General features: G+C 43.6%; 1 protein-coding gene across 1 annotated transcript; it reads right to left on the bottom strand.

Annotated features, from left to right (window-relative positions):
* Positions 1-13,877: 13,877 nt before the first annotated feature.
* tnrc18 (trinucleotide repeat containing 18) lies at positions 13,878-59,432 on the bottom strand. The gene is made up of 30 exons (XM_086288707.1): positions 59,285-59,432; positions 57,215-57,564; positions 43,528-43,668; positions 40,345-40,452; positions 38,138-39,913; positions 35,907-35,994; positions 34,910-35,139; positions 33,678-33,824; positions 32,908-33,092; positions 32,154-32,565; positions 30,974-31,951; positions 30,744-30,889; positions 30,528-30,661; positions 30,277-30,390; positions 29,989-30,169; positions 29,583-29,898; positions 28,724-28,936; positions 25,910-26,074; positions 25,013-25,467; positions 24,462-24,596; positions 23,708-23,849; positions 23,498-23,615; positions 22,751-22,826; positions 22,507-22,615; positions 22,116-22,232; positions 21,561-21,713; positions 19,192-20,951; positions 18,852-19,088; positions 18,613-18,687; positions 13,878-17,808 (listed from the first exon to the last, which is right to left on the bottom strand). The coding sequence occupies exons 2-30, from the start codon at positions 57,426-57,428 to the stop codon at positions 17,602-17,604; spliced, it is 9,132 nt and encodes a 3,043-aa protein (XP_086144833.1). The 5' UTR covers positions 57,429-57,564; positions 59,285-59,432; the 3' UTR covers positions 13,878-17,601.
* Positions 59,433-59,745: the final 313 nt, after the last annotated feature.

Raw genomic sequence — 59,745 nt, 5'->3', positions numbered from 1 at the left:
AGAAGCAGCAGGATGGCTTGTGAAGTGTACAGGGTTATAGTCTCTGCTCAGATTCAGACAAATGCTCCAAAACTATCTGGACAATGATTTAAAGTGCAAATGGACAATAAACCAAAGCAAAACTTTTAGAAATTTGAGGATTTTGTGTAAACATGTCTGATATTCCTAAACAATTAATGCAATACCAGTCTGAATGAATCCATGGAGGCAGTATGAAGAGGCAACACTATACAAATTGTGAAATATTGTGTCTTGTCCGACAAATTAGACCTAACTGTAGCCACGTGCCAAAAAATGAAAAATAAAAGTTGTCTCCAGGATCAGAACAGGATGAAGACAGCCATGCTGTCACAGCTCATAGGAGCAGCTGAGAACATGAATCCAGCAAAATTGATATTAATAATCTACTACAAGAAGAATTGCATGTACACTCCGGGAATTTTTCCACTGGTGATGTCGGACTTTCATCATGTCATAGACTTTTCTCGGATTATCCAAAGTGACACATGATGGGCTTCACAGAAGAACGAGCTTCATGAAAAAATGAATCTCTGAAAATTTCAGAGAGCTCTGACAAAATCACACATGACAGCAGAAAGATCCTCAAAGAGAAAGCGTGTCAAGAAATCACATAAAAAGGGGCAAAAGAGGCAGAAGGAATAGTTGGATGACAATTAGAGTGAGCCTTGGAGCAGTGGGCAAAAGATCCCCAAGGGGGAGGTTTGTGCCTGTGATGGAAAGTGAAGGAGTTTGAAGGTTACGCCACAGCTTTGCAACGACTTTCACTTTCAGCATCATGAAAACAGGGATCTGGTTAGAACAGAAACAGAAGCACGGGAACTCTTTTCATTCTACATTTTATCTCACCCATCGGGGCCGATATCTTCCACCCAGCATGTGACTTCCTGTTTCTGTTTATAAATTCAGCCACACTGTTCCATAACACTTTTATTGAACTATGATATATTTTAGAACTACGTCACGCTGACTATTTTAGGCTTCAACATGTGACTGCACGCTGTGATGGTGTAAAAGGATGGAGCATACACAGACATGCACGCACACACTGTAACGTGATGATATTTCACAGTTAATTTGTGAAACAGAAGAAACAAAGAAGAGTTTAAGGGCTTTGCACGTCCTCTGTAAAGACCTGTTCTGCAAAGAGGTGCCGCGAGCTTCTTTTGGCTAAATTATTGTGTGAGCTTTGGGTCTCTAATCAGCTTTTTGATGCAAAATCCTTTTGCATTAGCGAAGGATTCAACAGAGATCATTCTCCTGACTACAATTTATAGGGTGTTGAAGTAAATAAGGACAGGATACCCTTTAAAAATGATATGTAGTACTTCACCTGTCAAAACATGACTGATATTATTGTAGGAACTGAGCAAATGTGCAAAAATTAAAAAATAAAATAAAATGGCTTAAACTAAAAGTGCTTTTATATGAACTGTTCTCTTTTTGGTTTAGGATCCGTCTGCCCATACCCTCAGCAAACATCTGCTGTTTGTGTTGCTATTTTTGCAGTTATGGAAATGGAGATAAGACTCTTTCGCATGCTATGGTTTAGATCAGAGATAATTTGTGTCTGTGAAAACAGGAAGAACATTGCAACCACATTCAGTCGCTAGGATATGGCTCTTTCCCCCCCTTTTTTCTCATGTTTAAACAGCTGTGAGCAGCACCGATCTGCACCACAAAAGCTCGAATCTCGCGAAATCTTTTTTTCCTTTCGTTTGAGCTCGCACAAATCCAGCCACGATTACGAGTGTTTGAACACCGAATTATCTGGAATTGTGCACAACACGAAACACTAGAGGGAGGTTTGATGCCGGAGCTGCTCTGTTCTTCAGGTGTGGGTTGGTTGCTGTGTGATCTGGGGTCAGTTAGCAGCCTGCTGCAGGAAAGAAACTGAAGAGACAAGAAACTGTGGTTTTATTCATTTCATTCCAGCAAGTGCAATACTCTTAAAGTGCTCCTGAAAAGAAAACAGCTTTTGAAAGCTGATTTGTATTTGCTGCTTCCATCCAGCAGAGAGAGCACAATATCAGAGCACAGCATTTAGTCCCGTGCAGTATCGGGACTTCACAGGACTTCAATATCTACAGCAGATCAGGGGCTCCAAACAACCAATCTTATTCTCTGCAAGGAAAGAAAAAGTTCTCTTTGTGGCACAGAAATGTTTCACTGAGACAAATGACACCTCCGTCTGTGTGCTGTGCTACAGAGGTCAGAGCGCTCTTGTGGAGCTGCTCATCTGCAAGTGCGTGCATGCACCTTCCTGGTTTTTGGTTGGAAACGTCTGCACGCAGACTTGTGTACGCCTGTGTTCTCATAGGTGTCTGTGTGTGCTAATTTTGGATGTGGCTGCAGGGAAAGCAAGTCTCCCGTGTGTGACAGAGTCACTGATCATTAGTCACTCTGCTCCACATACCGTAGCGAGGAAGAGTGGAGGAGAGGGAGGAAGATGGAGGAGATACAGAAAGGTGGAAAGAGAGTGAAAGTGTTGTTGGGTGGATGCTGCAATTTAAAGTCTGAAGTTAAACACATAATGAGAAGCCTCGCGTCAGCTCATTTGTTTCTCTAAACATGTGCATCATCATCCCACTGCTTCCTTTGAAACGTTATCTATCACATCCGTCACATGTTGCAGGAAACTTGCAAGAAAGAGTGTGATTCTGTGCCACGGGGCGCTTATTTTTGCATCCTTTATTTTTACTGATGTGAAATTGCAACAAGCGCTGTTTTTGCATCGTTAAAAATTGTTCTTCTTTACTCTCTCTGTGGTGTGAATCAAACCCCAAACAGAGAAGGAGGAACCAGCACTAGACATGCAAAACTGCTGAGCTGACCACTCACTTTTGTGCAACTTACATCTATTCCCTGTAACCAGAATCAGAATCACTTTTATTGCCAGGGTTGTACATAAATGAGGAATAGGAGAATAATGTTTTTTAATTACAATAAAATCTGATAGGATACAAAACAAAACTGTTGTGGAAGTTGGTTTCTGTGTGAGTCCACAGAAACCAAGCCCTACCCCAGTATTTCAGTAACATATAGCGCAATTTATCACCTTTGTCAACTGCAAATTACGTCCTCAAACTTAAACTTTGTCAGCATCTGTTTTATCCAATAAGATGAAGTCATGCCACGTTGGGTTAACAATGAGACTGTCAAGAAAACCAACAGGTCAGAAAAGACTACCATAAATGTTGCAATAAGTTGGAGTCAGTCTGTCTGTTTCCTATAACACAGCAACTAACTGTGGAAAACTGTTAAAATATAGTTATGGATTTTATTTGTGGTGTTGTATTTTCAGATTTTCAGACACGCAGTTGAAAGACTAAATAATGACCCTTGTATCAGGGTTTTTCCCCACGTCTCACACACCTGGTCAGGTGACTGTTCTTGGTTAGGGAAAGCCAACAGGCTGGTGTGGAATCTGGATTTCCATTAAGCTTTCAAAGTGCTTTCGTATTCAAGAGACAGAAACAGCAGATTTGTGAAGATGTTGAACTCTGAAGCAGCCTTGGTGACTCAAACAGGCTGCTGGCTGAACTCCAGGAGTAAATGTCCCGATGGCTCCCCTGTCCACTCGGTGGAAGTCTACACTCCATATGTTCCAGCAAGAAAAGATTAATCACTGCAGTGAGGACACAGACAGATTTAAGGGGTTCATTAGTGCGCTAGCAGTAGTGCACAGTGGAGGCCGGAGTACAGACTGTCCAGTCTGTGAGGCTCATTCATTTCTGTTGATGTGTGTGCAGGTTCTCAAAGCTTTACTGTTGGACACCTTTAGGTCAAATAAAGCAGTAGAAACATGTGTTCACAGTAGCTGTCCATATGTTGTCAAAATATCTGACCAGTCCTTGATGATTGGTCCCCAAGGTAAGGCAGATTCAAGGTGGTACCCAAGTCGCTTCTCAGGGACCTGAGGATGGATGTTTTGTTTTTTGCTGAGGTAGATAAGTCGACCGAGCCGTCTGGAGAACCTGCTGCTTCCAGGAATCTGTGTAAACCTAACTAGCTGGCACGCTTAGATGCTGTTCTTTTTTCTTTTTTTTTGATCTCATTTTTATCGCCATTTGAACAAAAATTGTCACACATTCACTAAAACCACAGAGAAAGATTAAGCAAATGACAAAACCACAGGAACCAGAAATAGAGGAATGGAGCAACATAGACGAAGAGAGTGATAAGCAACATCGATAAATGTTCGCTCTGATGATGATTAAGCAAACCATCTTTGAAGCAGCTGTCACGTCGGCAAAAACGTGCTTCTGGGTTTTGTGCAATGGCAGCTGATGCAGGATAGATGGAGACAGCGGATAAGTAATATCTCCAACCACTCTGCAAAAAAGTGGAGACTCCAGTGCATTCACATACTACACCATATAAGGTGCCAGTGGTGCCTATAGGGCATCCTGTGTATGAAAGTTAAGTGTATTTGCTGATAAGCAGGATTTCTGGAGGACTGTTTAACCTCGTCCCAAACACCAGTTAACTAGGGCTGAAGTCAGGGACATCACATCAGACACACTATTTGTCACAGCAGAATGTGTTTGTCACTCTGTCACTCCAGAGTCATGTGCAAGCCCTGGTTTTCACTGAATACAACTTGGGGAAGTTTGGAGTAACTGCAGATGGTTTAAGAGACGTGTGTGTTTACAGTTTTGTCATTAAAATGAGATTAAAGTTCAAGAAAAAAGAAAAATAGACAAAAACAGTACCTGATGTTCATTTTGAATGACAAACTGAACACTTGATTTGTAAGGCTTCTCTATTTCAGCTAACCAACCAGTATGAAGGACTGTGCATGTGTGCAAAACAGAATCCTTCAATTTATAAAGCAGTGAAAATGACACAGTCACATCCTCTTTTAGTCTTTCTGTAACTTTCCATTAACTGTACGCAGTTTCCTGAAAAACCCTTTGATTCCATTATGCTAGACATAAGAGCTTTGCGATGTACGAATCTTGTATTCTAACTGATGAATTGCAGTCACATCACATCAGGACAATATAACACAACCATCTGTGGAAGATCAGAACTCCATGAAGGGGCCCCAGTAAACATCATGGACTCCTGACAGATCTGTGAACTTGTGTACTTTTGGATCTTTCCAGATACACATCCTTTCTGTACAAAACATCCATAAGAGCATCTGATAGATCAGATCATCCTGTATTCCCTCCATAAACCTCTTGGATATCTGACACGTACGTTTTTTCACTTTTGGCTTGAACGGTGTGCTTGTTGTAGGGTTCAGGCAGTTTTTAAAACTTTGGTTAAAAAAAACATGAGACAGAGAGATGTGAAATATTAAATACAGTAACTGATACAGTACTACAGACATGTCATCATTACTGGATGCTGGTATATAAAGTACAACAATTGCATTCCAGAAAACATTACATGAAGACATAACAGATCAACCTTTTCCAGTCGGCTGTTCTCGTTTTTCTGGCTGAACAGATACACAGAGAGATAATAATGTCTCTGTATGCACCTAACGAGCTATTTGCATGTGACTGTCGATGTCCTACTTTTAGTCTTTCTGTTGTAGTTCAGCATTTCATGGTCACAGCTAAATTTAAAATGTTGCAAGAACATCATCAGAGGCTATGAGAGGAATGTAGGAAATAAGCACCATGATCGCGCTGTATGCAATTATCTGTAACAATCTGCAGCATCCTATCTGAGCATCAGAACATGTAAACTATGCTCGTTCATACGCTTGCTTCCTCCTTGCACATCTGCTGTATCTCCATGCCTCCCTGAGCAGGGATCACTCGTCTTTTTCTCTATGCTACGGTTCATCCTTCATTTCCATTCTAGGGTTGCTTATTAATGGACCACAGATTTGACTAAACAAACTCAATGCTTAAAGCAAGGAAGACAAACACAAACTAATACGTGCTATCTATGCTGATAAAGAGACAGCAGGGGTTCGAAATAATTGCCATGCAGCCAGGCTGCTATTTGCTATCAAGTCTTTTTTTTTTAAATTGTTGTTCAGCCAAAGGAAAAATGGCAGAAAAAGTAGCATTACGACTTCTGACTTAATGAAGATGAAAGAAATAGAAGAGAGCAAAAGAGAAAGACACGATAAAGAACAATGGCTACAGCGTGAAGGTATGGAGGAATGAGGAGGAGGAAGGAGAGGCGATGGCTGAGTGGCGGTGGATTGGTTACAGGGACAGATGGAGGCCTCCTGATAAGAGACACAATGCTCTGAATTGTCTCATATCTGAGATGGATAGAAAACAATAATACAAATCTGTCATATAAAAGATGAAATATGACAGTAAACTTTTCAGGATATGAATGTGAGCTCTGGCCTACCGGTGGCAGCATTGAGCTGGCGAACGCTTCAGCCCTCTGCTACTTTAAATAATAAAACTCAAATTTAATGTCATGACTATGAAGTTGAATGAATCCAAACAGGTTGTAAGACTTAAAAAGCAAGTTATTTATAACAAACAAGCGTGAGATTGTATTCCCAAAGGGACTTTAAGATATTTCAGCATTATTTTCTGACATTCTCCTGTAGGTTTTTTATTCAGATACCAACCTCTAAGATATCGATAATCAACTTTGAATTAATATAAAAAATGTAATAATCTCACCATAGACTGTAAATAAAAGATAGAAGCACCCAATGTCTCTCCATCCGTTGGTTTGCCTTTTTTGTGGCTATATTTGGAGGAGTGAGCATAGCTGGGAGTTATCAGGCAGCAAGGACCATCTCTGGTCCTTGTCACAAGTAACGCGTTACTCGTCACAAGTAACGCGCTACTGTAATCTGATTACTTTTTTCAAGTAACGAGTAAAGTAAGGGATTACTATTGCAAAAATCGTAATTAGATTAGGCCTACCGTTACTTTCCCGTAGGAACGCTGCGTTACTGCGTTACTAAAACCGTGGGTTTTTTTTGCCAGAATGTCTCATGACAATGACGTAAGCAAGTGCGACGTTCGTGACAACAGCTGTGTGCAGATCAACAATGGATCATATATCGAGTGCAGGAGAGAGTATGAGCGTGCAGCGTTTAAAGCGTGGAAATACTGACCTTACTTTAAGTTTGATTCCATAAAAAGTGACAAAAACATTAGTGTCCGTTGTGCGTGGGAAGAAAACTTCTTTTTACAGTGAAAAAAAACCCTAAACACCGCACCCTGAGCAAGCACCGAGTGCGTTACGCCGTAATGGGAAATTCACAGAGAAACTCGTGGATTCTTCCACTGCCCGCTGAGGCACACCTGCACCAGGGTAAACCTCCGCCTACCCCACTCCTGCTTTACAGGTGAAAATAGAGCAACAGGACCGCTGAGTCTTTGATTTTATTTATTTTCTGCTGTGTTTTACTTGCATCTATTTGAAAGAGTGAGTGTAAACACACAAAAAAATTATTATTTTATGTGCTGGAATGTGCAGAAAATAGGTTTAAATATTAAACAAATTTCTTCCAGTCAGAGAATGTTGCATATAATTAAATTTTTGCTTGATGCATAAAGTTAAATAATAAAACTAATAAAACAAGGTTTAAAAAGAGACTTTTCCATTTGATTACATTTTGTATGATGGATTATGTAGAAAAAGTAGAATTGGGCTGAAAGATCTATCGCTTTATCACCTATTCAGGTTGTAAATCGTGTTTTTAAAAAGTAACTAAGTAATTAATTACTTTTGAAAATAAGTAATCAGTAAAGTAACGGGATTACTTTTTGGGGAAGTAATCAGTAATTAGTTACTGATTACTTTTTTCAAGTAACTTGACCAACACTGGCAAGGGCTGGCTAGTTCAGCAGCATGGTCCATAGCTAATTTACTGTGATATTCACTGGGATGCTTTTAGTTTGCTAAAAAAAAACAAGCTTTAAATATAAGGTACTTTCCACAAAAGCTAAAGCTATATCTTTTTAAAGCATCTTTTAGTGCAACTCAACACTGAGCCATAAATACAGCTTAAGTAGGTGAGTCATGCCCACAGTTATCCTGATAACAAATTCAGCTCTTGAGACCACAACATGTTTTTTTTCCTTACATTTTACAGCCAAAGCTAGCTTGGGCTTCTTAAACATCTGGAACCTTCTAGATTTTGTTTAGCTGTGTATAAAAATGCTTTTTCTTTAAAGATATTTAATTATCAGAACAGGGAAGACAAATGTTGGATATACTGAAAAACTATCTGGGTTTCTTTCTGGCTAATCTTTTCTTCTTGTTCAATTTTTCTCTGGTGTCCTTAAACAGTCCACAGAGCAAACCAAGCCAGAAAAAATGGTTTTCATTTTCAGTCCTCCCTTCCTGTGATCCTGCTCCAAAAATGGTAATTTTGCATTACGCCACAGTTATACCAGAGCTGCTTCAACATGAGAGCTAACTAAATAGATTTTTTGTACATATTCATTTCATTTATTTTAAAACTAAATGCAATGTTATTGAACGTGATGAGATTGAGTTTATAAACATTAAATTAATAGCAGTAATAAAAATCCTAACAGGCTTCAGTGTATCTATAGGACCACTGTGGTTCTTCGATTGTTTTATTAAAAATAATATAATAAATACATAAAATAATATAACAAATAGTAAAAAAAATTATATTAATTTCTGTCTCTCTTCCACGCCGTGTCTTTGTCCTGTCCTGAGCCTGGTTCTGCTGGAGGTTTCTTCCTTTTTAAAGGAAGTTCTTCTTTCCCACTGTCGACAAGTGCTTGCTCAATATATGACTGCTGTTATGATTATAAATAAACTGGCCGTAGGTGTGAGTGTGAGTTGCTGTCTGCTCTCTGTGTGAGCTCTCCGACAGATTGGAGATTTGTCCACCTCTCGCCCTATGGCAGCTGGGACAGGCACCAACGATCCTGCAACCCTGAACTGGGTTAATGGAAAAAAATCTATTTAGTTAATTATTTCTATTTGCTTTATTTTAATTAAAACTTTATTTAAAAAGGAAGTCCGTTGAGATTAAAATGATTTTTTCAAGGGAAACGTGGCGAAAAAGGAACACGTCATTACACGATTAAATATAATAATGAACACACAAAACACAAAACACGCTCCCTTCGCTAGAAAAATACACTCCTTTATTTAGAAATGAGTAATTACAGTGTACTTCTTTTTGTTGCCTGGTAATAAAAACAAACAAAGAAAAGGAAGAGCTTGACACCAAGTAAACATACACTATTAATGTCACTCAAAACCACACGTACATTTTTTTGTTAGGCAACTTCTGGTCTTGCCAAGAATGTGTCATGCCTCTTTGTGTTTAAATCATCCTCATGGTTTGCTACGTAAAGAACAAACTGCACGTTGATTCCCCCCCCCCCCCCCCCCCCCTCCTTTAAAACTGCCATTTCTGTGTCTGTACGATCTCTCACGTGGGCCCTAACAACCTCCACCCATCATGAGGGTGAGGGCAGCCTGAACAGAATGTCGCCTAAGAGGCAAAACCCGGGGGGAAAACGCCCACAGCATCCACTCTGATTGCTTTGAGCCCACGATAACAAATGAGGGCAGACCAGCACATGGACATTTTTATGAACTCAACTCTTCTCTGGATTTTGGCACCTGGACCATTTGGAGGACGCTGCTGAGAGAGATTCTGCAAACTAAATCATCCCTCCCTCATTCTCCCTCCAAATGATGTCCTTCCCTCCTAATTACGAGGAGCTGGTTGTCTTTGGCTGGATTCAGCTGTCACATCATCAGCGGGCGCCACCTCGCCCTCGCGGCTACAATGGGACTGAGCTCACACTGCTTCTCCTGTATAAATACGCACAACGGCAGCTGCGTGTGTGTGAGAGAGTGAGAGACAAGTAAACATGCCTGAAATACAAAGCCTGTGATGTTTCATTCATTACACTGTCAGCATGAATAATAGATAGCTAATTGATATGCAGTAGACCACGCACGTGCACGCACGGCGCGCGCGCACACACTCTGCTACGTGGCTTCGCGCTCTGAACTAATATTTGTCTTTTCACATTCAGATTTACCACAAGAGGGAGAAGAACGAGAGACGCAGTGAGAGGAGATCAAACGCCAGAGAAAGCAAAGAATGCGCACTCACAGACATGTCAGGTAAATCTGCACCACCCTGCAGCTCAGCAGGACTTCCACGCTGTTGGAGCTCTGCAGCTTTGCAAAAGCGTGAAACACGGAGTCACCTGAAGCACAATGAATCTGATCGGGAGTAATATATACATGTGTAATCAAGTCGTTACATATTTGGTAAACTCGTCGAGCTGATATGAGGGAAACATTGTGATTCAGGAGGGTTTGGGGCCACCTGATGACTGCACAGAAGTCAGAGGTTTACTCTGCTTTCCTCTGTTTTTCGTCTCCATCAACTTCTGAGATTAATACCAGATTTATTTATTTAAAATGCTAAAACCAGCTGGCTGACTGTATCTGTCAGCTGTGCAGAGCTGAAATGTACGTAGTGGAGCTTGGGAGATTTTTGCAGCTGAAAGCGGTGAGAGCGAGGCTGAAGAACCAAAGCAGGCACGTGATAGCGCTCTACAGGTCCATCCCTGTGTGGCTATTTAATGCGCTGCCTTGATGAAAATGATTATTGTAGCCACTTTAATGCCACGCAAATGTAAGAAACTCAGTGGCAGGTGTTAAAAAAAGTGAAGCTGTTCCTTTTCCGTTTGCGGCCATGAAGCAGAGCGACGACGGCACAGAGACGCAAGACATTTTGAGATGGAAGGGAAAAAAGCACAACTAAGAGAGGGGTGGAGGTAAGGAGGCGAAGCGCTTTGTTAGAGCTGGAACTGAAGGCAGAAATGTCCTTTTCTCTTTCACTAAAGAGAGCTGAAGGACAAACACAGAGTTCTGAAAGTCTGTGGGCAGACTCCAGTCTGAATAACAAGCCTTTCAAACTGTTGTGCTCAGCGTGCATTTGAACGCCCCCTCACTCAGATACCTGTCTCCTGGGAAACTGTGCGACACGCGCACACACACATAAATGCAAGGCTGCCTGAAGCTGAGGGAGGTGGGTGAGAGGGAGCAGGTTCAGAAGTAATGAGTTCAAAACGCTCACATACACAGATACACGCTTCTGCTCCCTGCACAAGCTGCAATGAAGCCTCGGCCAATAGAATGTTTCCATTTGTGTGCTGTTGTCCAATCAGAGCGCTACATGCTGACACACCCACAGGAAGGTGTGTATGGCAATGCAGTGTGTATTTAAGGATGCCTGGTACCTCTCTGTCTTGCCCTGTGTGTGTGTGTGTGTGTGTGTGTGTGTGTGTGTGTGTGTGTGTGTGTGTGTGTGTGTGTGTTATGCTGATGCCGGTCCTTAAGGGAAAGCAGAGAGGCGTCTGAACCCCTCTGACTGCTGCTCTCACCATGAAGCAGGGACACACACTCACTTCATGTCAGCAAAGATTTAATTACACGCTGACACACAGGAATTCAAAACACACACACACACACCTTTACCAGCTCTTTGAAAGCACAGTCATGAACGGTCAGCGGTGGAAAATGTGTCTCCTGTGGTCGTCTCTGCAGCTCAGTGGAGGAAGCTGGACTTTTCCTCCATTTTATCACAACCAACAGCTTCATTACTGGGCTGCCAAAATGGAGTCCTGATTGAGTCCACTATTGACTAAAGGAGCAGCGTGCACACGCACACACACTAAACAGGCACAGGAAAAAAGAACAACAAAAAGAGAGAAGAAGAAAAAAGAAAACAGAGCATGCCTGAAGATCCTTGCTGATTGACATACAACTGCAGATTGGGTGAAGGCAGAGTAGGACTTAAGCATACATGCAGCCCTTCAGCCATTTCTATCTTAACCTACAGTCTGAAAAACCAGAAAAGAACTCATATATACTGTCATCAGCCACTTATTAGCTACACCTGTTCACCTGCTTGTTAACACAAATGTCTAATCAGCCAGTCACATGGCAGCAAATCAGTGCAAAGCAGAATGGGGAAGAAAGGTGAGTTTTGGGATTTTTAATGTGGCCTGGTTGTTGGCGCCAGACAAGTTTATCTGAGTATCTCAGAAACTGCTGATCTACTGGGATCTACAGATGATGGTCTAAAAAAAAGAGGAAATATTCTCTGGTTGACGTCAGAGATCAAAGGAGAACAGCCAAACCGCTTTGAGCCAATAGGAAAGAACAGTAACTCAAATAACTATTTGTTACAACCACAGTTTGCAGAAGAGCATCTCTGAATACACAACACATCAAACGCTAAAGCTGATTAACTACAACCGCAGAAAACCAACACCGGATGATGCTCCTGCAAGCCACGAACAACAAACTGAGTCTATAGTTCATATAGCAAAGTTGGACAGTAGAAGATTGGCTGAGTCTCCATTTCTACTGCGACATTCAGATGGCTGGCAACCAAATTGAGCTCTACATCCATCCATTCTCTGACAGTTCTTCCATTTTTTCAAATGATCCACTTGAACTCCACAGAGCAATCAAACTGCACCAGTGTTTGAGTGTTTTCGGGGTGGATTTTTCGTCTCCCCCCCCTCTTTAAAAACAAGGAGCTCAAACTCTTGCATGGGCTACACTGTAGGCTCTATGGATTCGTTGCAGAAGTATAACTCATGCATTACTCAGTCTCAATGTGTGTGCAAGAGATTAAAAGCAACGAGATGGAAGTGGAGAATATAGGTGGGGAACACATAATGGGGGAACCTTGGCAACTAACTAACCTGCCAGCATGTGATGGGCAGCAAGTGGAACATGAATTGCTTTTTTTTTTGTTTTTGTTTTCAGTGGTGTTTCCAAATATGTGCAATCAAAAAGCAGCAGAATTAGAGGGAAAAAATGTTAAAGGTACAGTGTATAAAATCTCACTACTAGATGTCAGTAGATTGCAGTCAACTAAGTTTTGTTTTCTTACCCCTCTAATTTAAGTGCATAATCCTATCTAAGGTGGCCACTGTAGGACAAACATGGTTTAGTCACAATATTACATTTAGATTGTATCGCATAATTACCACGGGTTGCCGTCGTGTTTCTATTACTGTTTGTGTAAAAAACAAAAAACAAAAAAAAACAGTATTTCAATAATATCAGCACTCAGCAGATAACCAGAAATTTAAAAAATTAAATATTTTTATTATTAGTTTTTATTAAAAACTCAGGCCACTGTTTATCTGTAGGGAGTGTACTCTGGAGAAACGTGACTCTGCATCAGATCTGTCCTGGATTATTTTGCTATCTGGGTAGGCCATCAGCCCACCGTTTACCTCAGGTGTCAATATGCCAGATAAAAAGCATTCATGTCTATTTACCACGGAGGAGGCTGTAAAACTATGGGAAAGGACTCCAATACTGATACTGAACTGGTATCGATGGTGGTGAAAGAGGTACAGAGGTGAGTTGTTGAGGACATCCTGAATGTTTCTGTGAGTAAATGCCGCTGTTAGTAAAACTTTCTTTAAAGTGGATGTTAGCAAAAAATACTCGATGTGAGAATGTAATCAAATCACTCGAGCCTAACCTGAACTGTGATGTCCCTTTTGGCCACCGTATTCAAGATGGCGGGACAACATGGCAGCTTCCACGAAGCAGTGCCTGTTGCTATGCTTTGTAAATGAACTAAGTTTCTAAAAATGAATCAATTTGTCGGAAAACATTAAACAGCTCCAGAACACGAGCGTCTGCACCTTTAGTCAAATGAAAAACACTGTTTTCAAATCAGAGAGTCAGAGACATACAGTTCCATCTGTTTATTGATTGCCTATAAAATATTGAGTTACTAAAACAATTTCAAAGAAACACTGATAAACGTGGTTGCTGTCTGTAAAAAAAGAGAAAAAAAGAACAGTTCCTTACACATACAGTATAGGGTGACAGAATATATCAGGTTTCAGATTTCTCTCTAAAATGTATTCTTTTTGCATTTTTTACAAGATTAGACATGTGTACAAAGTATATTCTGATAGCTTTTTCTCCCCCCGACAGTGAAGGATCATTTACAAAACTTAGATGATTTTTCTATTTATTTTCAAAATAATCTTTTCTGTAACAGGACGATAACGATACTGAAGGAACAGCAGACGAAGAACCAGCCTCCAGTCCACCTCTCTCTCTCTCTCTCTCTCTCATTCTCTCTTTTGCTCGCTCTCTCCCATTCCTCTCTCTCTCTAGCAGCTAGCTCCCAGTGCCAGTCAGCAGTATTGCTTGAGAGGCGTGGACGATTGTTCAGAGAGGGGAAGCCGGGGGGGGGGGGGGACAGAAACGTGCAAAAAAAAAAAAAAAAAAAAAATGGTGTGGGGGTGTGGAGGGGGATGCAAAAAAGCAATCACAGCAAATAATCAAGTACAAAGCCGAAATAAGACAAACGATGATAAACAGAACATATACAAAGTCAGACCCTTAAAATGTATGACCAAAAAAATAAAAACAAAAAGAAAAATTGAAGGCGAAACGGGGAATAAGTGTGTGTCTGTGTTTGTGTTGGACCCTGTATGAAGGCCTAAGGCTGGGCTTTGGATGGAGATTTGGGAGGGGGGGGGGGGGGGGGGGGGGCAAATAGAGATTGGAAGGCAATAAAACACACCTTTAAGGGTTACAAGGGTGTGTAAGAGTGTGTGTGTGTGTGTGTGGTGACAGCAGGAGATAAGAGCTTGATGTCTTATCAGTCTCCTTACCTCTGTCCTTCACACACACACACACACACACGCACACACGGACACGCACACACAGAAAAAAGTGCTTGAGCAGCTCCAGGGGTAAACAAACATTCATAACGGGCACTTTAATACGGAGCTTGTTCACTCTGCAAACACCGGTGCGACCTGTGTATCCATGATGCTCCCACACATCCAAACGCCAACGAGCCGAGACACTTTCGGCCTGCCTGTCATTTAAAAACGTTTATCTGCGGAAATGCATCGAGTTTTAGTCTGAAATGAACCGACAGGAGCAGGTGGGGCTTTAGCAGATAAGATGTTAGCAATCTCAGAAAGTGGCACATGGACTCACTCTGTACCCGATTCATTTTTTTTTTTTAAATACCAATAAACTAGCAGCACATTATCAAACTTTCTCTTTTACTCTGTGGCTATCACATCTGGATTATATATATATATAAATGCATATGGAATTGTTACTGTGCTGGCACTGCTGCCACATTAACAACAGGGACATGTGGGGTTGTCCTCCAGAGTGACTTAAAACATGATATATAGGGTACGATAAAAATTAGACAAATCTAGACATAAGAGCTCAACAAGAGTAGAAAATATTAAACCTATTGAATATCAACAAGACAATTTTTAAACTCTGCAGCAAAGCAGAGAGGGCAACATGTTTAAAACCTACATGTTTATACAGCATACAGCTACCATACACTGCATGTATACATACACTGATATACTGTATGCAGAAGATACAGTTATATCCAATACAAATTATACACAACAAAGTAAGTCTGTTAAGAGCTCCGGGTCGGTTGGATAGGTTGCAAAACCAAAACACGATCATAAAGAAGGCGTTTTCCCAGCAGACTGGGAGCATATCTGATTATTCCTCCTGAAGGTGCAGGACTTGGGGGGGGGGGGGGGGGGGGGGTGTAAAAGATTTGGCGAATTATCATAATCATCATCATAAGGCCTGGGAGAGTAAGGCCTCTCAAAATGCTCACAATCCTGAGCACGACATTCAACAGTCTCCCACTAAAAAACGGTGAAACGAGGCACACAGAATTAACAACAAAAAAAAAACAACAACGTCAAAACAAGACGAATGTGTCACTGCTTGTTTCTGACGGGGGAACGGTGGCGTGCAGAGAAGAGACGGTGACAGCGGCGGGAGTTTTTTTTGGGGGGGGGGGGGGGGGGGGTAGTAAATACTTTAAGAAAACATACAAGACTCTCCTCTGCAGCGGAGCTCATTCAAAGTGCACTCTTGTTAAAGATGATTGCTTGGAGGGCAAAATGTGATTAAAGAGGCTAAAACGATGAACATCCATAAAACAGCGGAAGCAAAAGTAAAAAATAAAATAAGATGCATCCAAGCGCAGGACATTTGGAGGTTGCAAACGCTGCAGACTGCGGAAGAGGAGTGTTAAAACTGAATTATGTTGATCTAACGAGTGCTGGCAGCTCCGTGGCGAATATCAGAGGCATGACCTTGATGCTTCTCAGACCGGCTGCAGCGCTCACAACCCTAAATAAAAAAACAAAACCAAAAAAAAACAAAGGAGGAGGAGGGAAAAAAATCCACCCATTGGGAATCCTGCACTGCTGATACATTAGCTTATATCGTGTAGTACATTCACAGATCTCCTTTTTCATCAAGTGTTGTGGTTTATTTTTTTCTTGGTTACCCGTTTTGTTTGTAAAGTAAAAAGAGAGGTGGCCTACATTTCCCAGGATGCTTTTATTTAAAAAAAAAAAATATCCAGACAGGCCTTTAAGGCACCACATCTCATGTCTGCGCCTCCTTTGGGGTCCACTTCTCCAAGCATTGAAACAAAGCGGGCAAACAACAAAATGCAGCACACTTCCACAGCAGCTGCTTTTGTTTTCTAGTGTTTGCGTGTTTTCGGGGTGGATTTTTCGTCTCCCCCCCTCTTTAAAAACAAGGAGCTCAAAGATGAAAATGAGAAGTGCTTTTAATAGTACAAGATCCTTCCTCTCTCTTTAGCCTGAGTCTCTGAGGGAGCAGGAAGTTTTTAGAAGCACACGGGCAGTTTTGTCTGCCCAAGTTAGGATTGTCAAGGGGGATTGTGTGGAAGGAGGAGGGGCGTTTAAATTAAAGACAGATAGATTTTTAAGTGTTTTTTTTTTTTAGGTGCTCTCTGGTAAGGAGGAGTCTACCTCTCTCTGTGCATCTCCTTCTCTCTTTGTCTGTCGCTCCTGCTGTTCTGTAGATACATTTATATAACTGTAACATGACTGTAACATCACCACAGCAACATAATCACAACATCACACCAGCGGGGTCCGTCTGTCCGTTTAGCCGGAGCGTGTGTGGGTGGGTGGGGGGCAGGTTTGGGGGTGGACAGACTGACACAGGCCTGCATCTCCTGCATCTTCATTCACAGTTCATTAAAGCTTCTTGACTGTTTACCTCTTTAGAAAAAAAGTACTCTGACATAAATCTATTAGATGAAAATAAAAACACTCATTATTGTCCTCTATATAACTGTGTCACATGGCGTCTGTATTTACATTGCTTTTGTGCACGTGTGAGCGTACGTGTGTCTCTTTAGACAGGGTGCATTTACTTGTAAAAGGAGACCGAAGTGTTCATGCGTGTTCGAAAAGCTTTCCCATGAACACAACAAGGAAAACAGAAGCGTGTTCATGACGTTCGTGTGTGCAAATGTTTCAAGAGACGCGTTTCTTCTAATACTGTCTACATAGTGTCTCCAGTTTCTGTAGTAGTAGCTGTTCATGACTGTCTTCTTAATTTTTTGCTTTTTTTTGTTTTACTTAAAGTGTTTCAGAGCAGTTCTGTTCATGGAGTCTGTGAAAAGATCCACCGCCAGTGAAAATCAGTGATTTGACAGGTTGGGTACTGACTCCTTCCCAGTGAGGTCCAAAGTAAGCCGGGTCACAATTTGGTTTTATCAACTCGTAGTGAGTTTCTCTTTTCTTTTCTTTTTTAGCAGATGACTGGAACTCCATCGGTGTTGAAGATCATCCCCGTGGTGGGTTCGTAGGTGCCGGCCAAGTAGTAGAGGTCCTCGCTGTCGGCGTAGCGGCGAGTGTGGGTCATCTGCTCGTACTCCTCCACGCTCACCACCAGGCACTTGTGGCTGACCGTCTGCACGTCGTTCTCGTCGCTGTGAGACGACTGGTAGAGGGCGCGCTGCGACAGACACAGGCTGTGTTTACTGCTTTTGTAGCCCACATTCATCAGACAAGTCAACACTAACACATAAATGGTAAATAACAACAAAGGCTCATCACCCTGACTGAAGAAAACGAGCCACTACTTCTACAGCTAAGAGCCCAAGAATCAAATACTTGTCCGTTATTGAGTTCAGCAGTGGCTCATGCTAGACTTAAGGGTTAAGACTCTACAATAATAGAGAGAAAACCTTAACAATCAGACCGTTTGAGCAAGTATTTTGTGACAGCGGGAAGGAGAAACTCCCTTTTGACAGGAAGAAGCCTCCTAGAGGACCCAGCTCAGGCAGGGGGAGCCATCTGCCGTGACGGTGAGTTATTATATAACTTGTCTTTTCTTTCTAGTGCCATTTTATTTTGTCCTAAAAAAACGATTATTATTGATCTCTCAGTTACAGTGAGGTAGCAAAGAAAGTTAGTGTTAGCATGCTAGCTAAAATGGACTAGCTTTGGGATTACAGCTGGTGTTAAACATTGTGTTCTGGCTAATACAGATCGGCAGTGGCTCAAGACTAGCATGCAAAACATGTAGCAAGACCAAATAGTAGTGAATTTTTTTTTATAGAAAGTTATTTTATTACAAATAAGAAAGAACACTGTATGAAGTTTTCCTTTTCCAACCAACAGGATTATTTATGGCTGTATTCAGTTGTATTTTTCCTGGTTGTGAATCCATTTAAGTACACTTTGTCAGTTTGCCCATACTGGAATAAGCAGCAGTAGAATATGAAGTCTGAAGTTCAGAGATAAAACTTTTCCTCACCTCCATAAAGTCTTTCCTCTGGATGGAAGAGTGCAGAGCTGCTGGTAAAGACTGACCGCATATCTGATCCCAGTTCTGCAGAGGAAGCAATCTTACACTTAGGACACAAAGCTGGAAGCTCCTCAAACACTTACACATTTTTATAAACCTCTATATAAAAAAGAAAAGAAAAAAAGAGTAGTACATTAACGCTGTCTTTCTTTATAAACCTTTGATCAGTGTTGAGCACAAACTTCTACCTTCTTGTCTGTGAGTTTCTTGCCGGGGTTCGTCTCCTCTGGATGATAGAACCAGTTGACCCTGACCACCATGTTGCTGCCCCAGGACTCCCACATGCTCTGGATGCGACCGATGAAGGGCAGGTTGGGGCGGCCGGCGGACAGGAACACTGCACAGTCCCCGATGCGGATCATTTCTCTGCCACGCACAATGGCTTTGTAGAAGAGCTTCTTTGCCTTGCCCTTCATACCGCGTCTCTGGAGGGGCCACAAAGGACATGTTGGTCACAGAGTGAAAAGAGCGATATCTACATTTCATTAATTTTTTTCCTACATGATAGAAAAAGATTTTTCTCCTCACCTGAGTGGGTTTCCCAAACCACTTCCAGAGCTGTCGTGCAGGAAGGAAAGCTGAAATTTTGGGCCTGTTCTCCACACTTGGAAGCCTCTGACGTTTAGCCAGCTCCTTAGTCGTGGGAAGGTGGACCCCCTCTCTCCTCTTTGGCCTCCCCGCTTTCCCCTCTCCTCCACTGGGCTTTGGTTTTGGAGGACGACCCCTTTGTCCAGAGCCCTTTCCGGTGGCTGGCTTAGCCGGTTTAGAGGGAGCAGGAGCAGCAGCTGTTGGAGAGGTTGAAGGGGAGGGAGACTGCGGTGGTGGAGACAGTTCTTCCTCCTCCATTTTCACCTCAACCTCTTTCTTCACCTCCTCTTCCTCCTCTTCTTCTTCTTTTGCTTCTTCTTTAGGTTTATCTTGTTCTGGAGGCTTCTGGACTGAGGCTGGTGGAGGTGTAGGAGTCCTCTCTTCATCTGAGCTGCAGGAGGAGTCGTCAGTCGACGAAGATGATGATGAAGATGACGATGAGGAAGAAGATGAGGAAGAACCAGAGCAGGATGAAGACGATGAAGAGCAGCTTGAGGTGCATTTCTTCTTCTTCTTCTTGATTTTCCCTTTCTCTCCTTCTTCCTCCGAGTCTGAGCTGCTGCTGCTCTGAGATTCCTCTTTCATCTTTCTTCCCTCCCTCTTCTCCACCTCCTTTTTCTCCTCCTTTTTACCTTTCTCCTCTCTTGTGTCCACCTCCTGTCCTCTACCTCCACGACTGTCTGCCTTCTCCTTAGCCATCATTGGAGCTTTGTAGGTTGAGTCCTTGTCTGGCACACCAGTCTCACTACCCGGAGCTCTCACTTTAGGCTTTAGTAGCTTTTGATTGGCTGTGGCTGTGCTAATGGGGGTGTGGTCTCGCCTAACTTCACGACCTTCCAGCAACATCAGAGCCTTCGTCTTCTTAGTTTTAGGGGAGGTGACTCCTTCGTGGTCGAGCTTCACGAGGGGCTCTGCGGAGAGAGACTTCCGCCTCACATCACCCTGCCCAGAGCTGGTCTTGGGCCTGGAGATGGAGCTCGGCCTGGACGACAGCTGGTCGGACGGCATCTTGATTTTAGGTCTGGGAGCCGAGGATGACGATATTGAAGATGATGATGAAGGTCTGGGAGTCAGAGAAGAGCTGGTTTTGCCTGCTGACAGCCTAGAAATGGGGCTGGGCATGAGTCCCGAGCTTAGGCTGGGTCTAGAGCTGCTGTGATGGTCTGAGGAGGGTTTGGTTTTAGGCGAGGAACTAGAAGTAGGTCTGGGTGTGGATGACGCAGCAGGCTTGGATGCAGTAGACGAAGCAGTTATACTGGGCCTAGACATTGGCCTGTTTGCAGTAGGACTGACATTGCTGTTATTCTCCCTCTCTCTGCGCTGGCTGTTGTACGAGCTGAGGTTTGGCTCGCTGTACAGATCCACAGTCAGGACCTTACCGTAGGTGGAGGGGTAGAGCGAGGGAGGGAGAGAACGAGCTGCTTTAGAAGCTGGAGGCTGCGCCGGACTGCTCTTCCTGGGCACTGGACTGGAAAGCGTAGGGCTGCTTGTTGGGGATGTAGCGGAGCTCTTTCGGCCTGGTTTTGTTTGGGTTCCCAGTGTTGGCCGGGATGCAGGGCGGGGTTTCTCCTGAGCTGGTTTCTGGACAGAGGAGGGTCGCTCCTGGGCGGGCTTGGCTGGAGCCTGGGGTCTTTCAACTGGCTGGGTGGAGGAAGGTGGAGGATCAGCTTTCTCCCGACCGTCTGAGTTCATGGAGCTCTCTGTGGGGAAAAGAGGAAAAACAATACAAATGTAATTTTATTTCCTGCTTTACTCCGCATTTGCTGACATTTCCATTGTGTGGCTTCGTGACTTTTGTGGTCTGCAGCTCGTCATGCTGAGCAGGGTAGACAGATCAGCAAGCAAACGTTTCTAAAATGAAAATATTACATCTAAGAACTGCTTACCCAGTCAAAACGTGGCAGCGTCAGCAAATCGGACAAGCGGTGTGCTTTTTATTACAGTTAAAGCTACGGGCTGCTAGCTTCACAGAACAGCACAGCAGCAGTTTCAGTAAATTCATTAAACTGACATCAGAGATGACACACATGGTCAAACTAGAGATGTCTGACACTTCTGAACCTCAAGCTATTTTTGCTGGTTCTGTTGTTTTAAAAACGTGACTCATCGAAAGTGGCCTCTCTCATAAATGCAGAAAGAAACCACACAGAAGTGTTTCTGTTATTATCTCTGATAAACAAAAAGTCTCAAGCATGTAAAAATGTACGCAGAGACATTCAGCTTTGGGAATAAAAGTTTTCTATCAGAGTAAAGCAGAAAGTTGAGGAGTTCGAGACAATGTGATGGTATTAGTACTTTGTTTGGCTCACCTGGTTTGGGTTTGGGTTTGCGACCAGGTTTTCCCTTGATCTTGGGTGTGGTCTCCTCTGGCTTTGCTCCCGCCTCTTTACCCTCTTTGCTGCATTTGCGGACCCTCCTCCTGGAACAGCTGGCCACGAGCAGAGCCGGGGATGGTTCGGCACCTTTACAGAAGAAGACAAGGGTTTAAAGTTTGTGCTTTTCACACTTTTAATAATGAATGCAGGAGATTTCAGGGGGCTGGGGGCTCATGTTGGTTGTCTGCAATGTGCAAACTGGGCTAAGATGTTTAGGATACTGTTATGTATGAGCATACACTCTACTGTCTTCATCCCCTCAGGAAGTGTTGGAAGCACCTTGCTTATTACAAGTTCCCAAAGAGAAACACGGGGATTAGGACTCAGTGATCATTAAATATGTTCAGTTTTTTTAGGGAGCAATGTGCTTCATGGTCCCCGTTTTTCTCACTGCTCCCCTTTACTCCCCCTTCTCATTCTCCAAGGCTAATCTGAGTGTCTCTGGTGCTAAACCTTTCACACTGTGTTGTGTGCATATTTCGTGCTCACAGTGGATCTTGTAGTCTGGCGGCAGCAGTCTGATGTGTGAGAGAGGGATGCGGCCCGTGTCGCCATCGTCAAACTCCACCGTGATGAGATCGTCATTCTCATCGATGTCTGAACTTCCTGTTTGGAAGAAACGAAAATGCGCAGGTCAGCAGGAACGATTGTATCTGGTTAGATTAGATTAAAAAGGGCTGATGTAGCATGTTTCGATCTGAAGTCAAGAACAGAATCCAGACCAGTTACGTTTCCTTTACAATCTCCAAGACAGTAACATCCCTACAATGAAAGTGCAGCTCTGCTAAGATCGTTTGCATTTGTTTGTGCTGCTGGCAACAATGTAACTTGCTTATGAATCCTATCATTGAAGTGGTGGCTGTTTGTGCTCTTGTCGCACCGTTGACAACAGTGCCGGGGTAAAGACAGCGGTACTGCTGGCTCCAGTAGGCAGCGATGCGGGTGCCCTCAGGGAGATAGCGCACGGATGGAGGCTTCACATCAATGATCTGTACACACAGAAGTAGGAACTCTTATATGGCAAGCTAAAGCATCAAACTATTTCATACTTCCCTTTGCATATGAACACAATACTTTTATTTTTGCTACTCTTTACACCTCACATATTTCACATAGATACTCACAGCCTCCTGGAGTAGTTGTTCCAAGCAGTAGATGTGCGGTCGGTTTCCTCGCTCCCCCTCCACCACCACACTGTATCTGTGGGAAAAGGGGAGTTGGTCAAAAGCTTGGGGTCATCGAGCAAGGGTCATTGCTTTAAACAACACTGTCAGACAGTCTCCTGAGCCACAGCAGCATTCTTGGTAGTGTGAGTGGTCTCTTTGTCAGAACCAGAGCTTAGGCCATATCTTGATAGAGCTTGAAGTGTAGCAGATAGAGGAACCCACTCTCTTTACTATTGTTTTCACTTTGTGTGAGTGTCATTGTGGCAAAATGTGGTTTTGGTGGTACTTATTTGTAGCAAGAACAACCACAGGGTCAAAAATATCTGTCAAACATAACCATACAGGATCCAAATTAACACAGATGTGAAATTTCATGTCGACAGTGGGAGTGGGTCAAAAACTCATCAGTGAAATGTCATGTTTAATGTTTTCCTTTTTCCATGTTTGTGTGAATGCATGTGTGTGGTTAAAGCAGGGGCTGTCAAACATAAGGCCTGAGGGCAAAAATTGGCCTGGTAAAGATCCCAATTCGGGCCACTGGACGACTTTGGAAAACGTGATGGACAGCATGAACTTTTAGGCTTTTCTTGTGTTTACAACTTTTACTGAGAAAGCTCGCTTCAAACTTTTATGCTAAGCTAAGAAGGTGTTCAAACGTGTCACATGTTTTTCCCTCTACTTACAAGTCTGCTAATGCGTACTCACATGTCAGGGGAGTGTACAGTGTTCACATGTCCTGCATACAGTAGCTGGTCGTCCATCGGGATCAATACTCTGAGTCCGTCCACCAGAGAGTCCTTATCTAGCACACACTGCACTGGAGCTGAACACAACACCACCCCAAACAGTAATAAATATACATGCTATCATTTTAGCATGTGTGACAATCTGAGGTTCGAGTCTGCGGGCACTGACCGGGAGTCGAGGCACTCTCTGACACACTGCTGCTTCGTGCTGGGAGGAGTTCGTCCTCGCTGAAGCTGCTGTCTTGGTTGTGTTCGAAGTCTTCGTCTGCCGCCATGCTCTCCATCAGCCGGCTCACCGCACCCCTGGAAGGCTGCAACACAAACAAGCAGATTTGATTAGATTCCCAAAAAACCGTGATGATGTTATTTTCCTTACAATCAAATTATTGTGGAACAAGAGTGATTCCCCCTGCGACACAGTGGCTTTTCTACTTAATGTTGACTTGTGGCACTCCACCAAATCACCAGGCTGACACACCACAAATGAACTTTTCACACACAAACAGTAGCATATTACAACACTTATGCTGTCGAATAAACGATCTCCACCAGCACAAAGAGCCCTGCACACACTTCTGCTTCCTTTTCCAAGGCAAACTCAAGTTTTGTCTGGCGGCAGATGGTGAGAAATACAACACTTTGGCAGAAATCACACAATTAGGTTTACTCTTTCCCCTCAGTAACAAAACAAAAGTGTTAAATCCAACACAAGCTATTAGTTTGTTTCTGAAGACCTTTTGATACTGTACACACACACACACACACACACACACACACACACACACACACACACACACACACACACACGCCAAGCCTCAAAGTACCTTTTGCACTATTAGGTCCAATAACTTTAAAGATCTGGCTTTGTCCTTGTCAGCATAATTAAGTTTGCATCTTTGCAGCAAATTTATCATCATACTGACCTCTCTGGCTTTGGTCTTGGGTTTTGGTTGACTCTTACGTGCCAGGCTGAGGCTCAGCGGTGCAGGGCTGTCTGTGACTGGACTGCACAGAGTGGACGGGCTCACAGGCAGAGGAGAGTCCTTCAGCTTCTTTTTCTGTTTTTACAACACAGTTAAAAACATGCATATGAATAAATTATGTCACCGAGGCTCTGTTGGGCAGAATCACATTGTGTACACACACACACACACACACACACACACACACACACACGGGGGAGGGGTGCATCCAAGCCGCCTGCAGTCGTCCTTTCTTGTCAGCAACACGCCACAGACAGCAGGGGAGTGCTGCAATGACTGAAGTAAATGAAACCCTGCTGGCGCTCTGACATACACTCCTGAACACACACACTAGCAAACATTGCAATAGAAAAAAGGATGCGAGGGAGCAGGAGTCTGAACAAGGGGGCGAAAAGATAGTAGAAAAGATGTGGAGTGAGAAGAGAGGGGGAAAAGGTGTGATTTTGTTGTTCAGTCTGAGCCGGTAACAGCTCAGTGACTTCTTGACATACTTTCACCACGTCTTTCCCGTCTCTGCTGGGCTGAGTGGGCTTCGGTCTGGAGACGGCCTTCGGTGTGAGCGGTGGGGCTGAGCTGGTGGAGGAGGATGAGGAGCTCTGACTGGTGGAAGGGGTGGAGGCTGAAACCGTGGCATCGTGGAGAAAAATCCTCTCGCTGCGTCGGCGGTTCCAGCCCTCATCCTCGCTGAAACCTCCGAACCCAGAGCTGCTGGCGAGGTCTAAACTAAATCTCCGGGGTGAGCGAGGCGTAGGGCGTAATTTGGGCAGAGGTTTGCGTTTGACTTGCAGCGCCTCGTCTCGCTTGGTGGGGCTACTCTGGTCAACGCGGCGGGTCGCTGGTGGCAAAAGGGGGAGCTCGGGGGCGGAGCGTTTTCCGTGCAGCAGAGAAGGGAACTTCCTTAACCGCACGTCCGAGCCAGAGTCTGACCACTCGCACTCTGTTGAACCTGTAGGAGGTGAGGAGAGGGTCATATGATGGTAAAAACTCTTCCTATGTATCTCTCGCACATGCATAAAACTAGACTCCTCCCATAAACATCCAGTCATTAACGAACTGAAGTGGTAGATTGCCTGAAATCAATAACTCTGTGAATAGGAGTATTGATCAGTTTGAAACTAATACATAATTCAAGGGTGAATCGTTACACACACCCTTGCTGTGACAATTAGAAATGAATTAAAATTTAACCTTCAATCAATAAGAAAATCCTGAACGAATGCTCAGGTGGTGAATCTGCTCAACCACAAAAAAACCACAATAGAGTTAAAGGCCATCGGGGGAATGTGTGAAATCAGTTTAAGCAGAGTGAACCGGGTCTGTCTGCATTAAAACAAAAGGAGAGAGAAGGCACATCAGTTCACAGCTCATTTGTGTGTAAGATCTTTTACCCAGAGTGCTTTGCCTGCTGCAGTGTTTGCTGTCGTGGTGGAGGCTCAAAGAGGCCGAGCTGACAGGGAGCGCACTCGCCGCAAACCTGGCCAGCAGACCCAGCCCGCTCTCCTCACAACCGGGGTCGTTGTCTGAATCCGACTCTTCCTCGTCCTCGGAGGTTTCTGCATCAGAGAAAAGATTTCCAGCTCAGAGACAAATGTGTTCACGGCAGGAGGTCTGGACCAAAGGTCAGATCGCTTCCTACTGTTGCAGAGAGAGTGCACCACAGAGAGGGCTAATTAACAAAAGAAATAACACCGCTATTGCAGCAGCCCGGATCTTTAACTATGTGTCTACACAAGTACACATAAACACACACACGTGTAGGCGGGAGAGAAACAACAGTGGAGAGAGAGGAGATCCACTGTCTGAACTGCCGCAGCCCGCCTTTATGTAAAGCTGCACAAGAAAGCAACAGCAAGAAAAATCAACCATAAACATGCATCTGAGCCCCACACACACACACACACACACACACACACACACACACCACAGCTGATTTCAGAGGACGTTATATTGACTTACACTGGAAATCTCGTATAACCTTAGCTGTAGCTTGCCTGAACCTAATCCCAACCTAAACCTATCCTGAAAACATCACTTTACTTTCAAATGTATTCATTGCCTCATGAGGTCCCATTAAGTAGTTATGTCCCCATAATGTAAGTGGTGAAACAGATTAAGGTCCCCACAAAGTCAGTAAGACCCGCGTGAGCTGACTGGGATATTATTTATTATTGGAAAAATAAAAACACTCAAAAACATCATGGAAATAAAATAAAAGCTGCTCCTCCTCCTCTGACAAGCCAAAAGAGCACACAAAGAGACACACACACTCAGAGTGTAGCATAGTGGCTGTTAGCTGCATGTAGCTGGCAGTTAGCAGTTCATGAACAGAGGGGGTTAGTGTTAACATGGAGGGTGGATACACAGTACATTTAAGAGCTGTAAAATTATTAAAAGGCTATAACTTTGGGATTTAAGTGATGCTAAAGCACAGAACTATAAAAAAAAATGTTAGGGAAAGGAAACTCATCACTAGGCTGAAAATCAAGTGGTTCTGGATTTTTGTGTTCAAAGCCTCAGTTCTAAGAAGAATCAGAGGTGACTGTGCTGTCAGGTTTCCCTGGAGCATACCTGCCGGTCACTGCAGGGTTTTTAGGCTTTAACCCCAATTAATTGTACAGTTTACTTTCACTGCAGCTCGAGACAAGAATGAAAACATTTAAAGACTTGTTTCGAGGCTCTAACAGTTACTTTTAGGAACCAAATCTGGTGCACATGTTGTACTGTGAATCCACGGTGCGTTAACAGTAGCAGACAGACGTTAGGACAAGCAGGCACTGAGAGGACAGCCCTGTGAGGCCCCTTATGTGGTTTAATTATCCATGGTTATATCCTCTGTTCCAAACCAACACCAAATGTGTCTCTTTAAACTTTTACAAGCCATCAGTAGACATTAACTTGGTAGGTGGGGGTAACCATGGCTACCGCTAGAGCTCCAAATTGTGTGAACAATAAAAAAAAAACAAAAAAAAAAAACAAACCCCTCCCCCCCAAAAAGTTAATATTCTCTGTAGGCATTTCAATTTCAGCATAGTCCATGTTAGTCAATAATGAAATTGAGGGAGGGGCACATCCTACTTACAGAGCAGGTGACAGGGGTGTGGCCTCAGACAGGGTGGGGCAGGGCAGCGCAGCGGCGAGAGCCTAGCCGTAACGTAGCCTGGCCTTAGCCCAGTATAGCTTAAGCAAAGCTTTAGCCACAGCGCAGAATGGCCATGGCGCGGTAGTGTAGGCTCAAGGCTGCGCTAGTCCTCGCCAAGCTTCTGTAATGTCGCAGTAGCAGCAGCACAAGCACATGGAACAGGCTGAGACACTTAAAAGCATCATGAGTAGGGCAGGAAGGGGATGGGGGTGGGGGTCAAAGGTGAGAGGACAGAGCAAGGTGTCGGAGACAGCAACGTAAAGGGAAAAGGGTTATTTGAAGGTTTAGTAGACACACAGGAGGAGCTCTATTGTCCAAATATCCCAAAATCACTCTTGGGTCATTTTTCCCCCAAAAACGTCAAACACCAGGCCACATGCTCAAGAAGCGTTAGTCTAAAAACAAAAGTGAAGCACGACAACTAACACTAGCATTACACATCTATTTTATGACCGTTTAAAAGCGCAGCAAGGAAATTATCTGTCCAAACAGACTGGGCTCTGTGTGCTCTGAATTCATCTTCTAGCTTTCCAAGTGTGAACCCTTAAGCAGAACAGCCATTTTCCAGCTATCCACAGGGATATTTGACGAACAAAGCACTTCAAAGGATGTGTGAGGTGCACTTGGGCAGCTGGACGTACTGACAGAGACGGACAGACAGATGAAGCAGACACAAGGACCACGGCGCTTTGCATTCTGTAGCAATCAAATCAACACCTTTAATAAAGCTTATAGATGTCAAACTGCAATACAATTTTATGAGGGGGCGAAAAATTCACAATTCACAAAATGTTCAATGTACAAATGCTACAAAACAGTTTGCAATCCAGGCATTAAAAAACACCGTAGAAATAAGTAAACATTTGTTTTAAAAAAATATGGCAACTCTGCAGAGAGGCCAGCAGCGAGAGAGGTAGAGATCGTCAAGCAAAAGCACAGTCTTAATAAAAAAAACCCAAAAAAAGCTGCCTTAGTGAAGACCAAACTAAGACACAAGCTCTAAGACACAGTGATGTCTGACTCGACAGCAAGCGGCGAATAGCTCTAAGATTTGGTCAGTAACCTTGGTCGAAGGAGTCGTCAGAGGAGCTGAGGCCCGCTTCCTCCAGCAGTAGGGATAAGTGCTTGTGTTTCTTCTTCAGAGATTTCTCACTGGATAGCAGGGATGTCGGCGATGAAGTAGACCGCCTCTTCCTGGGCAGGCTGCCGTGGGAGCGCGTCCCTGAGAGAGGGGGCCAGCCCCCTCGAGCAGAAGTGTGCTCCTCTGAATCGGAGTCTGGTGTGGAGAGAGTGCGGTTAATCATTCATGAGGTCATGAGGATGGAAACAAAGACTCAGACACAAAGAGAGTTTCCGCTTGGTTTCAATATCACAGCCTCACAGAGATTAATGTTTTATTTTCTAAACTAATGCAGCAAAGCCCAGCATATCTGGAACTAGTCAGCCGCAGATAATCTAACTTTCTACACCATCTAACCAACGAGCATGTGTCAAGAAAATGGGGGAAAATGCAAGAAAGCAAATCATTGCCAGACAAAAAAAGACAAGATTAGTGAGTGACCAAGCAGGTCACCCAGAAACTGATCCACATGTGCACCTTTAAATTGCTCTCAGTGGTTCTGATGCACTTTATCTGTGGAAGTCTTGCACATGCAAATCTAATTCCCACCACTTCAGACCCAACTCCCATCTCTACAGCACTTTTCTGTGTGCTGAAGCCAGTGACTGACAAATGTAAAATGACGTAAGTGGCATAAAACATGAGTATGTGCTGCACTTTTAATTTTCCAAGTCTAACCATGAATTATATAAAAGGTGACACTGTATCAGCATTAGCTAAAAGTAGGTCACTCTATAACTCAGGCTGTGTTGACAGTTGGGGAAAAGACACATGAAGCTACTTTTTGTCTCCAGGTACTCACTGTTAGAGCAGCTGCTGAGCTCTGATCTCATGGGAGAGAACAAAGCTGTCTTCTTCTGACCTTTCACTTTCCGGGCAGCGTCTGAAGCAGAAGCCTCGGAAGCCATCTTGTGTTTTCCTGCTTTGACCGAGGAGTGGATTCCTCTCTCCTTGAGTCGACTTTCCACAGACTTGCTCTTCGACTTCTCCGATTTCGTGCTGGAGGTGAATTTGCGTGATGCGCCGAGAGAGCCGAGCTGCGAGAGAGAGAGCGCTCTGTCGAGGTCTGACGCCAGCTGCTCCTGCTCACATAGGAGGCCGCGCTTTGCCTTTAGCACCTAAGACCATCACCATAGACTCATCATTAATTATACGAGACCAGTCTCATTACCCTACTGCCAAAAAAAATACACTTCCAGGTAGCCTACCTCCAGCGGATGACTGGTAGATGGCTCCGTGTCATTCCAGCTCTTCTTCTTTTTCTTCTTTTTCACTTTCAAGCCTCCACTTCCTGCCTCTGTCTCCTCTTCTTCTCTGGACACCCGGAACTTCTTCCTTTGTCCTTCCCCTGCTTCAGAATCCTCCGAGTATTGCACCGCCCTACCCACCCTGGGACAGAAATATCCACCTTTGCTGAATATGCATATAGAAAAGCATGCATAAAGGAGAACAAACGGCAAAAGCCAGCAGCAGATTACATTTGTGGGTTCACTCACTTTCCAGGCCTGCTGTCCAGTTTGGTAGGTGTGGCCAAGTGTTTCCTCTTTCTAGGTCGCCCCCTACCCCGTCTGGTCAGACTGCGCCTCTCATCTTCCTGCAGCTGGCGCTCACTGACACAACAAAACAATTTTAAGCGTGTGTTAGTCCAGGAGCGGAGGCATGGAAGCATTTTTCGCACTTTTGTGATTATTTCGCGTAGTAGTGACTCTTACAGCAAGTGTGCAAGCAGTGTTAAAAAAAAAATTACCGCTTGTCTCTGCGTCTCTGGAGCTTGCTGAGCTCTCTCTGCTTCTCTTTATAAGTCTTCTGCAGCTCAGCCAAGCGGACACGGAGTTCCACTTCCATTGTGTCCAACACATCCAGAGGCAGTTTACTGTACAGCTGCAAAGAGAGGCAACGAGGTGAGAAACATTTCCTAAACCGGCTCATTTTCAATTGTGGGCCACACGTTTCTTGATCTTACCGGCTCCTCTTTCCTCTGCCGCCAGCTGTACTTCTTGTTGGGGTCCAGCGTTCTGGGCAGATCAATGTGGGATTGTTTCTCTATGGCCTCCAGAAGGATTTGTTTGCTTGCTTCAAGAAGACAGTCTAGACCCTCTAATGTCACATCTGGATGGGATGCAGAAAAAACTAAAATTAGAGGAGTTCATAAATATAAATAGCTGTTTATTACATCTGTTAGAAACTGCTTACCTTGCTCCTTATGGCTGTTTTCTAACTCTTGCTGAGCCATTTGGCTAAGCAGGGCCATCCCCTCCAGCGCCACCATCTCCATAGGTCCTGCAGTGCTGCAGCTTTCAATCTGTGGTATGAGTGTTGGGGCAGGTGGGGTGATGGATAGAGGATGGACGATCTCACTAGCTGTCAATAAGGCGAGCATCCCTGCCATGGGATCTTCTGAACTGATGACAAGTGGAAGTGGAGAGGTAGGGGCAGGAAGTGGATAGAGAGGAGGATCAACCAGACTTTCTTTTGGACTCGGAGCATCCAAGATGACTGGACTGTCTGGCTGTTCCTGTTCACATGAAGCGCTGGTGGTTTGATCTAGTGATGCACATGTCTGAGACAGTTCTTGTCTGTCTGAATCTGTGCTGATGCACTCTGCATAATGTGTTTGGTCTGGATCCTTTATGACCTTGGATTTAGGTTCAGCTTCTGTGAGTGTAGGAGGCTCAGAATATGCTGTCAGACATGAGTAAGCTGAAACTTCTATTTTGATTTGACCTTCTTCCTTCTCTTCCTCCCTGATTTCCAGCCCTCTGGCTCGTTGTGGTGGAGGACTAGGGACATGCAGAGGTAACGGTTGAGGCTGTGGCTTTGGGGGTTCCCTGTCGTCTTCATTGTCCTGGGTGACTTGGGCAGGACTACAGCTTTGCTGAAGAGGTCCGAGTGGCTCTGGTGTTATGTCAAGCTTTCCCTGCTCCACATCAGGTTCCTGTTTGAGGAAAGATGCCGACTTTGACTGCTCTAGCTTTTGAGGCATGATATCTGTGTCCAAAAGCCTTGAATGGAGATGGGCTGAGGGCAAAGGGGCAGCTAAAGCAGGAGAGCAGACACGACGGGGTGGGACAGCTTCTGCATTTTCCCCTGTGGGTGTTGGGATGTGATAAGGAGGAAAAGGTGAGCCAAATGGGGCCGTGATGGACTGGTAAGGATAACCTGGAGGGAGATCTGTCACAAAAGCAAACAAAAATATAAGTTAGAACTGCAAATTTGTCTGATATCAGGAGGTAGGTCTGATTAATTCATTGCTTAAGACACTTTATGTTTGGACTACCGTGAAATAAAAGTCTTATGTATCCACTCTAGCTGACATGATGATGAAAAGCAAAGATGGCTGCATTATACACTTGTTAGGTTGCTCCAGACTCACCGGCGTACATGCTTTGAAAGGGTGCAGAGGTCGGTTTCTGCCCCTCTCTCTGTTCCCTCTGTCCCACCTCCCCCTCTTCAGACATCTCTTGTTTAGGCCGCCGTGGCGAGGAAGGGGGGGGAGACGCTGAACGGGGTGAAGGCGGGTGAGGCAGGGGCTTCGGCGGAGACAGTACTCTCTGCCCACCTTCCTCTGACTTCAGTGTGGTCACTGGAGAGGGGAGCCGAGGCAGCGGGGTTAGGGACGATGTCGACGGGGTTGGAGATCGAGAGGAAGGAGGAGGTTTGCGGGGATGCAGCACCGGTGAGGGAGACGGGGATGAAATTGAGGAGGGTCTGGGCTTTGAGTCAGTGTTACGCTTGTCTGCTTTGTCTTCCATCTCTGGCCGGTGCTCACTGGCCTTTAGGCGCTCCTACAACACAGGAGAGGAGATATTTCTGACAGACGCACGCACCGTGTGTGTATGATGTGACAGACTCAGGTTATGAATTGTGGGATGTGCTTTGTTTAGACTTTCCTGGCTGTATTCTTTTGCAGCTGCAGGATATGGCTGTTTACTGATCTTTACTTTTTGGAAGCGCAATCAAAGCAGGGAACTAAAACCCTACTGCAAGCCAATCTAATATTGTTTTGCTGTGTTTATGCCTTTATGTCTACATACAGCTGGATTGTACAATGTGTAATATTCATGGAAATGTCTTTAAATATGGTGTTTGTTGACATGAAGGTGCTTAACAGCACAAAGTTCACTCACAGCTATCTGTGCATTCCTCTGTAGCTCCAGGACCTGCGCTGTGTGCTGCTGAATCATGAGTAGCTCGTGTTGTCGGAGGATTTGCTGCTGAGAGAGGAGCTGCAGCTGGGCCGCATGCTGCAAAGTGCTGGTTGTACCGTACACACCCGACCACACTGGGGCTCCACGCTCCAGTACATCACCACCTGCAGAACAGCAGCCAGAGCCATGAGGAGAAAGTAAAATTAAATGTCCATTCAAAGTTTCTGCTTTTTACAAAGCAGTTTTTTCCCCACTTACAAAAAGATTTTTTTGGATATTCTTAATTTGATAAAGAATTATTGGAACTTGGGTTTGTTTACTACTGTGATACTCCACGTCCTTTTTGTAGCTTTTGGGCACTGAGGAAACCAGCTGATGTAGTTTTAATATAAAAACTGTTGCCTTGTTGCATTGCTATAACTACCCCATGCACATTAGGTGTTACTCAACTGTAAAGGAAAACGACTGAAACTGAGTTGAGTATGTACAAGGGGAAAAGAAGTACAATGCACTGCTACAGGATCACAGATACAGGGTTTAGGGTGGCTTATGGTCAAAGAATAGCCTCAGCTGATGGCAAATTATAAAATGAAGCCAGAGAAACATGAGTGATTTTCCATTTTCATTTGTTTACAGAAAGTACAAACAGTAACATCTGTCTGTATAAAAGTGGTACTCCTTTGTTTTCGCTCGAGCAAGGCGGAAGCCAACTTGCACTGACACTTTTACAAAGACAACAGCTTTCCTACCATAGTGTGGCAGGTGTTCGGATTGGATGACGATTAGCTGTCCAGACTGCGGATCTCTGGCAAACTGGTAGGGAGGGGGCATCGAGCCTGGCAGAGAGGGTGGGTAGCCTGGGGGGAGGGTCTGGTGGAGTGAAGAGGGACCCAGGCCTGAATAGGAGGGGGGGAGAATAAAAGGGTGAAAAAAATGGAGGCAGAAGTGCGAAAAACGTCAGATGAAAAGAAGAGAAAGTCAACAGAAGCCAAACTGAATCCAACATTTACCCAGTGCTATTCTTCATTCAGTATTTATACTTGCAGTGAAAGCATAATGGAATCACATGTGGGAGCGTGCACTGAATTTAGCTGCTTGAGAGAGTATTTTGTTTTTGGGGGTTTTTTGTCCTCCGTGTCTAGACAGAGAAGGCCCTTTGGGAGCTTTGCATGACCATGTGTCTCAGTGTTGCATGTTTTTAAACCTTACATGCTTATGCAAGCATACACGTGAGTGAGTGAGTTTGCATCTCTGTGCTGTTATTTCTGGACAGTGTGCGTTGGAAGAAGAAGGTCTGGAATGTCCTGGAGAGACCAGGAATGTCTGCGGCACTTGACTCAACGGGGCTGCTGCTGATTGAACCGCTCGACGGACAGACAACACCAATCAGGAAAAGCCACGTGTGAAAAGCTAGACAAAGCATGTGTGCTCTACGTTTAGCACCAGGTGTTATAACGCTGACAGACAGTAAGATAGAAATGATTCTGAAAGTGCAAAAGCATACAGAGTTAAAACCGCTAATTCCTTTAACGGCGTGCTGTGCTATCTGTCCCACATCTGGGTGTCTCCTTCAGTGCTCAAGGAGCTTATTTAAAACTCCAACATGTAAGGTTTCCATCAAACAAAGCGACTGTAACACACGTAACATGTGTTTACCACTTTGTTTTTAATGCAAACAATAAGTAAACTAGGGCTTTCTGTATGATTACTTCCAAATAATCCGTTAAATAATTGTTTACTCTAAACAAATAAATAAATGTTGAAACAACAGTCAAAATAAAAGCAGCACAATCAACAATGTGTCTTTATTAATTTTCTGCAGCTTGAATAAAAGATTCATTATTTCAGCTTTTGTTGACTTTTCTCTTGACATAAAGCACAAAATTATTAAAATCGCCAGTTACACAACTGAGTTCCTCAACGATGTTACGAGGGGTTTGAGGAAAAATCTAAAGTGTGAGACAAAAGCACATCTACATACTGTATGGAGAGCCAGAGAGCCAGACTGGGGGAGCTCCAGACCGGGGTATCCACGAGTGAGAGGTCAAAGTTGAGGGGTCAGGAGGCCATCGTCCTGCCCCTGCCAGAGCGGCCCCTCCAGTGACCACAAGGTTTGGGGTCATGAGGCTGGATGTCATCATACTGGGTGTCAAGCCGCTAGATAGTGGGGCAGGGTGCATCTGAGTAAACTCTGCAAGTTCCTTGGACTCTCTAAAAGGAAACAAAATCCGTTTAATAAAGGGACAACCCCTGAGAAATGAAGGCAGAGTGGAAATGCCAAAAACTTCAGTTTCAAGGACAGCTCCAAAAGAGTCAATCCCAGTGGACTCCCATAATGCATTCGACTTTACAGCAGAAAGAAACCAGTTTACAGTGTGCTACATAAACATTTTTAACCACGTTCATAACAACGGTACACAGTAAGATTTTGATTTTGTTCAGGCTTAAAATTTTGCATTAACAGGAACATGACTTCTTTGACAGACAGGTGGATGCAAACTGGCTACCTGCTCTGTGCTGTATCAGCGAATCTGAGTGGCTGAACTGGACCTCTTCACTAGCATTTTTACTGGAATTAAATCTGTGCTCCAGTTTTGGTGAGTAAAAATTCTAGTCCCTTATTTGTTCCTTCACAGGAATTAGCAGGAGTCTGTGTCGACTGTTCGGGATACAGCTCGTTAGCTGAGCTTGCTCATAAGTTTGAACTCTGCACTGCAAATATGGTCACATGTAGCACCAAACTCACAAAGTGGTGAAAACCACAGAGTTTAAGTCACAAAGCAACAGGTGACACAGTTGATTCTTCCACCCTTTATATACAGGCTACGATTTTAATTTAATATTGTTTAAAGAAGAGACCTGCAGGTGGCCCAATAGACTTGTTTAAACATGATTCATGACTAATGAGTAACTGGGTTACTAACAATAAAAAAAATAAAATAAAATAAAAAAAATCAATAGCTGAATTACTTCCCCACCTGAGCACTTTCTCCTGCTCACGTTCGAGCCGGCCAGCCAGCAGTCTGTCATTGTGGTGGCGAGCACGGTCCTCTCCACGTTCTTCATCTACACATTCAGGAAGACGGGAAGAGAGAAAAGGATTCATCATCACATTTTCTTCGATACTACACCATAGAAGAAAATATGATGGGCTATAACAGCCATATTATGCTACCTGCTACAGTGCACTCTACTATTGGACATCTCTCTGGTCTATAGTAGGGATGAAAAAGGAAACTCTGGCAGGTTATAAAGTTGAGCACGATGGGTGACAACAGAGAACAGAAGGGGAAAAATACAAGGTGACAGCGACTAAAGGTGGCACAGCATGTCATAATGAGCAGAGAGGCTACAAAAAAATCATTATGTTAAGCTTCATTCTCCAAACAGAGTGTGTGTGCACACAAACTGTACAAACACACACAGAAATGGAGCGACGGCTCTCACTCCAGCTGCCAGCTCGCATCAATTATTAGTCTAGTGCCGCAGGAGACACGTGAACCTGCCATCGCTGCCTTACTACTGCATACACAGGGCCTTAAACCCATCCTGCTTACTATGAGAGCCAACGGCAAAAGACTGAGGAGGAAGAAAAGAGGAGGAAGGGGAGCAGCACTCAAGCGGGCAACCCAGAATAAACATGAGGGTCTCCTCCTCTCTCCCATTAACCCTTTTCCATCTCATCAACGCTGACTGAGGGTCCCCAAGCAGCAGAAGGTTTTATACATGTGTGCCAAACCTTTCAGTCATGAGAGAGAGAGAGTGTGTGTGTGTGTGTGTGTGTGTGTGTGTGTGTGTGTGTGTGTGTGTGTGTGTGTGTGTGTGTGTGTGTGTGTGTGTGTGTGTAGCCTATAAAAGGACAAGAGACTTTAACAATCCCTGACATGCTCCACAGGAAAGGGTTCTACACTGTTACCAAGGTTACAAGGAGCCGGCCCCACATGCTATCCTTTCTGTATCAGGGATAAACACTGCGTGCCCCCTCTTCTTCCCCCACATTCCTCATTGCTGTGCTTCCATCTGTCTCATACTCTTCTTACTTTCCTGACACACTTTTCTCCTCCGGTCCATCAACCTATTGATAGATGGTCTCTCCTATCATTAGACCACTTCGTGCTTCCTTCCATTTACACATCCATCTATTTCCAGTGTAATTCTTCTGCTGTTTATTTAGAGCTCCTCCTAGCATGAGGGACTGAGGCTATTAGCAAATCAATCTGCTCAAGGAAGGAAATGACTAACTCCCCCCCCCCCTCCAATCGCAAACAGGGATGCACTGCATGTGCATCTACAGTAGCTCATAAATACACACAATTCCTAATATACACACAGTCACTCAAGACTGATCCATTGCTTAGCAACGCAGCCATGGTCTTATTGTAATTCAAGGCTTGTTTGTAGCTTTTAGCTGCGCTCTGTAATGACATGTTTAATGCAGAGGGGGGGAACGAGTGGAGAAAGAGTAGAGGGCCCAGAGGTGGGACAAGGGGGGAGTACCTCTACAAAACCCTTTTCTGAAAGGAAAGAAGGGTGGGGAGGCAGAGAGATATTCAACTCAATGAAAAGAGCAAGAGAGAGAGTGAGGCCGAGCTGTGGGAAGATAGAAAGAGCTCAATGACACACGGTGCTGAGAAAGAAACAGAAACAAGGAGATGGAGCGGGAGCACTGGAGCTGAATGACCTTGACGTCCAAGAATGGAGTGTAATATGGCAGGAATTGCAATGCACCCTATGACATAATTAGTCAAATTGTGGGGGGGGGGGAGTTGTTTTTAACCATTCAAATCATGTTGCACGCATGAACACCTCAGTGTCAAACAGGGGGCTGAGGAAATATGACTTTGAGGCGGGAGAAAATGAATCGTCTATTATTCATAGAAACCAAAATGAGGAATCATTTGCTCTTGGTTCATTTAACTGAAGGGATCTGTGTTCCCTGCAGAACAATTCAGAGAGAAGCCACAGTGGAGAGTTGAAAGCACAAGCACAAGCAAATACATTTGAACAATGTTCTAAGTACGCTTGATTTAACTTGCCAGTAACTTTAAAATATTGTGTTATCAGTTCAGTGAATGTGACTCCTGGAAGTATTTTAAAACCCACACTGAGTGCAATTTGCACTCAGATTTGTACGTCTATCAGTCACCAGGAAAAGAAAAAAAAAAAAAAAAAGGAGTTTTTAGCTGGAGAAGACCAAAGAAGTACTGACCTTTAATAGCGGTTTGCAGCAGGGGTCTCTGTGTGTCTGAGCTCCCACTCGTCTGTTTACTGGTGGCCCCGCTGTCTCTCTGCCGAGCCACAGCAACAGCAATCCCAACCGGAGGGTGGCGCACCTCGCCCTCACCTTCCCGACCAAAGGAGCGGGCACTGTCGGGTCGCTCCTGTTCTCTCTTCAGCTGAGGCATCCTTAATGCTCCTGAACCACCGGAGCCAACTGCTATCCTATCCCTCTCCCTTTCTCGCTCTCTCTCTTTCTCCCTCTCCTTTTCCCTCTCGATTTCCATCCCAATGTTCGCCAATCCACCAAAGGGCCCTCTGCCGTCCGTGATGTTCCTGGAGGAACCAGGGCCTTCAGCAGCAAAGTTTCCACTGTATTTGATCAGGCTCTGCATGGCCGAAACCTCTTTAGAATCCGAACCCAATCCCCCACCACGCTCTCCACCGCTGGAACCCCCTGGTCGGTAGAGTGCCGATGGGTCCAGGTAGCGTCTCTGACTACCCTCTTCGCTTGCACGCCCGTGTCCGTGCTGGGAGGAGTGTGTTTGGGGGGAATGGCTGTGGGTCGATTGTGTGTTGCTGTTGTGTCGATGGGATGTGTGAGGGGACTGTGACATTCGCGTGTGTGTCTGCTGGCTGTGGGGAGAAGAAAGCGTGTGTTGGGCTGCCAGAGCAGCCATGTGACTTGTAGCGTATTTGGTCACCGGACTGATAGGATTCCACTTGGGCTCTGCCGCAGATCGCTCTATGCCTAATCTGTTTGAGTGTTTAGAGATGTCCCTGGTTTCTGGGCTGAACCTTGATTGGATGGAGGAGAGGGATGTGTCCTGGCTTCGTTTACCAACGGAACCATTGGAACAAATCACAGAACCTTCCTCTCTTTGATTGCTTAAATCGCCTGAGTGGGAGAGCCGAGGATGCTCCATGAGGATCTTCTCATGAAACCTGTAGCTCTCCCTCTCTCTGTCCCGTTCATGCTCCACGTCTCTGTCACGCTCCCGTTCTCTGTCTCTGTGTTTGTTGTCGCGCGCTTGTGATGCTATCTGGATCGGCCCCACCTGCTCATCATAAACCTCCACAGAAGGCACATACGTAGGTGCGCTTATGCGTTGCTCCCTGACAGACTCTCTGGTTGTGGAAAGGTGGGGTGCTCCAGCTGCTGAGGACTGGAGAGCAGGAGGAAGGACATAGGATATGTGGAGGGTTCCAGCTGACGTGGCTACAGAGTCATTCCTCCTATGTCTCTCTGAATGAGGGTTTGAGTTATTCGCATTAGAGTTATGGTGGAGTCGAGAGCCGCTATCCTCGTCCCGACTCCCTCTGTCTGGTTCTGGTCCATGAAACCTGCCTGTTCCTCCACCCCCACCAGGAGGGAAGGAGGTCTGTGGAGATGACAGCCTGGATCTGGGCTCCACTGTGGAAGGCTGGGAGTGTGACTTTTGCTGGTGTAGATGGAAGGACCAACCATCTCTGTCTCTTTCTGCGTCCCGGTCCTTTTCCTTCTCTCGTTCCCGTTCCCTACCTACCCTGCGGTCCTCCTCACCTCTCCCGTCCTGTGTCAAGTCCACCACGCTCTGCGGCCGCTGCTCCTCTCTTGAACGTTCCCGCTCCCTTTCCCTGTCTCTATCCCTCTCTCCCCGATAAGACCTTTCCCTCACCCCTTCCCGGGATGTCCTCTGTGGGGGTGTGGAGCTGGACGGGGTATTGGAGGCAGCAGACGGGGGGTGGAGAGGTGACTGCCTCAGGGAGGATGGCAGGTAATATCCCTCTAGAAACACAACATAACACACAAGTCAGACAACACAAACAACCACACAGCATGCTGACAGATGATGAAACAGATGATGAAGGCAGAGTACAGCAGCATCCTGCAGCACTCAAGCAGAGGTGAAAAATAATAATAAATATTTATGTGTCAACTTGCCAAGAAAACGTAACAATGCAACAGGCTTATAGTAGATCGGCAACAGCCGAATGACAGAAGAGACATACATTATAGTGTGAAAATGACAAAGGAATCAGGGCTAAATCTGGTGTTGTATTTCTGGCCAGGGCCCACAACTAAATAGGCTTTCACACTATAATAAAAAGGTTTAGCACAAAACCTACTGCTGCTGATGTATCACAGGATAAGGCAGAATATGTACAATAAATTCAGGCAACTGGTCTTTGTGAATGTTGTCGGCGACAGATACTGACCTTTATGAGAATCATAGAGAGGGTGCTGGGAGAGCGAGGGAGGCTCAAGGTGCCCCAGGTGCCCCAGGTAAGGGCTGGAGTACAGGCTGCTTGGAAGAGGGGGGTAGCCTGAAGACACAGAATGCAGGTTATAGAAATGACACTGAAAACACCAGAAAAGTTCAGTTAATTAGTGTATAAATATAAAAGGTAATTTTGTTAGCTTATCCTCTGAACGTCAGTCCTGTTGACTCATGCTGATATTTATCTGTTGTGTCACTTCCACTTTGCACCGGCTAAATGTTCAGTAATGGCATTTATCTTCTTTACAATGAAGATTTTTAGGGTCAATGATTGGCCAAATTCTCATTCTAACCCATCAGGTAGAAATTTCTCAACACTTACATGCTGACTGCTCTGATTAGTCAACTTTGAATCTATTAGTTGACCTGGAGATAATCAGTCTTTGACTGTTTGATAATTCGTTAACAGTTACAGTCATTTTATTGTAAAATCTGAGACCTTTGGGTTTTGGACTGTCGCCCTGGACTCTGAGACGTTACAGTCAGCTGGTCTGAAGCAATACCATGTATGAGGAAATCACAAGGAGGCATTTCAGATCATTACATCATTCTTTCTTCCTCTTAGTCATGCATTCAATGACTCTTGCTTTGATGTTTAAACATTTCAGACTGTTTAAACTGGTGTTTGTTTAACTTGTAATGATTGAGTTACTGTGTAATGAGAGCAGTTTCTACAATTTTTCCACTTAACTTATAATCAGTAATCAGCTGACATAAGTAAATGGTAAATGGCCTGTATTTATATAGCGCTTTACTAGTCCCTAAGGACCCCAAAGCGCTTTACATATCCAGTCATCCACCCATTCACACACACATTCACACACTGGTGATGGCAAGCTACATTGTAGCCACAGCCACCCTGGGGCGCACTGACAGAGGCGAGGACTGGAGATACCTTCGTTTTCTAATGCTCCAACTTTTCAAAGTGATTCCTTTAATATCTGCTGACTTTTAGAGAAAATGAAATCAGAACGTACACATGAGAGGGTGAAATTCAACTACACGTGCGTGTATTTATTTGGACACTCAGTTAAGTGGCTGATCAGTTTTCTTTTTGTCCACTGAATTAAATAATCAACTTCAGCTCCAAGAGATTTAACCACACTATCAATTGTGACTCAGTTTCTTTTTTTTCTTTATAAAACATTTACAGCTGACCTCATGTCACAAATCACTGTTTGTGGGTCAGCCTGGGTTGCTGGGCAAGAGTCTCCCGACAGCCAACTGCTGCTCTCAGAGACCAGATCTTAATATAGACAAAGGTTTGTGTTTGGATTTCTGTGTTAGGACTGAGCTGGCTGGTGTCACCACGTTAGGCCATAAGCAGAGGAGAAAGAAGAAGAAAAAAAGGAGGGTGAGGCATTCCTTGTTCTCACACTCCAGCCATTCCAAGAAGTATTAAAGACGCAGTTGCCATTCCAGCCCAAAAGCAACGGCGGCAGCGCAGAGGTATAAATGGGTCTCCCCTCGTTCTGAGATGCAGAAACGGAGAAGCCGAGGAGGTGGGTGTTAAGGGGTGTCAGCATTAGAAGAAGGCACTGGGAGACAGAAATATAAGAGGCATGATGGAATGAGGGTAACAGCATGCAGGATGGGTTTCTTGCAAAGCTCCCTTTAACCACAGTTAACAGCTAGCCTTGATCTTTAACAGCTTTGATTTGTGGTTCAGCTGTAGCAGTACGGTGCATCCCAGGCATATCCAAAGTCTGCCTCTTAGCTGCTGCCCAGAATTGTCTCCAGCTTAGAGTAACTTTAGCTGCTATCAAAGCCAGCCACCAGGTATTAGGAATCTCTCTTAGCCCGTGAAGGATTCTGTTCAGGAGTCTTCTTCACCAAGCAGGGGGTTTAGCTTTTTTAGCTTTAGAGACTTCAACCTTAAATCCAGTCAAACCTAAGTCAAATGTCAAAGTTTATCCACCCTTTATATTTCCTTCTCTGGCTGAATATAAAGTGAAACAGGTTACATCTTTTAAATTTAGATTTATAATTAGACATTTACAATGAGCAATTAGTGGCACTATTCCCACACAGGAGATCTAATCACAACCCTGAAGGAAGAGTTTCACATACAGCCAGCAAGCTCCATTTTACCTCACATTTGCACACTGGGCACCTCTAAGACTACCCATATTAGTGCTCTCATATCCACTCTCACTGACATCATACAGTGTTTAGTCTAAAGCCTGAGCTTTTGACCCACAAGGATTACTTGCACATACACCAACCTCATTATTTTAAACTGTGGCCATGTTTAATGTGAGCATCCACTACTGTAATAGCATATGGAAAAAGGAAAAGCACAAGAGGTCTACTGTAAAAACAGCTTTTTTTCCCCATTTGTTTTTGATAGGAAATGACACTTGACCATTAGAAGGAAACAAGCAGAGTCTTAAAGTCTTAAAATAAATAAACTAACCACATAATTTGATTTACAATGTTTGAAAAGCACTGAGCAAGCCGTGTGTCACACAAGGCAACGCAATCACTTTTAAAAGGCATCTTAAATGAAATCCATTTGTCCTTCTCTTACCTTGCTGAAATGCACTGTGGGGTTTGTTTTCTACCCTATCTGACCTACTCCAGTGAGATTTGATAAGGAGTTGCAAAAGGACACAAGGGAATGAGGAGGGGACCGAGATTCAATCACTTAATGAACAAGCCTTGAGGAAAGTCACAGGCAAGTTAAGGAAACGAGGAGTCCAAGGAGACAATCCTCTGTGTGTCTAAAAGTGTGTTCGGGCAGGATGGTGTATGAAAAGTAGGGCAGGAGAACTAGAGAGACGCCGACAGAGACAAAGTGCGTACTGGACAGAAGGCTCAAAAAAGAACAAGAGAGAGGAAGACCGATTACAGAAACAGATGACAGGCGAAAGTAAAGGACTGGTCGAGGACAGAGGAACCAAGGCACATTCAGGACAGAGCCAGCAGCAGAGCTACCAGCCGTGAGACAGAAATGGAACAGGATCCCAGCGGAGTAAGCAATGAGGAACAGGCCTCCTGGGCATTGGTCAGGACAGGATTGTGAAAAATGCCATGAAAATATGATGCCACTCTGCCTTTGAATTATGTACTGGGACAGAAAAGGAGGATAGAAACAGAAATGCAAATGTAGGTGATTTACCATCATGAGCATGCGATGCCCACAGCTGAGCCATCTGCAGACTGCTGGGATTTGCGGATCTGTATGCAGGGTCAGAGGTCAGAGAGGAGGGGCCTGGATAGCCTGACAGGAAGGGGCTGGAGCCTGCCGGGAAGGCATCGCCTATAGGAAAAAGAACGAAGACTGTCAGTCACCCTTGTAACCGCGAGGCCAAACAACACAAACAGTCAATGTTTTTTTATTCTGTACGTGATGTCATTCCTTCCTGTGTGTGTTTTTGGGCGAGGGGAGCTAAATCAATATGTGCTGATGCTACTGTGCCCGAGCAGTCTGCTGTAATCACATTATTACTGAGCAGCCATGCACTCCATTTCAACAAGACAGACCACAGACAGACTTCACTCAGAAAGGAGGGAAGTTAATGTAACCACCAACCGAAAGCCACAATCGTCACAAGAGGAATGCAGCCATGTGGGGCACGAGGAGGAGTGCGTCTCTGTTCAGGGTGGGACAGGGATTTACCTCAAACTCAACTGTCTGTCAGATAGAGCTCTGGATTACATGCTGACAGCTTTTATGAGACAAATCTGACCAAGTAAAAATGTACTCAACCTTATAAACAACTCACAGACAAAATGTTTTCCATTATTTAAAAAATATAATTAAAAGCAAATGTATTTCAGCATTAGGCCAAAGATGTATATGTAATATAAATTACACACACACTGCAAAAATACCCAACACATTAAATGTTTGTTACAGCTTGAGCTCAACCTGTTAATCACAACAACGATTCATGGAAATGAACAGTTAGCTTGATTACACAATGCTATAAATATAAAAAAAAAAAAAAAAGGGTAGTAACACATAACAACAGTGAAATATTTTTAGAAATATGCTGACGATTACTGAAACCTGAAATGTGTTTTCAGAAACACAAATATAGAAGAAGAAAAAAAGCGCACATATTCAGTTTTTCTTGACGTATTTTCTTTTAAATTTGCTGTAGCTTTGCACCCGATGTACCGTTCCTGGTAACAAGTCACATTTTGTGTCATCACAAAACTGAAAGCGCTTCACTTTACAAAGATAAGGCAGCAAAATCTAATGTTGGAAAGAATCAAACTGATAATGTGTACCTTTTTTGTTTTTTTAAATATTCGCTTCACTATGAGACATAACATAATAAAAATAGCTGAAGATGACTTTTTAGCTGACCAGATTATTCCTGCACTGGCCACTGTGCATTAGACTCTGACATAAATCAAGAGGTCACAGGAGCGTTTATCAGAAAAATGCCTGCTGCATAATATAATATATAACAGTTTATGTTTAGAGTTTTCCCCATACATTTATAAAGGTGTTATTAATAAAACCTCAATATAAGTAATATTCAACCACTACACACCACTGCATCCAGTTCCATGGAGAGCGCGAATCCCCGTAAATCACTTCATATCTTAACACGATACGGTTATCGATCGTTTTTATTAGACTCCACCCTCATCACATGTGCAATCTGTCCACCGGCAAACTTTGAACCATTACAGCTTCTTCCAAGCGCAACCTTCTGAAGAGCTGGAAAAGGTTTCATGTTTAGCCGAGGACCCCCAGATCCCCCCCCTCCTGAACCATTACTGAACACACTCCACGGCCATTACCCTGATAAAACTAACCATGTGTGTAGGGGAAAGGGTGCTGCCTGTATACGGGCAGGAGGGGGGAGGGAATGAACGTGTGTGTTTCTGTATTAGTCCTGTGGGAATCCAAGAGACATGCTGTGCTTGCCGAGTTTCCCCTGCATCTAAATCAGTACATTAAAACTGCAGTCCGTCAGCAGCCACACACACACACACCATTTTAAATCAATACCAAATGCAGCTTTCCAATCTATCGCAAAGGCGTGCATGCAAACACAATACATACAGAAGTAATGCACTGTGCCTTTATTCTCTCACTGTGATAACACTGTGTAGGTGGATTCTTCCACACTCTGCCTTATTAGACACAGTTTTTATTAACGCTCGCATTTAAACGTGTGTGTGCACGTGTGCTTAGAGTCCCTGCACCTCTTTGCCGTATGATCACCAACATGTGCAAACAGTTATGTGTGGGTTTGCAGTGAATGCGCTTTTGATTCAAAAACACTGCACAAGCTGTACACACACACACACACACACACACACACACAAAGACTGCCGTAGACCTGCATTTACAAATTCACACATGCACACCAAACCCACCCACACATACACACACGTTAACTCTGAAAAGCAGCAATGAGGTTTTACCCAGAAAATGGCACAATTTTCCATCTGTGCAGTTTTGCAGTATCATCTATGCACTGATGTCAATATTAAACAACAACACAAACCTCACTTTCCTTCTGCTTTCAACTGTGTTTATAATTCACAATATTTTAGGTGTGCGCTTTCTTTCCTTGAAGTTGTGATGTTCACGATTAAAGCCCTGCTCTCCCCATGGTAACTGATGGTAAAGGCAACTGCCGTTTAACACTACAGCAAACATGCCACCAACTTTTTTATGAAATACTAATAGAGGAGCAACTGCTGCATGTGTGTAAAGTGGAGCCAAGCCCTCAAACAACACAGCCTTTATTCAGCAAGTCATGAACAGAAGGGGCCTGAAATGCTGTAAATAATGCTGAGTACTTTTACACTCTTTACCCAAGACATTGATTTGATTTGGGTTTACTCAATTATGACCAAATGCATAAATCCAATTTTGGGGTCAACACTAACATTATTAAAACATGATTATTCATCGACTTTGGAAACAGCACAAATTATGTAATCAAACATAATTTACAATTTAAAATAGGTCTTAATAATCATAAACCGCGGTTTAAGAAAGGGATGAGTTTGGCTTTTAAGGAGGGGAAGTCACTGCTTTCTTGGAAAGGTGTGTCCTTGATTTATGACAAAAAAGAGAATCCCTGGAATGGAAACCAGCGGCGTCATTTTATCTTGATCATGTTGTTTTCAAAGATAGTAGTGCGATTTTGTCCTTCAGCTGACTAAAACAGTGGTGCTTCCATTCATCCTCTACAAACTTCAAAACTGATCTGCTAGAATAAAACAAAACAAAAACAACAAAAATAAAAAAAGGACCACGTCTTGTTTTGTAAACTCAAATTGGATGAATTGTCACAGTCAGTGCTCTGCGACCGGTTTATATATAAAGAGGAAGCTCGGTCTACATCAGCAGTAACACAATGAAGGTTTGATACAGTATTTAAAAACAAACAAACAACAACAACAACAACTGTTAGCTGCAATGTTTCCTGCAATCACTTTACATAAAAGGTGAGCTGAAATGCTGTTGCTAAATTCACCACTGTAAATCAAAAAAAGGCAAAGTTGCTCATCTACGAACATAAAGCATATTTTGCAACATTTCCTGACTTGGACATTTTACAGTTCCTACTTTTTAGGAATAACCGCACTGTTTCGATGAAATTATTTGGCATTAGTTCAACTCTTGACACAAAGCCCGAATTGTTTCTAGCACTTTCACTATTTTTTTTTTTTTTTTTAAATTACTGCCACTTTTAAACACATCGGCGAGTGTCCATGTGTGTCGCACTAGGTGGCAGCCATGTTGTTTTAACAAATTATCCTCACCTTTAAGCCACTTTTTAATCATTACCTCATGTGTAAGACGTGCAAAACATAGATGCACCCTCGATGAACACACACACACACACACACACACACACACACACACACTACATTTCCAACCACCACCACCACCTGTCAAGGTTGTTGAAGTCCTGGTAGGATGTCAGCAGTTTCCATTTCTTCAGGCCAAACACCAGGGTCTCTCTAATACACATACACAGACACGTCAAGAGGCACAGATGCCTCACTGGAGTATGGATCAATCTCGGCATTGTAGCCGCCTACAGGCCATTTATTCCATGTGTCTGAGTACACACGCACACATGTACACACAGTCTACAGTTTTGCTTTGTGCCAGTGAGCAGGGAAAAAAAATACAATCCCAAAGTCCCTTTGCCCCTCCTGAACAGTCAAAAGCAGGAAAAAGTGGGAGGGGTCGAAAGAGGAAAAACATTTGCAGTCCTTGTTCCAGAAACAACATCCAAATGGTAGCTGAGAGGGAAATGTTTCCTTAAATGTTTTGGAATTACTCTTTCATTAGCTTCGTCTCTCTCTCACCCTCTCCCTCTTTTAACCTTTTCCTTCCTCTCTCCCTTCACAACTCCACCCCCCCCACCACACACCACACACAGCATTTGGCTCTCAGTTCACAAGACAGTTAGTTTGCCATATTGGGAGAAACGAGTTGCCAAGAAACACGCTCTCTGACTCCCAACGCGTTTCTGAGCCTCCATTTTCAGATCAGTATAAGAAATATATCTTGATATCAGAGATAGGAAGGAGATCAATTCTGTCAGACTCACTGCAAATCTGGCACAAAGGCGCACACATCCAAAGAAAAAATATAAAATAAAAATCAGAGAAACTAACAAGTCAGTGTTGATCACAAATTGATCCAAATTCTCTGAAACACACACACAAAATTTAACAATACTGGAAAATGTGCAAAAGGAAAAAAGACGAAATGAAAGAAAATCTCTGGTATAAAAGCCTGAGACACACACACACTATCTGTTATCCATCAGTGGCACTCAGAGCAGGGTTAGCTGGGGGAGATCTCTATTGATCTCTGGTTTTTATTCCCTGCAAGAAAAACACTGAAACAGTAAAACTCTGCAGTGCTATACATCCCAAAGTTAACTGACACACTGGTAACCATTAAACCCAACTGTAAGAAACCCTCATTCACACTCACACACAGGCAAGGGATGTGCGGGAATTTGCATGTGCGTCCCTGAATTCATTCAGCCATGCGGTTTAAAGTGTGTTAATTATTTCAAAATGGAGATGTCTGGTTCTCCTCTGCTGGGAGCCGTTTACAGGAAACAGGTTTTGTTTGTGTTGTTTGCGCAGCTGAGCTGAATACAAACCGTTTCTCAACTTTAATTAAAAATGTCAAGTTCGAGTTCTGACACGTCAGCTCTCGGTTTGGCAAACCGAACTGCAACAAGGTGGCATCTGACTGGTTTCTCTCTTTGTCGTTTGATTGAATAAAGAAAAATGAAATAAGTTTGCAAAAAGAAATTCATTTTTAAACAAACAGAATCACTTGCACAGCTGCTTCCTCTGCTCAAGCTCTCCTTCCATCTGATGATACTCTGAATACACATGCAGGGAAGGGTTGGAGTAGTTTGTTTACCACACAGCAGAAGAAGAAGAAAAAGAAAGACAGAATGTTAATTATTTATCTTAGATCATGCATTTATTCTGGGCTAAAATTTCACATCTGAAAATAACTCCTGTGCTACAACAAATTTTAGGAAACAAGATGAGCTGCACAGTACTGTCGTGATTTCTCTAAAGTGTTATAGTGATAAACACCCGTAATCTCACTATGTTTTATTTTGGGGGCCTTTTGTCTTTATGAAACTTTAAAGAAACAGGCAGTGTGCAGTGAGGGCTAATGTGTCTCTGGTGTACTGGATGTGAGTACCAGATGAGCAACCCCAAAGAGACAGACATTTGATTAAAAAAATATTATTAATGGCAACTTAAAAAGTAAGTGGGAGGAAATGGTGGGAGGTGGTACGCACAACAAAAGAATGGAGACTCGTAATTTTTTTTCTTTTTAAAGGAAAATCTCTAAGCGGAAGAAAAATGAAGGGAAAATTACATTACATAAGCTCTGAAATGTCAAATCAGATGGAGACCCAAACTGAGCTGCCATCTGGACTCTGTGAACAATAGATAATAGATTAAATGGATTTGTTGCAGTTCTTGGTTGTAAAACACATCATTCACTGACCAATTCCACTTCCATTATTTATTTAATAGGTTGGAATTAAATTTTAGTTTATAATGACTTTAAAACCACATTATGCCAAAAAAAAAAAAAAAAAAAAAAAAAAGGCACAGTTGTATTTGGTGAATTGTAAATTGTAGTTCACATTTTCTTTATTTACTGAGGTTTTAACCCCAGTTTATGGCTTTTAATCAGACATTAAAGGCAGATTACTTTTGCATTATTTAGCACTAAAAAGTACATTCAATACAGTATGAATAATAAGAATTTAGATTTTAGCACTCATGGGTTAAGAAAAGGTTGGGAACAATATGAAGCTATTAAAACAAGCAGAAACCTGCTGAATAAAATGACGATTTGGGATATATAGTTGTACATAATGTATATATATAGCAGTAGTAGGAAGTAGTTAAAGGACATTACAAAGTTGTGAAAGGTCACCAGTATGCACAACACCAGAGGGAGACCAGTGGGACTGAGCCATCTCAATTGAAACCACACACAGGATGATTAACTCTCCCAGATTAAACAATTTCTTTTAAAAAAAAGTTGATGTTTTAATCCATGTTGCTCAAATTTACAAAAAACAAAACCAAAACCAAACTTTGAGCAAACATTAATCGAGTACACCAACATCCACACCGTCCCACGCAGTTGCACTCAAATCTCCTGTGACGATGGCAGGTGTTACTTTGACGCACACCTCGAAAATCGGCAAACGTGAGTCCAACATGTGTCACAGACAGGCAGACGAAATGGCAAGGATGGTAGTGTGTGCAAAGAAACACCACAAAGCTGTATTCACAGCTGCAGACCAAAGAGTCAGAAACTACAAAGTGGTGTAATCACAAAACCACATATGTAGTGACAGGAAACAACCCGATTTTTAGAAACACTCTCTCATTTAATGCACAGTCAAGTACCTTTAAGTCAATCTAAGGATGACTGCAAACTCAAGGGCTGATTTCCAGCTCCATATTTTTATCTTTGCACTCTACTAGAGTGGCTTGGCATGAGTCACATTTCAAAAATGATCCTTATTTATGTTACACTGAGCCCCTAAATTAAGAACTCCTCTATAGATTAAGCCAGTTTAGCCCCTTTCATATTAAGATAGTTGTGTGTATGACTGGCTGCCCTTTACAGAGGATTCAAACGGTAGGCAGGTGCTTGAGATGAGCATAAACATCTCTCACTGACATCACAGAAAAGTACATATACTGATTGTTTAATAGGAACAACCACTAGTAACACTAAATAATACAATAATAAAAAGGTTTAGCTCAGCTTTAATAGCATATGTAAGCCAAACCATGAAACATGCTGCAGGTATGGGCGTCTCCACTGGTTAAAACATATTCCACATAACTAACAATCAGCTAGAACTGACTATTCACGTGTCAAAATTGCTGTGTGCATCTCCTTCGTGTTGTTACACATTTTGAGCTTTTACCTAAGTGCCTTGGGAAGAATATTATCAGGCTTATGTAATGGGACACGTAGAGACTCAACACGCAGCCAAACAGACAGACACAGCACAGTGTGTGACCTTTGTGTGCTGGAGGCTGTTGTTTGTGTTAAAGGGAGGGATCTGGCACAGAGAACGACTTAGCTAATGTTTTAGGTATTTCAACATGCCACAGCACGCTTGTACGCGCTTGTACGTGCACACACACACACACACACACACACACACACACACACACACCTATCACTCTCATGTTTGACAGCTGTGTGTGAGTGCTGTATATGTGTGTCGTTTTTTCTGCCACTGACAGGTTTATTGTAGCAGGGCAGCAGAGCCTTGTGCTTTCTCTTAAGGAGCCCGTTTTCTCTCCTGAAGGATTCAATTAATCTGAGAGGGGGATGTGTCTGAACCACATCTTCTCACACATACTTAGGTGTGTGTGTCTTGAATATATATTTATACACACACACACACACACACACACACACACACACACACACCACATTAATTTAAGTGCAAACAGACACACTAGCCAAGCGGCGCGGAAGACAAATTGGTATCAGCCAAGACATCCCTGGCCTGCCCCTGCAAGCCGCATGAATTATTAGCCTTCCACTCGTGTGCCCTGTGAGTGTGTGCGAGACTGAAAGAGACAGAACAACTGAAGGGCGAGCACATTTATCTAACCGTGTATGAATGTGTTGTGGTCAGTATAAATCTCTTCTCTCTGCAGTCTCAGGGGGAAGCCCCAGCCCCAACTGTACTAAGCACAATCACATGCTCCCATTCTTATACACCAGACTTCAGTCCTCTCATCTACACAGACACTCAAATACACACACACAACCAGCAAAACCTCAGCTCTTATCCTCTGAAAATAAAATGCCGATTTCCACTCATTTAGTTCTCCTTTTCCATTCATCTCAGGCTGTTTGTGTCAACAGCTATTGGCCTTTCTCCGAATGGGGGAGGCTGAAATATGTGTACCGAAGGCAGTTAAAAGTGAAAAGTAATGCTGTTTTACCTCAAGTCTCACGAAATGAGCAATACAGTTTCATCTCATTAAACAAGCATTTGTGACATTCGCTAGCAAATATCACAACACAGCATATTAACCTACATCTGGTTTTGTTAAAAATGTGGGAAAGGATGGGGGACGAGCTGCTGTGACTTTTGTTCTATTTGTTAGGAGGAAAACAGAAGTTAAATGCTCAAAATCCAGTGAAAAAGTCTGATGCCACAGTGTGTTAGACCACCAAGTGATCTCTGAGTACTACTGTGAGAACATAAGAACTTGGGACCAAAAGTGACACTAAAAAAGGAAGAAAGAAAGAAAAAATAGTTTACATTTCACTTCAACCACTAACTGCATAACTGAGTTCCTGATGCACACCACTGAATGTGCAGCCTGGGTTTTTGCTCACGTGCAGAGGTGATCCACCTTAAGCTTAATGAATGCAAAAAAGGCATGACAGGTGATACAATAGAAAGAATATGAACAATGACAAGAAAAAAAAAAAAGGAGAGCTGGTTGATCACAGCCAGCAGCAGGAACGAGCTGCCAATCTTGTAAACAGTGTTTGTGTTTGAGGTGTGACAGCAGCTTCAAATTCTGCAGGGCAATAGATTTCTGAGTCTACCTCTGCAGCCCTGCAGTGGACGGAAACCTCTGCTGCTAAGCACAGTGTCTTTACCGGTAGCTGGTAATTAACCTTTGCTGTGCAGAGTGAAGAGTAAAGAGGAGAGACTGTACGAACTGTTAAACTCAAGGTTTGGTCTTTCTGGACACATTGCGTTGCATTATATTAACCCGATCAGTCCCAGAAATAAATAAGCACAACACAGCAGGCATGAGTACACCAAATAAGGCAAAAACCACTAATTACATTTTTATTCATTGCATAATAGTCTGTCTCTGTGCATTATCCCCCTTTAATCTTAATAATGTGTCCGTGTAATCATTAACTGTCTCATTTGCTTTTTCTTCCCTGTATGTCATTTCCCCTTGCAGTTTCTTCTTCTACAAGTTCTGCAAGTTCTACTTCTGCAAATGAGTGAACTTCTGTTTAGCCTTGATGATTTCATAAGCAACAGCACAAAAGTCATGAAGAAGTGACTCTGGCAAGTAAAACTAGCGCCGAGCTCCATGTAGAGTGCATACAAAGTTGCAATAAAAACAACACTGAACAACAACAATAAAGATCAAGTGATACAGTATGCCGTATTCTACCATTTCTTGGCACATACTTAACATGAGCTGTGGCTACGTGTCAGCAACGTTACTTCTTTCTCTCTCACACACCTGAGAGTGCCCACAACAAAAGCCCGTTGGCCCCATCTAACACACAGGTTACCCACAAGGCCAAAAGTGGAAGGCTTGGGCACATAACTTAGGTAACAAGCTGGATTTGCCGTCTAGTGAAATAACGACAAAACTACAGCAGATAAAGGAAGTTTTAGTTTTACTGGTGATACAAGTTCATTCTTTCAAGTGTGCTAAATATATCTCAAACGTGTAAGATGGTAATTAGTTAAAAGCAAAGTGAAATTACCTTTAAACCTCTCCTATGACATCCACTAGAACCTTTTTACAGTTTGCAGAAATAAAAGGTATGGGTGTGCTTGTCTCCTCAGTGCAGTTACATTTCAGCAGGTCCTGCCTCTGCAGCACTCAGGCACAAAAGTGAGGGACGTAGAAGGAGAGGACAGATGGCTTCAATCATGTGATGGAGGCACCGGCAGACCTCCAGCAGACTGCGGACCTTTTACAGCCATTTTACATCTATAAACAGTGACTGAAGCTGATCTTGTTTAGATACAACCTGGGTGAATAGCGGGCTGATAGAGGAGCTGCTGCATAGAAAGGATTGGCTGATGGAAAATTATGTCTTTACAGATGCCCTTTTTGCTGCACCAGCAGCACAAATGTCAAACTATTTGCAGTTTCACAATGCATTGCAAACTAAGTGTTAAGCTGCCTTCCACATTTGGCAGCTTAAAATAAGGGAGGACACTCTACTCTATTAAGTCAGGTGGAAACCCTATTAAAACTGAACTAAACAAAAACTAATAAGGCAGACTCCTGGGAAATACGGCTGCACTGGCAGCTATAAACAGTCAACCCTGCTATCAAGAGCTCAGCCAGAAACAACTGTGCAAAAAAAAGCTTTGAATTCCTTGAAACATGTGTAAACAGAAACAGTAGCAGGGCGACCCTGGCTCCTCTGACTGCACAGCGGGTCCTTGAGAACTGGATTCATGTGGTTTATTGCAATTAAAGAGGAACATTATGAACATTCACAATTACTGGGTAATTATTATGTAATAGGGTTGTATAGTGTTATTACAAGCACAGGACTGCAATCTCATTCGGGGTTGGTTAAATGTAATGTGTGGGGATTTGATATGGAGGAGTGCCATAAAGCTAAATGACCTGTGTCGCACTGTGGTGGGCAGAGGCTGTGAGAGTGTGCAACAGGGGAGATGAGTCACACAGTTTTGGAAGGTCGGGGTAAAATGTATCCTGTTTTAAAAGGAGCCTTTCAACTGCCAATCTGGGCTGGGACAGCAGCTGGGTCAATTCTGCTTCACAACAACACAACCACACCCCGTCCCACAACCCCTCTGGCTAAACGTCAAGTTTACAAACCCGTCTGCACACAAGCAGTTTTCGGCTCGTTTCTGAGCCACGGGAGGGGAGATGCAGGGGCGTCACGTCATCCTAACTAAAGTTATTACTGTTAAACAATTTTCCTCTCAGTTGAGCTGCGTTTCACTTAGTTTCCTGGGAAAGTTTGCTCATTTCACTTCAGTTTCTATAGAGCAGAAATGTCTTGTTTTAGTTTAGCTATTATTAGTTTCTGTTACGATATGAGTGGCATTCTTTAAGAAGCTCAAAGAAAAACAACACACAGCAAAAACTTCACACACAGTCGCCTGACACAAACACAGGCTCCTTGTGTTGACAAATCTGACCAAACTAAAACCAAAACCAAAGAAAATTGCTTTAATTTGTCTACTTCCCGCTTTTATTTCACTTAACTTTAATGTTTTTTCACACTTAGTTTTAGTTAACCGTCATAACCGGGAAAGAATGAGCCAGAATGGTATTTGGGAAGAGTAAAAACTAGTAAAAACCACACGTCGATTAACTCCAAAGGGAAAATATTCCATGGTATTTAGGACATAGGGGTGGGGAGGGACACTGTTTTTGTCAACAAGCATATATTTTTGCAATACCACCATGACAGTGAAAAATGTGTGGCTTTAGCATATACACGAGGTATGTAAAGTTCAGCTCAAGGGCACTTTGATACGTGGACTTTACAGTCAGGAATCAAACCACCAGTCTACCAAGCAGCGGACAAACCGCTCCACCTCCAGAGAATTTAACAACACACGATAACCCACCTCATTCCCACGGGCTAACTACAGGCTACTTTCAGTGAACTAAAAGAAACATGATTTAGAAATACTCTTAGATGTGTTGGGAATTTCCCAGGCTGGCTGGTAGATTTGTGATGTGGCCGATCTTAATTAGTGTGGCGACTTTGTTTCAAAACATATGAAAAAACAGCACTTTCCTCCAAATCCTCGTATAGTCTTTATTTCTTTAAGCAATGCAGTTTACTAACAGAGTTTACATGAATCCCATCACAGCCTACGCACATACAACTCTTTCCCAAAACACACATGGAACGCATCCTTTTAATTACTATTAATCTGCAAGATATATTAATTGACATCTCCAGTAGTGTGAAGAGAGGTGGGGTTGTGAGTGGGTTATGCCTTTAGTTTTGTAAGCTGGTAATAAAAATATTGTCCTCATATATATATATATATATATATATATATATATATATATATATATATATATATATATATATATATATATAGCTGATAGAAATTTAAGGTCGTAATACCCACAACTGTCAGGAGTCGCAAAATTGGTTCAATAAACTGTGCCCTGGTACATTTCTTTGCCACAATGCACCCATCAATCAAGCCAACACTCCCTGCTGTGCACTGATTTCATCTCTGACACCTTTTCATGTTTGTGTGTGAGAGTTGAATGTGTGGGTTCTGCCACGGTGTCAAATTAACGCTTCATCGGAGCCCCTGCCCTCACTTTACTGGACCCCTAAGTACTGCAATGAACTCACGCTCACAGATAAGGACAAGGGAACACATCTAAAAGGGAATATTATCACCTTTGGGGTTAAAAGAAACCAGAAAACCTGTAATTGTATCTCTGTCTGCAGCTACATGACTTCAGAGTAACTCAGTGAGAGCATTTGTCAGACTTTCCATTTTCCCGAAAGAAACAGCAGACATCCCTTTCCACACACACACACACACACACACAGAACATATGGTTTGAACATAGATGACTCCAACTTCCTCTGTGACCGACCACAAAACCATATGCAAACATGCAATGTTATCTCCTTTTCTTGTTATTTCAAGGCTCTCTATGCCAACAAAAAACGCAAGACATTACTGTGCAGGCACTGAATGTAAATGGAAAAAAATCATCAGCTCAACAGGGAATGACATATACTGCATATATGATTCTGCTTATAATGCACAGACACACACGATGTGATGTAAACAAACACATGGGCGTTCACTTGTAGGAGAATGGTTGTGTAATACCCCAGCAGTTTGCTTCCAGTACACACAGTTTCTCTCCATTACACAGATTCTCCAGTGTACTTGCAGCAGAACAAGGGCTGTTTAACAGAACTGCTACAAATTCATGAAAAAAAGAAAGAAAAAAAACATCAGCCATTTGCCAAATGCTCCAGCTGAGTGACTTTTACTCCAAATACACAACCACTCCAGCTATTGCTCAGAAACGGGTCGAGCACGGGTCTGTGATACCTTTAAGGTGAAAACTTTACTACCCCGCCGTGTCAAACACAGATAAACACACTGCATCGGCCCTGGAGCAGCAATGACAGTGTAATGGTCCGCATGCAATCCTAGACCGCTGCACCCTGACCTGCAAGCTGCTGCATGAACATCTACACCGCAGCCCTGTTTGTCCTTTCAATCCGAAGAAATGTGTATCGGAAACTGCCAAGTAATTTTCCGCTAATGCGCTGCACATTACAGGGGCCGAGGATCCTGAACACGATCTGTTACATCTGAAACTTGTCACAGCCTTATAACAGCCGCCTGTCTTTGCCCACATCACACCGCACATCCAGGCGGTGACCGCGCGGGCTGCCACGGATAGCCACAAACCGTGCGCAGTTTTTATTTCAAGTTAATATTTAATCTTCTTGTTGTTTTTGGGTGGGGGGACACTCATATTACAGAATCAAGCTGAGCAATGAAGCGTGGCTCACTTACTGTGGTGTGGATGTAGGTTAATGGCCGATGGCAAGAATTTTCCGGAGTGGAGAGGCTGCGGCTGACTCCCCAGCAAGTGACCGGAGGAGGGAGGGATCCTCCCGGCTGCAGCAGCTGCTCCGAGCCGGATGGAGTGAGAGTCCATCGCGAGCCCCGCCAACAACGAAGGTGGTACGTGGACGGATCGGGGAGGACCAAAATCTCTGCCATCCATTATCCACAGCGGGGAAAGTTGTGAAAGGAAATAGTCCGTTCGAATAGGCCCTCTATTCCGAAAAAGCCAGTTCTGGCTATAATAATGTCTTTAATTTTCCAGGCGATTCGGGCTCCTTTTCAGCCATCCTTCTGACCTATAAAATACATGAAAAATTAAAATAAATGAAAATAAAAACAATAAAATAAGAGCTTGGCATATAATCTACAACAGACTGCGATGTCGGAGCAAACTGTTGGGAACTGGTAGTTTTAGGATTTCTCTTCTTTCCAGCGAACAGGCGGCCCATATGTGCAATGACGCAGTTTGGAAAAGCACTTCAAAAACTAAACCTCGAATAGCAGCTAATCGCCGATGAGACCGTGTGAGGCACTGCCGTCGTACTCTAAATGAAGATTTTAATACGATTTTAACTTATCTACAATATTATGATGTGACATCTGAGCGATACTACACCCACGCTGCACAGCGAGCAGGCAGCCGCTCCGCTTCCCAGGGAAACGAGCAGGAGGAGCGGCCAGCGGCTGCTGCTCTTCCCCCGACTGTGAAAGCATCTCGCGATCCCGATCTGGAAACCAAGAACCCGTCGGATTTTAGAAAACTATCCCACCTTTTTCCTTCACTTGATTAACAGCCCCCCTAATCCATAAACCTTGCAATCTAGGCTCAGGCCGAGTCGCAATGTAAACCAATACACAGTAAATACTAGAGGCGCATCAAATATAAATTTCGAACGGGTTAAAAATAAATAAGCTCGCAAAAGCATGCATCATTTATCAGCGGGGTGAGCGGTGTTTTGTTGCCTGCACATGCAGATTTAGTCCGGGTTACTTCGCAACTGGACGTTGGTGCTGCCCAAGGAGCGAAATCTGAACCCAAGCCGCAAACACTGTGTAAAAACCTAGAATGATATCCACTTTATCGACGCTTTGCTGCAAGTTTGAACTCGTTTAAACACATAATAGTGGGTTTTACAGCACAGACTATAAACCGACGCATAGCCAGTAAAGTATGCGTCTTGATTCTGGACAAGAAGAGAAGAGATAAATAAGGTCGATTGAAATGAATTTAGAGCAGCTCTTTATTAAAACCTCGCAGATATCGGTGTTATGTTTAAATTCCAAAGAGATACAGAACAAAAGTTTAGGGGAAAATAACAAGCAAATGCGACTTTTACAAACGGCATCCAAGACGGTATAAACACGGTAGCTTGTAGCTTCAATATACTATTTTTATTTATTTACAGATTGCCCCCCAAATTAAATACGGCTCACATTATTAGTCATGATTTTTTCTTAAAAAGAAAAAGGCTAAAGCCGAGTTCACCTTCAAAGGCTGCAAACAAACACATCACAGCAATGACTCGTGATATCCAAGCGGGCGGGCTCTGAAAAGAAGGGCTCGCTTAGAAATTACAATAACGCCCTTATACCACTTTAGAGAAACACGGGAGCCAAAGAGAAAGTACCTGTATTTTTTCCTTATTAATAAAATGAGTTCAGGACAGTTAAATTAGAAGATAAGCTAGACCGAAAGCTTTTCCCCCTCTCGGTGTGACCCATGCGGCACGGCAGCGCAGGAGGCTCGGCATTTCAGCCACGTTTCAAACTTTTTCACGGTTCCACTAAAAGCCACGCAAAACTCTGTCGGAAGAAACGTCTCGAAAGTTGCTTTTTCACACCGACGACATCCCGATAAAAAAAATTAACAACACGTCGCGTGCACTAACCTCCGCGCCCTTTTCAAATCGCACTCGCGGACCAAAATAGCTTTTAAAACAACAAAAATACGACTATTTTATTAAGAAAGGGCCATGGTACGTAGAGAAGACGGGGGAAAACATGCCTAGCGCTTACTTGAAAGGGTAAAATGTCTTGAAGGGGGCTTAAAAAAATGCCAGCGCTTCTTAAAATCCGTCCAGGTTGCTGGGAGAACTGGAGTAGTCCATTACAGGCTCGTCCGAAGGTAAACTGGGGAATAACTCGGGGGGAGAGAGAAAGCCCATGACGCGTCTAGCAATGAAACGCAGCATTGTTTTGTAAGCCCCACCCACCTCCTTTACCACCATCCAACCCAGGACTTTGCACACTGCTCCTCTCTGATTGGCTGTTAGGAATGTCAATCAAAGCTCCCGAGTGTATTAAAAAAACACACACCGTGGCCTCTCGCCAGCACTATAAAACCAATTATGGAGCGAGGAAAGGTTGAGCAGTTTCAAGGTCCCCTCTTCCATCAAGACCGAGTGATCAAAACAAGCAGTGGGTTTTCTCTTTTTCCCCCCACCATGTGTGCTCGAGAAAGAGAGAGAGAGGAAGGG

Source organism: Aulonocara sp. 'chitande type north' Nkhata Bay, linkage group LG4 (genome assembly GCF_057382095.1).
Source record: "Aulonocara sp. 'chitande type north' Nkhata Bay isolate Kocher_YH1m ecotype deep benthic linkage group LG4, A_spYH_male_GT1.1, whole genome shotgun sequence".
Taxonomy (NCBI): domain Eukaryota; kingdom Metazoa; phylum Chordata; class Actinopteri; order Cichliformes; family Cichlidae; genus Aulonocara; species Aulonocara sp. 'chitande type north' Nkhata Bay.
Note: the sequence above shows the minus strand (reverse complement) of the source record. Positions and strands in the feature narration are given on the sequence as shown.

Excerpts from the sequence above, each read along its gene's own strand:
- tnrc18 (XM_086288707.1), bottom strand. The coding sequence starts at position 57,428 with ATGGATGGCAGAGATTTTGGTCCTCCCCGATCCGTCCACGTACCACCT. Across the intron at positions 30,391-30,527 it reads CAGAGACGCAGAGACAAGCG|TGAGCGCCAGCTGCAGGAAG; the intron begins GTAATTTTTTTT and ends TTGTTGTGTCAG. Across the intron at positions 28,937-29,582 it reads GCTCAGCAGCTGCTCTAACA|ACTCCGATTCAGAGGAGCAC; the intron begins GTGAGTACCTGG and ends TCTCCACACCAG.